Source organism: Colias croceus, chromosome Z, assembly GCF_905220415.1.
Source record: "Colias croceus chromosome Z, ilColCroc2.1".
Lineage (NCBI taxonomy): Eukaryota > Metazoa > Arthropoda > Insecta > Lepidoptera > Pieridae > Colias > Colias croceus.
The window spans coordinates 10,078,969-10,141,652 of record NC_059568.1 but is presented as its reverse complement, the minus strand read 5'-3'; the positions used below and the strand labels follow the sequence as shown (position 1 = coordinate 10,141,652).

The following is a 62,684-nucleotide window of genomic DNA, read 5'->3' as shown; positions in this document are numbered from 1 at the left end:
CATTAAAAAAAAAATAGATTATTACCTACTTATCACACAATATGTATATTTTGAGTTTTGACGGTACCTACCTATATTACTTGCTCTGTAGTACCTACTCATTCCAGTGATGTATGAATTATGATTGCCATGTGATGTATGATGATTGATCTGTGTGATTGATGTATCGTTCAGAAAATTTTAACGCAGATAATTATTGTTCAATATTCGACCAAGACATTTATCTATACATATAATAAATCTGTAGAAGGGTCAATTCTGTACATTGAATATATTGAAAAAATAAATAGCAGGGGGTGTTACTGGATCGATACCAAACCCAAATATGTGATTAAAAAAATTTTTGTCTGTCTGTCTGTCTGTATGTGAAGGCATCACGTGAAAACTAGCGGTTCGATTTCGATGAAACTTGGTATAATTATACCTTATTATCCTGGACGTAAAATAGGATACTTTTTATCCTGGAAAAATACGTAGAAAAAAATTAATCTTAATTTTTCAGTTTTATCCATAGATGTTGTTCCGTAGAACCGCGAACACACGTTGCGTATTATTATAGGCCTAGCCGTAATTGGGAATTGGGTCCAATAGATATTTATAAGATGTTATTGACAGAGATACTCAAAATGGAGAAATAACCATCCACGCGAAGACCGACATCCTCGCGGACGGAGTCGCGGGCGGAAGCTAGTTCAAAATATAAATAATATTAATGTATTTTATAATCTTCATAGAAGTTTAATTTCATACCTACTGTCAATCAAAGGATAGCGATAGTTTACAAATAGGTAACAAAATAGAACAATGCGATTCACGACACCAAGACGACATCATTCTGAATTCACGAATCACGATCATGAAAAATAATGACATCTTATCTATTGACGAGTTGACGCTCAGAGAGTTGACGACTTTAATCATTCATCATTGATCGTTGCTTTTGTGGTTACTTTAATCTCAATTCAATTTTATTTTATGAATGGCAGTGCTGCGTTGAATGTTGATCTCAATTTTAATTTTTAATCTTTCAGTTTACAGTTGACACTTGAAAGTTGACTGACACTTGACAGTTGACACAGAGTGAGAAACGCGCTCAAATCAGACCTCAGAGCAATAAACCTATAGAGTACTTATATTGAGACAGAACAAAATACATATTTTCTAATCTACTTACTCTTATTCAATAACAGTATAAGCCAGATTGAGATAGCGATAGAGTATCTGCACTGTGTTCAAACGTAGCGCGCCGGCAGTCAGTTTGTTTGCCAACCAGCTGGTGGGCTCAGTGCGTCAAGTGTTTTTAACGAAATATTTAGAAAATATAAAGTGTACAGTGTTTCTTTTTATTTGTCAGTGTGCTAAAATAACTATTGTATGTTTAGCTACCGGCTATCACTAGTCGAATGGGAGTTTTGGATAAAAACAATGTAAAAATATCTTTCCATCGGTAAGTGATTTTCAGCAAATTGATAAATATTTATGTTTTAAACCTATTTGAAGGTTTTATCAAGCACTTTTTTGTAATTTTATGTTGTAACTGTAACATTTACCCACTTTATGGGGTTGTGGAATACAAAATAATGAAATAATTTTTAAAAAATGTCATAATAATATCACGTTTGGCATTTTGTTTACCACCGTAGTGTTGTAACACATCTAGCGTATATTATCGATTTATGACAAAAAATCTATTTCATATTAACGTTGATTTATTTATTTTGTTTCTTATATCAGATTTATATGTAGTTGTTGTTGCAAATAATAGATGTAAATTTTTTACCGCAGGAAAATAAAAAATACCACGTGATTGTTTTATTTGACTTATGTGTTTTAGTTTTAGTTTGTTGTTTATTAATTTCTATTTTAGATTATTAATAAATTCATTTTGTTTTAGATTTCCAGAGCTAAATAAAAAATGGGTATAAAACATGAGACATGAGTAGATTAGACGCCGCCACAATTTGCTATATTGTGTTCACTGCATTTCGAGCCTGCGTTTTATCAAGATGGATACTCTAGACTAGAGTCTAGAAGAATTGTGCAATCTTACGCTTATGTTTTTTTTTGTTCCTGTAGATAATAAATACATTTGATTAAAGAAAGTGAATTTTTATTTTGAAATTTTTTACACCCCAATTTTTTACAGTTACTTTAAATGTGTAACTATGTGAAAATTAAACGGTTGATTAAATGACAGTTCTAATAGATGAGAAACTATCTGTGGAAACTACTATTGAAATACATACTTAATATACATGCGTTTTCAAAGAAAAACCCGCATAGTTCCCATTCCTGTTGGATTTACGGGATCAAAAGTAATTTTTCCAAATTTCATTGTAATCGGTTTAGTAGTATTCACGTGAAAGAGCTACTAACACCCATCCTCACAAACTTTCGCTTTATTAGTAGGATATTAGGAAAATGTTTTCATTAAGACTTTCCTTTTATTAACTTGTTACAATTAAAATTCTGCATGATTCCTTCATGCTGACTGTGCCTTTCTCCTCACTCCTTTAACTTTATCATCATTTCCATCTTTATTTTAAATTAGTTACATTTCAAGTTTTAAAATTTCTTTTATAATATACTAGCTTTCCACCCGCGTTTTTAAAGAAAATCCTGCACAGTTCCCGTTCACGTGGGATTTCCGGGATAAAACCTATCCTATGTGTGTATGTACAAAATTTCATTGTAATCGGTTCCGCAGTGAAAGAGTAACATCCATTCTCACATAATTTCGCATTTATTATATACGTAGGATGAAACAAAGAATGTATTCAACTGAAATTAATTATTAGTTTTTTTATTTTTATTTATTATTTCACGAAACCGTAAATGCAAAATACATTCACGATTTTATCGATTGAAGCACATCCCATCACTATCACCTTCTATCTATCTAAATACGTACCTATAGTAAAAATGGTGCCATGACTATGTTGAAACGTAGCTTGTTGTCTATAGCTGTCTCATTCTTTCATACGACGTTTTCTTTAGATAGAGAGAAACTTTAAAAAAAAAAAATTGAAAAATTGTATACGCTCGATATATATATATACTCTATAGTTTTATTGCTCTGAGATTAATCAGTCAGATAAAGAAGAGTATGAACTATTTGGAGATGAGGATTACAACATAAACCAAAACCAAGAAAGCTCTTCCATTTCTGAAGAATCTGAAAATAATATTTTTTATTAAAAAGTAAAAACCATTTAAAAACCAACTCTTATTTGCGAAATTATTTCAAATTTCTATAGAAATATATCAATTTACCTACTATCATTCTGATTTTAAAAGGTAGGGTTGCTATTATATAGTATTTTTGGGTCCAATTTAGAAACTTGCTAATTTTTGCTTCTGTCATCTGTTGGAAGTGGATTTCTTCATAGAAGTGCTATAATGTCATAATTAGTATGAAAACCAGTGTCGCCAAACCCACACATTTAAACCGATAGTTATACAGTACACTACAAGTAAACTATGCCTTTGATTGGACAGCTTAATTTGAGTAAAAACTGACTTAGGTTATAAATTCAGCATTTCAATATGTACCCTAACGAACCAAGTTACGGTTTATTTTAGTATAACATCCCTAGGTATATTAGCTGTTTTGTTTCTCTTTGCTCAGAAATTCCAAATTCGAAAACATTCAGCTATTCCACAACAGAGGGCGTTGGTTTTCAATACATATAACTTTGAACCTCAACACATAAAGATAAGGTTGAAATTTGTGTCACTCTAAATTAATGACATTAACTTGACATTAACCTGATGCTATGCTCTAAGGGATGTCAGCCTTGTTATCGATAATTCACAAATAAATATATTTTTGTGCATTTTTTTTTCTTTCTATTATATGAGTATAGGATAATGTGTCACATTTTGGAGTATGTTTATTACTACTAAGTACGTCTTTTCATATTATTATATTTAAATAAAAAACGGAATAGAATAGTATAAATCTATATTTACAAAACAAACAGAAAATATGCATTATTTTAAATCTTGGAACTGCCGTAGGTTTGATGTATCGGTGGCCTTTGTTAGACTGCTTATTGCTGTTCGGCATCCAGTTAACTCGTCACGTTGCATTTATTATCCATTTCTCTTTTAAATTAGGCTCTTTCGAAAATCTATAAATAAATAGGACAAATGAAAGCTAAGGAAAAATAGAATAAAATTTAATATTTATAATGTTTGTCTTTTCTAAAGTATCGATACTGTCGATATGCGCCACATGCATCACTAATCCGACATTCGTTTGTTTATTGCAATAATATTCCAGAAAGTCTTGTTTGCTGTTCAATCTATATTAGTACTTATTTCTTATGGCTTAAGGTTCATTTTGACTTAATATTTTTATAAATTTTTGACAAATTACGACAAGCGAAGTTGTAACATAAAATATATTTAAAATAAATTAAAATAAGACTTACCGATGGTATGAAAAGCCTCGATTGCTGATATTATTTCGTCTGCTATCATTTTTCCACTCTAATACCGAACAACATGCTCTAAATAATGAATAAATATGGAAATAAGGTTTGACAGCTGACAACCGACTCGAATATTTTTCTGCGCACAACTGAGAGCGAGTTAGGTGATCTTACCTTACTATTGACACGTGGGCCACGCCCACATCGCACTTCTATTATGTTCTTACTGTTCTGTGATTTCTTCTGATAGAGATCCTAAAAACACGTGATAAACTAGCCTTTAAAAATACCTAATAAGTACAGAAAATAATGATCATATTGTTCAAAAATTGATATTTTTTTCTCAGATTGTTAGTGTGAGATATCTTTTTGGTCATTAAAATTTTGGAAGACATGTAATAATCCAAATATTTATGTTCATTGTTTTTTGTAATATAAAATAAACCCTATATTGTCTACCGCTAATCAATAATTTCAAAAATACGAATTTTGCGAAATCGGGTTTTGTAATACATTAAAGCCTATATGCCTAAATAAAGAATAACGAATTTGGGGTTATTTAGTGTCTCAAAACCTTCCACTGACATACATTTACATGCAGAAAAAATCCCACGCGCATACGGAAATAATAAGGCACTTTTTTTAGATTTCATCACCTCCGGGATTAGATCATTAAGTACTTAATGATCTAAGCCTCCGGGTCCGCACCATGTGAACCTTTTAAAAGGTACTTGGGCTGCAAGCCAATGTTTGGTAAAAATAGCCTGGGCGTTACGAGGATAAAGAGTAAAGCTTTTATTTAGAATCTAATGTAATTGATTCGATTTCTTAATTAATTCCCTAAGAATCAATTTACAACAGCACAGAACATTAAAAACAAGAACATTTAAACATTTTTTAATAATAGCAACACAGTTACAACTTCAATACCTACATTTCCGAGTTCTGACTTTGGTCCGCCGTCCGCAGTGTTGCCAACTCTACCAACTTTTAGGTAGATCTACCTATTTTCACTTCAGTCTACCTATCTACCACCCTAGACCTAAAATCTACCAACTTTTTAAATTGTTTGACATATCACCACTTTGCGATATGTTGCAACATGCGACGATGCGTCAAGCTAGAGTCCAGGCCAAAAACCCCAAAAACCATAAAAAATCAGCAACAGTTCGTTCGTTCATGGTTCGTTCGCGCCAATTTCTGTCTTTTGGCAATGGCCCATTACCGATTGGCGCCGATTGGTTGGTTTGTTGCGGAATCAATGGTGAATTGAATATTTGTTCCTGTGTTGTGTCGTTTTGTTGCTAAAACTAAATAACTACGTATTAACGGTGCTGATTGCTGTTTGTTCTGTGTTGCATGTATTTATTTATATAATGGATTCTGACAGCACGTTTCGTCCATTAAAAAAGGAGACCAGTCTCCAATGTTTCCCCTGCTATGCGAATTCGTGAGAAAATTACTCACACTTCCACATAGTAGCGCAAACGTTGAGAGATTGTTTTCTGCAATTAATAATATGAAAACCTTCCAGAGAAATAAAATTTGCACGGATACTCTTAAGGGATTTTTGCGTACTAAAAGATTTATAACAAACAATGGGCAGCCTAGTGCCAGAACATTTAAAACTTTTTAATAAAAATATGTATAATTTTAAAAAATTAACATTTTAAGAACAGTTCATGCATTTTTAACCTCAAAAAATCTTCTTAACCCTTATTTCGAATTTGTCCGTACCACCGGACAAGTACTTTAATAAAATCCACCGCCCCGTCTATTTCTATTTTTGCAACAAAAAAACTACTAAACTATTGGGAGGTCGATCAAATTTTAGTAGAAAAATAAATTTTGCGTGTGACAACCCAGAGTTTGACAGTTGGCGAAAAAATGTTCGCGAAACTGCGCACTAAGAAAGTCTTTCAGGTAATTTATTAAAAAATATTATTTTTTGCTTATGTTGCGTAGATTTTTTATTTGTGTTTTGTGAATTTAGTCTACTAACGTTCAAGTAATACGATTTCATAGCTTTTGCTTACGTTATTCTTAATAATTATCGAGTTTTTTACTTGTCCGCCACACCGTACTTCGTCGAAACACCTGTATTTATTGTGTCTTACAGCTTGTCCGTCACGGCGGACCTTGTCGAAATATGGTATGAAAATTTTTTACGTCACCTGAACTTGTTTACCTGTTGCGTGAAAATTATGGTATTTTTTCTGTAAGTAACATTAGAAGCAACCACCTTAGAGGAGCCGAAGAAAAATTGAGTAGCGAAAAGGCACTGAAAAAGAAATCAAGGGAATCTTTCAGTTAAACCGTCTGTAACAAAAACAAGTTGTCAGTTGTGAGGTGGCATGACAACAAAGCTGCTACTCTAATCAGTTCCTATACCGACGCTGAACCAGTTAGTAGGATTAAAAGATATTGCAAGAATGCCAAGAGGAAAATCGATGTGTAGACTTGGCCGACATGTTGATCGCCTTGTATAGAACTCCATTCAGGAGTAAGCGCTGGTACATGGCGATGTTCGCACAAATTATTGATATTTGCGTCGACGATGCGTGGATCCTGTATCGCAAACATGCAAACCCTGCCACTAAATGCATGCGGCTGAAAGATTTTTCGCTACGAAGTGTACCACAGTTTGGTCAGCACAAACAAAAGTGTTACCTATAAGAAAACGGATGAAAGCACGATCACGACCTTTGTAAAACAAGACCGGCAGACAGTTCACGCTACGATGGAGTTTCTCACTTTCCGTCAGTGAAGGAGGAAGGTCGTTGTATGTACTGCAATAAAAAAACTACGGTTTACTGCCTGAAATGTGATACACGCCTTTGTTTTGTGACGGGCAAAAATCCTCGCAACTGTTTTTTGAGCTCTCATGTTAAATAATACAGGCCCTTACAGTTTCTTTGTACTTTTATAAAAAATAAAGACTCTTTTACTATTATATTCTTTTACTTTATACTATGCAACTTCTTTCACGTATTCGATTAAGTACGCTAGGACGGACAAGTCATTTTAACACTTTTTTTACTAAGATTCGATAATGTCCGGTGTGGCGGACATCGCTTTTCTCCATAAGGGTGGGGGGTAGATTTTTTTTTCTTTTTTTGGAGGTTTAGAAAAACCATGAAAACTAGGTTATACAATAAAACTTTAATAAGTTTACTATCACCTTCTCTGTCGAAATAAGGGTTAATTGAGGAGGTAGATCTACCAATTTTGCATTTTACATTCTACCAACTTCTACCAACTTTTGGCACATAATCTACTAATTTTCTAAAATTGGGGTTGGCAACACTGGCCGTCCGCCATATTTCTCTGTCGTCGTGCGCGGTGTGTGCTTCAACAAGCTATTCGAGATCTCACAATTTAGGTAATTATAAAAATTCTGTTTCAAACATATTTTGTTTTCAATGTTATTATCAGTGTTGTTGTTGTTATGAAAATAAAGATTGTGTTACGATTCGTAAGTATCGATGTGTAGTTAGCTGCTATTTGCCACCTTGACTCTCGGAAGTCTTGGATTATGTGTTCAAATCTGGTGTTGCAGCAAGCACGAGGCGCTTGCGTTGATTAAAGTTAATTAGAATAAGTAATATTCGAGAGTTTAATATATTATAAGCTTGCAAGTTACATCGGGATCTATGTTCGAATTGGAGTAGGTATATACTGGTGATAATCTAATAGAGGCTTTCTTTGTATACACATCGTCGTAATTTCCATGAAATAAGACATTTGATGCGGAGTCTACTCAAGAAATTCATTCAATTTGGAAATGGAACTAACGTGGTGGCGAATTGTTATTCGATCACGTTTTTTTATATCTACCTTCGTATTCCTAATAAATGAACTTACAAGTGAAATTAACGGCCATTAATAGTGTATTCGTCATAAATTTTGAGGGAATGACGTTTAATTAGATACATACACACACAACATTTGTTGACAATCATTACTTGTAATGATATTACTGTAACAAGTGTCTTTATCTACAGTGATATTTTTTTTTTAATTAAACAAAATAAAACGAAATCAAATTTATTTTATTTATGGAGTCATATAAATTATTCTAAAAATATAAATAATGCTAATGATCACGTTTTTTTATATCTACCTTCGTATTCCTAATAAATGAACTTACAAGTGAAATTAACGGCCATTAATAGTGTATTCGTCATAAATTTTGAGGGAATGACGTTTAATTAGATACATACACACACAACATTTGTTGACAATCATTACTTGTAATGATATTACTGTAACAAGTGTCTTTATCTACAGTGATATTTTTTTTTTAATTAAACAAAATAAAACGAAATCAAATTTATTTTATTTATGGAGTCATATAAATTATTCTAAAAATATAAATAATGCCCTTTCTTTGCTATTGCTATGAAGCCAAGTGTAATAATATTATTATAATCCCTAACTATAATGTTTTCATGAAACTCTTTTACATTATCTTTGATGGGAAGTTATTTCAAGGCTTTTTTTGCTTTGTTTATGTTTCTTTTTAAACAATATACCTAGTTGTACATCCTTTTTTGAGGTTAATAATTTTTTAGCAAAAGTGACCTATTTTATTCCTTTGGATTGATTTTGTTTATTTTAATATTTATGGGGACATTTGATTTATGAATCCAAATAAAATAAAATGTAGGCCATTTCAAACAACTCTCTGAATTATTGAAATAAATGGTGGTTAGTATTCAATTTAAATAGAATTAGTTATATTAGTTATGGACAGCAACTCCTGTTGACTAAAATAATAATTTCAGCTATAAATATAATCTCAGTGGTATGTTGTGGTGACACATACATACAAACATAAAAAGTTACTGGATATTATTTCATATCAAAGTCAATTAACATATAATATTTTTTCTCTGTGATATTTTATTGATATTTTATTTATTTGGAGAACACACAGGTACAATTACAAACATAATAATATAGCATTATTGTAACCTTCGGTTTTTTAATCTAAATTGTATCCCTCAACGTATCACTGTGTACATATTAAATACATAAATAAAATAGATATGAGTATAGTATCAGAATTTAGTTGCTCCAGATGAACATCAGATGCTAGCGAAAAGTCTCTTTAATTTTTTAATATTTTGGACATTTAGCAAACAATGCATAGATTTTTAGTGAAAGGACTTTGGGTTACAATTGATATTTTTAAATTAACTAAACAAAGCAACAATGTAATAAATGTTTAAGAAGTTTGTGTTTGACAATAACATAGCTCTCTAATTTACTATACATACAGTGGTGGATGTATAATTAGAAACACAATTAATTAGTTATCAAATATATTTAACATATTTTGTGTATCAACTATCAACATAATAGAGATTAAGCATTATTTCATATGTAATAGAAGAACACCCGTTTACCTAGTTTTACAAGAAATTGCTTAATTTTAATCAAACATTAGCTAAAATTTATAAAATTAAACAACATTGGATTTTATATAGATACATATTTGCCAAAAGAATCACTTGCATATCGGAGCAGTGGTTTTCATGGTCAAGCTTTTCTAGGCACTTGATCAGATGTACCATGCTTTCTAAAATAGACTATATTATTTATATAGCTTTAAATACCTTTTTATCAAAGATTTTGCAATTTTCCTGTAACTCCACACAACTCTTATTTCTACTGCAATGTTAATTAATTTTCAAAAACTGTTTATAGAATGTTAAAAAAAAAACTGTAACTATTTGTAGAAGAAAAAAAAAATGTGCGGCATTTTAACTGGTTTTGAGTTTGGAAGACTCGAACCATGCTGTTTCTAATAATTAATTTGTTGTCTAGACTGCCAACACCAGGAAATCAGACTTCACTTGTTGTTCAATTTTTTTAATTTAAGCTAATGTTTGATTAATATTAAGCAATCCATACTAATATTATAAATGCGAAAGTAACTCTGTCTGTCTGTCTGTCTGTTACTCAATCACGCCTAAACTATTGAACCAATTTTCATGAAATTTTGTATGGAGATATTTTGATACCCGAGAAAGGATATATAAGGATATATAGGCTACTTTTTATCCCAGGAAAATGACACAATCCCGGAAATCCCACGGGAACGGGAACTATGCGGGTTTTTCTTTGACTGCGCGGGCGAAGCCGCGGGCGGAAACCTAGTTTCTTATAAAACTAGATAAACGGGTGTTCTATTACCTACATAAATGAAATAATGCTTAAACTATACATAATATTATAAAACTGAAGAGTTTGTTTGTTTGTTTGATTGCACTAATCTCGGGAAATACTGGTCCGATTTTAAAACTCTTTTGATGTTAGATAGCCTATTTATCAAGGAAGGCTATAGGCTATTTATCATCTCGCTGTATAAGGTATTTCTAATTATCCATCCACCACTGTATATTATACCTCCTCGTATATTGCATGTGGCAGTACTAAAATTAAAACTTTAAAGTTTTTAGGTATAGAAGAGTTCCAGTTTATAATTTTAAACCAATGAAACATTTTAAATATTGTTAAAATATTGTTTGTTTCAGTTCCTGCCTTGCACTTGTTCGTTTATTCTACTGTCTTCTATTCATAAATTCTGCTATGGCTGATCGTAATCCCATTATGTTTGGTCCTGAATGGCTACGAAAGTTGGCGCGAGAGCGTAATTTAACAAGACCAAATAATCCAAATAACACAGGGCCGAGACCAATACTGGCCAGTGGTATGTCTGGAAATCAAACAGCTGGATTTGGTCTTGGTGCTTCGTCCTCCGGGACTACCAACACAACAGGACAGCCAGTAACAACACACAGTCAGTTGAGAGAAAATGCGTCAAGTTCAGGCGGGGCTGCGGCCATTCCCGCACCGGCAATACCGGTCAATCAAAACAGACACAATACATCAAACTCATGTGCATCTGGAGTCACACCCCTGCCTGGCACATCAGGAACCCAAAACAAACAAAATGCATCAAGCTCTGGTGCTACTGCAAATTTGGCTGTACCTAGTACATCTGGCACTCAAAACAGAAACACAACTAACAACCAACAACCCAATAAAGTATTACTAGCAAAATTGAGGTATGTAGATGTGAACTTTGTTTAAATATTATGTGTTTAAGCAAATTTTTTCTTTTCTGTGGTCCTATTATTTAAAATTTTATTTTGTCGAGATTTTATTTAGTTGCCAAATGCAACAATAAATATATTAAAGCATCAACATACAATTTTTTTAAAGCCCTTTCTAATAGGGTGTGGTATATTAATCAATTTATTAATAATGTAAGTTTATTGGCAACTAAGTAGTTTCTTTCTTTTGCCAAGCTATAAGAAAATAATAGCTTATCCATATACAGATATTTGTCTCTTTTATGTGTATATTTATGAAAATAGGTATGGCAGGGAGGAGATGTTGGCTCTGTATGACAGTAACGTTGATGCACCAGAACAATTAAAATATTTTGATTTACTTTACCAACCCAGGGGAAAAGTACCATTTGCATTAAATACATTTGAAGAGGAACATAATTTGGTAATTTAATTTTATATGTATTTGAATACTTTAAAATGAATTATCTATGAATTACCTAGTTGAGTATAAATCTATACAGTAAAAAAATACATTTTTTTAATCAAATTACAGCGAGAAGGAATTAGAGGTGGTCCACCTATTAGTGGACCTTTACAAGGAGAACGATTTAGTGCAGGTCGTGGTGCAGGTCGAGGTTTATTGAATAACACCAGTAGGCGCATTCCTTTTGTCCGGCAGTTATCCAATGGCAGGTAAGATCATATACTTCATATATTTTAAATTTGTGCTAACAATATTAGTCATTTAATGAAAATACTAATCACTCTTTCATTAATTGATTTTAATTTTTAATTGTTTGTATTTTATTTTCAGAGGATGGAATAGTCAGAAACCTAGACTCCCAGGATTCAGTGCAGGTTCACCAGATGACGAAACTCCAGCATTACGATCATGGAACTCTAGCAATGGAGCTGGACCGAGCAGAGCTACACCAACTGAACAAGCTGAATGGGCGCAGAACAAATTATTCCGGAATAGGTATGTCCAATACAATGTATATTGCATGTTGTATAGAATATACAAATATATAGTGTGGAAATTTTCGATGGATCCTGGAGGGAAAGTACTTGAAATAATAAAGGTAGCAAATTTTGCTGAAAGGAAACATTCCTTTATTTATAAAAAGAAATAGAATGTTTTCAAAGATTTCCTAAAATTCACTTGCATCAATCGGGAATCTAACTAACTAAAAATTAAAAAATATATTTTTTTTTATTTATTCTTCAAATCGATATAAAAAGGTCTTAAACAAGTATTTTCTATACCATTTTATCTGAAAAATGTTAAATCTTTATTATTGAGTACATAATATGGGCCTTGATCAAAGTCTACGAAAAATTGTCTGTCTGTAAAGTGAACAACCAGTTATAATTTTCTTATGACTCAAAGTAACACGCGAAGATGTTTTATTAAAGCCATGAATTTAAGGAAAGAAACTAGTTTCATTGTTAATAAATAAATAATTACTAAATGCACATACTTTATTTCCTAGACGTTTCTTTTTTATTGAAGTTTTAAAGTAATTAGGATGTTTTTAACATGTTTGCGGTACAAGACCGCAGTATTACAATTCGATTATTATTTTGTACTAGCTTCCGCCCGCGTCTCCGTCCGCGCGGATGTCGGTCTTCGCGTGGATGGTTTATTTCTCCATTTTGAGTAACTCTTACAATGACATCTTATCATATCATAAATATCTATTGGACCCAAATACGGCTAGGCCTATAATAATACGCAACGTGTGTTCGCGGTTCGCAATTTTTTACTACGTATTTTTCCAGGATAAAAAGTATCATATTTTACGCCCAGGATAATAAGGTATAATTATACAAAGTTTCATCGAAATCTAACCGTTAGTTTTCACGTGATGTCTTCACATACAGACAGACAGACAGACAGACAGACAAAATTTTTTTTAATCACATATTTGGGTTTGGTATCGATCCAGTAACACCCCCTGCTATTTATTTTTTCAATATTTTAAATGTACAGAATTGACCCTTCTACAGATTTATTATATGTAATATTTTTCATTTGTTTTACTTCTAATTATTATCAGTAATTTCAGATGAAAATTAATTAATGTATACAAATTGAACAATTTATTAGTTAAAGAGTTTTAACTGCTCAGAAGTCGCACCACATTACATTTACATTAAGGAGAGGTATCTGCACTCCAGTCAAGTTTAGTGATGATGTGCTGACGGATAGTGAATATGTCAAATACTTAGGATTCAATCTGGACCTGGGCCTTCCACATCAAAAAGAAACGAGATGAAATTAACTATAAGTTCTGTAACCTGTATTGGCTCATGGCAAGAAACTCTATTCTACCTGTGGATAATAAGCTCTTGATCTACAACACCATTTTGAAACCTATAGACCTATGGCGTTCCACTGTGGGGAACCGCCAGTAACAGCAACATAATGTGCATTCAGCGTATTTAGAATCACATACTGCATACCATCACAAGCGGCCCCTGGTTTACCAAAAATGTGGAGATTCATGAATATTTGAATGCTCCGACCGTACAAGCAGAAATCGAGAAACTTAAAAAGAGATATGCAGAGCGTCTGTCGTGTCACCCCAATCCCCTGGCCCATGACCTCGTAAACCGTTCCGCTACGGCCAAAAGGCTGAAAAGGAAGGATGTATTCTATAGAAGGCAGACGAGACGCCTACATAATTTTTAGTCACCTCATCTGATAAGTCTTGCGACTGATTGCAGATCACAATAGGGAAAAATAAAAATAACTGCGTTAAAAACAACCGACTTCAAAAACGGAAAAGTAAGAAATAAAAAAGATTTGATATTATTAATTACTACATATTATTTTTATGTGCTATTTACTAAAAAGGTTTGATGTCGGTGCATGGGCTTAATACTAAGTGCTTAGTGTTTGGCACCGACTTCAAACCTATTTAATAAATAGCACATAAAAATAATATGTAGTAATTAATAATATCAAATCTTTTTTATTTCTTACTTTTCCGTTTTTGAAGTCGGTTGTTTTTAACGCAGTTATTTTTATTTAATACTTTTTAGTGTATTTTTCAACACGAATCAAACGAGCCCAAACTCGATAAAGTTGAGTCAATATATTACCGAGTTCCTATGGCCACCTTCCGATTCCATCATCAGATCAGCTCCATGTCATGATAATGTTTCATCGCTATCCAATTTACATTCGTATACAAAATTTCAGCTCAATCGGTTACCGGGAAGTGAATCAAAGTTACTTGCTACATTGAAATTAAGTCATCGAGTACAGACAAAAATGCTCATAAAATAAAAACTACTAGGCCTAGCCGAATAAAATTTTTATGGGACCAATTCGACACCATTCCGCGTCGAACAAAAAAAGAATCACGTAAATCGGTTCAGAAACCTCGGAGTAATCGGTGTACATACATAAAAAAAAAAAAAAAAAAAAAAAAAATATACCGGCCGAATTGATAACCTCCTCCTTTTTTTTGAAGTCGGTTAAAAAATAGTAACATTCTTTATGTTGACATGTTGTTGATGATACAATAAAAAATGTTCAATTCCATGATATTTCTATTTCTAAGAGCAAATATTTTAACAAGAAATTACAAATTAATTATCTTTAACATTGTTTCAGTCGATTTTAAGAATAAAATAACAAAATTCAATTTTTTTTTCATCAGTTCGATTCCCGGATGAAGCAAGTGTATTTTCGAAAATCTTTGAATGCAGTTCTATTTCTTTTTAAAAATAAAGGATTGTTTCCTTTCAGCAAAATTCCCCATCTTCAGTATTTCAAGCAAGGGAAAGTTCCCTCCAGGGCCCATCGAAAGTTGCCACACTGTATATATATATATATATTTTTTTTTTAAACATGTAAATTTTGCTTCAGACGACAAGTTCACAATACTAATTGGCGACAATCGGCCAGAGAAGAAGGCGATGAATGGCGATTGAATGAGGCTGCAGGAAATAGACCAGCAAACCAAGGTTAGATCATAACTCAACAATTGAATGCATATTCATATTTGTTGCTATATATTTGTGTTGCTGTTGTAGCTTGTCTTATTACAATACTGGACAAATGCTTTATATTTAGTTCAAGATTATTTTGATTTATGAAAATATAAATTAAATTAAATTATCAAATTATTTATTTTTCAATTTAATTTTTTAATTAATAAATTTAGAGCGCGACTGGCCAGACAGACCGCCTCAAGAGAGATCACAGTCGTGGAGTACCAATCGGCGTCCATGGTCTGAGAACCAACATAGTGATGATCTACCAGAATGGTGAGGAATAGTCTGTCATAATATTAAGAATTAGCTATAAATTTTACTTGAAGAATGTCACTGTCCAAATCTATGAGAATACATTACTACATTCGTTACTGCTTATATACAGGTGAATGATAATATTTTCTTTGAAACAGGGCTATTGATAATCCTGAAGCAGGGGCTGGATCATTCGATTCATCTGGAGCGTTCCATGGATACAGCAATGATGACTCCAACTTACCAAAAACCATTGAAACACCATATCGTAAGATACATAAATGAACATATTATATTAATAATTCAATAAAAGTATGTGTTGGTCTGTACTTATTTGTTATATGGATATGAAATTTGTTCCTTTATAGAGCTGGCTCGGTCCCATACACATGCTTCATTAGCTCGATCTAAAACTGTAGAGGAAGGTTCAGAGGAATGGTGGGCTTCGGAAAAAGCTAAAAAGCTCTCGCCTAAACGTTTCCCTGCTGGAGATTTTAAATTTGAGAAGGTAGACATATTTTGTCTTGCTATGTCATATTAGTGTTACAGTTCTAACATGTTTATAGAAGGTTGAAAATTTACAGACGTCAAATCATTCTGATCCGAACGAGGCCAGTACCAGTACAAGTGCACGCAACAGGCAAATAGATTTGGAAGATCTTCAACAAATACCTGAAAAATTGGAAAAAGACTCATCACCAGAAGCGAAAAACAAAGCTGCAGAGGATTCTAAGAACCAGTATGCTGAAAGTAAAACATTTGATGCCCTGATGCGTTCCGATATAGATATTGCTGATGCTAATGACGACCGCAGCAATTTCCAATCAGTCATGATAACTCCTAATAATAGTCTCCGTCAGAAACATCAAAATATTGTAACATCTACAGTTGACTCATCCAATCAGCCGAACATCAATCCTGGTCTCCTACAGATGTTCCATGGAATTCCACATGGAAATGAGAAGTATGTTATGGCTATATATAATATGAAACAACTTAAGTGTACTGATCCTAACTAACTTTGTTATTCCTTACAGTGACACTAACCAATCGGCCGAAGATAGAATTGTGGATGATTTATTTGAAATGTCGCTCTTAGATGAACCGAACTTGTCCTTAAGGAATATTGGACCTAATATGACACACCAGCCCTCTGGCAATTTGTGTATGATTCCGCAAATGCAATCCCTCAATTCCAATATACATATGGGGCTCGCCAACCCAGCCTTGCAAAATCATGCTATGATGAATTCTGCCCCTAATATGTCCAATCCATCTGGTCAAGGCAATATTCAGAACATTGGTATGCCCAATTCAGTATTGAACTCTTCATTGGGTCTACCGATTGGTGGAGCCAACAATGGCATGGTGCTACCTATGCAAGGAGTTTTACCACAGGCAATGCCTAACAATCCCATAAATCCTGCTATGAATATACCGATGCCGCAACATCCAAATGTAATGGGCAACTACCAACAGAATCCAGCCATTCCGGTAATGCCAACACAGAATGTTGCAAACTCTTCACTGTTTTTGGGACAGCAAAATAATAATTCGGTATGTAAGCTAACACATGTTTTGACACATTGTGTTTATCTAATAATGTTTATAATTAATATTTTCATGACTTTTACAGCAAATTCCAACACCTAATGATATGAATCTACAAAATCCAGGAGGTCAAAGCAATATGTTCCCAATGCACGGATTACAACATGGTGGCGCTCAGGCTCCTTTCAACTCCATCTATAATAACATAATGCCTCCAACAGCCAATCAAAATAATGGTACCCCACAAAGTATGATTGATCAGTGGTATTATGAGGATCCTGAGGTATAACTTTATTAATATTATTCTATTTACTTATTATTTTATCAGCAAATGCTTATAAGTAGAGATTGAGATCCTTTTTTAGATTTGTACATGTCAATTAAGAAATAATTTGTAAATAACAAGAAAACTATTGAAAATATTTTCAGAATAAGTGATGTTCTTTCATATATTCCAATTTTTAACTTATGAGTGATAAAAATAATATTGATAGAATTCATTTATAGATTTTGATTGCTATTAAATTAAAAATTGCATTTAATGCGAATATACACCTTGGGCGTTACAATCGAATTATGGTTGTTATGTTATGTAATGCGAATTTTATTTATTTATTGTTTTGTTTTTAAAGTTCAAATGCGTCTGAACAGAAAGAAAATTACATATATAGAAGTACATGTATAGGGGAGGAATAGCAGAAGATAACTCAATAAATAACTTATTTATTTATTGTATGATGAAGAAAAGAATGCATCAAAAAAAAAAAAAAAAAACTAAGTCAATATATTTCTCTACCACATCTATTCCAGACATAGATTTATATGGATAAATATATAAGCAAAAGACTAACAATGCAAAGCACTGCTATTTTATAGGAAATTTACATTGTGCCTAGAATATTTATATTTTGTAGATATGAATCTACAATAATTGCGAATTCATTTCTATATTATGAAAGTTTAAGTCAATGCGAATGTATCTGCTGTTTTCTCACTTGAATCACTAATTTTGAATATTTTGGATACATTGATGGATGAGCTTTGTCACAAAAAAGATTCTAAAGAAGGGACTTTGAAAAGAGTTGAGATTAGAAATTTGTATGTGGATCAAGTATCATGCTAATGTACAGTTCAAACAGGCAATGACATGGATGGATAACTAAATAATGTAGTGCAAACTCATGAGCCAAGTTCACTTTCTATTTAATATACATAGATCTTACCTAAGCTAAATCTGATTTGTCTAAAGAAAATATAAGCTAAGCAGAAATTTGTGGAAGAAAATTTTTGTTTATTGTGTTGTGGCATATTTAAAAAAAGTTATATTTCATATTATGGTGAAACTCCTGTATTTGGAGGAAGTGTAAATCATTTGTTCGTTCACGGTTTTGAATGAATGGTTATTTTCTACACAAGCTGCTATTTTGCGATTGGTTCCCATATTGAATGCGAATTCTCTATACAATAAATAACAAATGCTGCGCAATATCCTTTTGAAAATTTGTAAATATTTTCTATATTTAGGTTTGAGATTGTGTAATTAATTCAGTTATTTCTCTTGTAGAAAATAATACAAGGGCCATTTTCATCAAAGGAGATGTTTAGTTGGTACAGGGCAGGATTTTTCAACAACAGTTTAATGGTGCGCAGAGCGTGCGATTCTCATATGCGCCCACTCGGTTCTTATGGACCCATCGTGCCTTTCGCTCAAAGGGTAATTATTGGTTTATTTATACGAACAATCTCGGGTGTGGCGAAAGACGCGGGCGGGTTCGCACCCTTTTATTCTTTAAAAAAATATATTTTTACATCGTTTGAATGATAAAAAAAAATGTCAAATTCATGTTTCACATTGTTTATAACTTTTCAGGATCTTATTTCCTCATATCCACATATACCCGGATTTGATTCGCGCCAGCAGCCTCCTCGTGAAATGATAAACCAGCACGGAGGACTAGGGATTGATGTAAGTATTTCATTCCATTATAAATATTTTTAATACTAACAGAGATTTAGTGGAATTTGATAAAAGGGTTTGTGCTTTGTGAGTTTGTTTGTGCTAAAATAAAAACACTAACTGATTTGTTTGCTAAATAAAGCTTATAAGCTTGGGTTTTAAGAGATTTGCCAAAATACACCTACACAATACACATAGTACTAAATAATGCAAAGTACATTTTACTATATTGTCTCAAGATGCAATAAAATTCAAGTTGCTTAAAAATGCTAATTTTGCTTGCCTTTGCAAAACTAATAATTTTTCAATCACACCATAATATACTAATATAATACCACCACTTGTTAATCATTTTTTTTATAATGAAATACAACTACCATACATAACTTTAGTTATATTGATGGGAATTTAAATACTTAAACACTTTAAAAGAAATCCAAGATAATGCAATGTAAACATAAAATGCAATGTAAACCTTCAGGATAAGGATTTTTAACTTTATTTAAAAAAATGTAGCACTCACATACGAAAACATTTTAGCATTATAGCACTAACATACATACATCTAAATATTTGTGTAAAAGGTAAACAATACTTTTTAGGTTTGTTGAACGAATCTAGATTATTTTGTTTAAATTGTAATACCTACCTATATATTTTTTAAGTTTTACCATAAAATAAATTTTCAAACATAACAGTGTAACTATTTTTGATTTTATACTATTGAACAATCACTACACCAACCTTTATCAATTTTAAATTGCTATAGTGGGGTTTCAGTACAAAATTTTAGTGACGAATATTTATTTAATTGAATTACCGATACTTTTAAAATTTCCAAAATCCAACAAGAATTGTGAACAGAAAACAGGACATTTCATTTTATTTACCTATATTATTCTATGCCTTTCGTAACCGATGATTTGTAAAGTTAGCCACATGAAAAAAACTTGACGTACATTTTGGCTCCAAACTGTTATTGACTTGTTGATATTGATCCGAAACTCAAAACTTGAATTAGCCATCGTTTGTCTGTTCTGCAGCAGCATTATTATACAGCAGCGAAGTTTGTGGTACTGTTGGCTTGCTAACAACATTCCACGATTGAAAATGGCAATCAACACTACTCCCTATTGAGAAATTCAGTTGTAATAATATATCCATTATTATACTGATAATAAATTTGAAAGTTGCCTTCTAGGTTGCATTGACTAACATTAGGCCCACGCTACGACTGGGCTCTGATCGATTAATTACAGTTCAAGTTCATCCGCCATTACCGCACGCCATCATGGTAATCAAAGAGATGTTAATTTTGTGTGATTTTATGCATGACTTATGTTTTAAATGCAATTTACGAGACTGGATTGCATTTAAAATTTTAATTGTGCGCGCTTGTACACACTATGAAATATTGCTTCACTCTTACCCATGTTCTTATTCAAAAGGCATGAATTAACTAGTCTTAGCACAAATTTGCAAAATAAAATATCATTATAATATTCGAATATGATTATTATAAAATTAACGGTCAGTAGACAATGCAGTAAAATTCCATTGTAGTAAAAAAGCAAAGTGCTATATTATGTATCTGAACATGACATTAACATTAAAAAATAAATAAAAATGAAACATTGTTATAATGATATCCTATTTATATCATGTAAGCCAAGATCTAAACACACGATTGGAATTATTGCTTTTTAAATATCTAAAAAGTGCTATTTATTATGCTTCATTTTATATTAAATATTACATTATATCAAAAATTTAACAAAGCCATGTAAAATGTAAAAAAAGTTGAATCTTGGCTTAAAGGTTTAATTTTCTTAATGTGAACAAGCGCAAAAATGATACAACTGCTATTGTTGTGCTCGTTTTCACTAACAATGAAAGAATCCATGCAAAAAAACAGCAACGTCTGATATTAGATCATTTATTAATTGTATGTATTTGTCACTTGTCTTATCGTATGAATCCGTTAGATTACAATCTCGCGAGATAGATTTTGCGTCGAAAATAATTTTCGATCCGTAAGCAGTAGGTATATAGCTTAATCCGTAAGCAGTAATTTTCGATGTAAAACAAATACATTGTGGAATGGGAATTCGTTATGTTGGGTTAGGTTAGGTATAGGTACACAGATTTAAGAGTCTCTCGAATCGGCGCTTCGTCGATTCGCAACCTGGAACTTACCGGCGCGGCGTTTAGAAAGAGTAAATTCTCACAAAAAAGAACTGCGTTGCATTCATATTGTAGTATTTACAAAGAAGAATAATGCGTTAAATTGCAAGTAAATGTTACCGATCACAATCTTTCGATAGTCTGTAATCTCGCGAGTTAGATTATAATCTAACGGTTTTTTAAGAGTGACATAATATATACATTTTAAAATAATTGTTTTTATATTGTATGTGTGTACATACATACAGTTTTACAAGAATATAATTAAGGAGTAAAAATAATCAAAATTTAATAATTTTCCTGACAACATAATTTATAATTGCGCATGTATTCTCTAGTCGTTATCATTTATTTTTTGCGACACTTTCAAATTCTCATACAGCTAAGTAAGATTAGTGCCTAATATACATCTCGCTCTATCCATACCAATATTATAAATGCGAAAGTAACTCTGTCTGTCTGTCTGTCTGTTACTTAATCACGCCTAAACTACTGAACCATTTTCATGAAATTTGGTATGGAGATATTTTGATACCCGAGAAAGGACATAGGTTAGGTTTTATCCCGGAAATCCTACGGGAACGGGTTTTTCTTTGAAAATGCGGGCGAAGCCGCGGGCGGAAAGCTAGTTATTATATATATGTTTTATCCGCCGAAGTGCATAATATAGTGCGGAAGGGCTGATTAAAACAAACATAGAAACTAGTATGCTGCTTTTTTTAGTAGATATTAATTTGAATAACGATAAAACATATTTTATATTAATTATTATTTATCAACATTTTGAAATATTTTCTCAGATTAATAGTAATACATTTATTTGTATAGAGTGAGGTGTATTGCTTTTGCAGTGAATTTTGGGATTTTTTTTTTGCAAACATAAATAAATATTTACATCCAACCACAAAAGGACCAAACCCACGTAGGTTTGTTAGTGAAAATGGGCATTTATCGCATTCCATGTCTCCAATTGATTAATATGTTATATGCCTTTCTAGATGTTTCAAATGTTTAAAAAAAGGCGTGATAGTCATTCATTGTTTTGTATTTTAGGAGACACCAATAAATACTTTTCATTATGCTCGAATCGAAGCAATTCCATTTGGAATACCGCCTCCGCCAATTGTAGAACCTCGTCCAATGGTATTTTTTGTAAAGAATTCGTAAATTGCTAAACGTTGATTATTTTTCTTTCGTGTTTTATGCCTTCCTATATTTTTTTTGTATTCGTACAATGATTTTATTTTACTATGGAACTGTGGAATGCGCATCCTGTCTGATTTCATTTTTTATTTATATCTATTTACTCGAAAAGAGTTGGGATGATATTTTTCTTAAATCAATTCAATATTTAGATTAGTTTTTTATTTCGTATTAAGTATATAATATTATATTATATAGGTCAATATAAAAGTATTTTTTATTATGAGTTTTGTTCATGTAGATTAGATTATTTTGGAATTAGTACATATGTATCTATGCTACCAACGAGCTGTCCCCGTAAAAATTAATTAATATATTACCCCAAAATGTAATATTTTATGTTAGTGTTATGAAGTAATCTTTGGAACTTTTTTTAAAACATAAGTTTGCATATATATGCAAACTAATGATTTTAAAAAAGTTTTTAAATCAAACATAAGTTTGCATATATATGCAAACTAATGATTTAAAAAAAGTTTTTATATAGGTATATACCAATTAATGTATTTTGTTTGTTTGTATTAATTAGAAACATATAATTAATTTTTTTTTTATTATAATCGTCTAAGATTATTGTTTCATTCTTCATAAAATCTTTTGTTTAACTTTCTATTGTAACTGTTGATTTCCTATCTTGAACTGTTTTTGTTTATTTTTGATAAGTTGAAAGCTTTAAGTGTTGTTGATATTACAAAATATTTGATAGTCATTTTGAAGCAATATTTCTGTTGCAGGAGTCTTTGTGGAGTCAGCCATCACCAAATCAGGATCTAATATGGATGCAATCGGCTCACCGCCCCAATCCTAATCCAATGGTTAATAACAACTTGGCCATGTTCTTTTGGGAATCACAGGTGATTATCTTTTTAGTAGCCGTTTTATTGCCGTGATATTCATTCCTGTTTAAAATTCCATTACATCGTTGGCCTATTGTAAAGGTTGCATATAGTTTGTTTGTTAAACAAATCTACTGATGAAAATATGATGGAATGGGATTTTAAACAGTAAACCACCTTTTTAATATCCTTTTTGTGTTGTGCATAACGGAATGCCATAAATACTGTTAATGATGTCACAATCACGCAATTCTTACATTATAATAGAATACACTTTTGAAAGCCTTCAATAGCATAATGTGTTACCAATTTTGGGCGGAAGTTCGGTCAGGAAACTATATAATTTATCCTCTGAGTGAACATGCACAATTTATTAAATATTGATGATGCAATTCCGATGTTCGCAAAATAATTGCCGAACGCACTGAAAATATGAAAATGGTAATCGATAAATATCAACAACAGTTTGTCGTATTACTGAATATAAGTCATCAGGTTGCACATTGAATGGGCATGCATGCATGTTTATATTATTTGAGACCACAAAATACAGCTCAAGTTGGATGAATATATTGTGTGACAGATGTGACATTATTCAAAAAGGATATGCCGTTTGAATGGTCACACTTGCAATATCTTGATTGATTCAATTGTCGTGATTTGCAATGCACATTCCAAGCATTATGAACATTTTGTCGTACTATTATTGTATTTGTGTAAGCCACACTTAATATTGTGCACAAATAGTTTCTATTATCCAAAAAACTGAATGATGAAATAATTTCCGCCGAATATCCGCCTAAAATACGCTTTACATTTCACCTAAGAAAAGGAATCATGAACTACCTTAGATGTCATAACTAACACAATAAAAACTAATAACTTATTACAGCTTTTGTCTTCATGAAAGATTTGTTAATTTTATTAATTGTGTGAAAATTAAGTGGCGATATAAACTCAACAGTTAGAGTTGTTCAGCAATGTGCTACTGTGTTATATTATTTTTTTAGGATTCTTCATGTGCACTCAATGCTTCTTGAGCGAAACTAGTGAATTATAAATTTCATAAATATAAATAACTTAATGAAAAATACAGCACTAATAACTCGGGAACGTCTGAACGGATTTTAATGATTAATATTAGTTTGTCAGTTTATTCTTCACATAGTTTTACTTTGATAGTTATTTCTATATTGAAAATTGACATTCCTTTATGTTTAAAAGAAATAGAACTGCATCAAAAATATATTGAAAACTAGCGGTCCGCCTTGGCTTCGTCCGTGGTATATATTTCGCAATAAAGGTAGCCTATGTTCTTCTCAGGGTCTAAAGATTGTCTGTGCCAAATTTCATCAAAATCGGTTGAGAGGTTTAAGCGGGAAAGCGTAACAGACAGATAGACAGACAGACAGAGTTACTTTCGCATTTATAATATTAGTAGGGATTCGAACTAGATAAGAATAAAAAATGTGAACACTTCCATTTCATTCTTCTAATCCAAACAAGGTTAAAATAGGTCCACTTGTCTTATGTACAACATGTTATCATAAACATATTATTTTGATTCGACAAGGCTTTGTATGAGTGAAAGTCTCGTGTTTTTTAGCGGGGTATGTGGCAGAAGCATTATTCATACATATGTTTAACTGATCTATTTTCTTTAGGGACAAGTAGGTTTAGCCTTCTGTAAAATATCACTATCTAATTCATGATTCCTTGATTGCTTTTGGAGCTTATTTTGAGTTCTCATGTACCTAATGTATAAAGTACTTGGGATTGTGGTGCTTCAATTTAACTGCTTCAAATGAAAAATGTTTGCTTTAATTAATAAAATATACGCTGTAGTCACACCGCTCGGATAATAGATAGATATATTTTATAAATGCATATAAATTAGTTTTTAAATTAATTTGGTGGAGTCAGGACAATAATATTAAGCTTTTTGACAGAAAATATATAAACTAAGATTGCAACTGGATTAAAATTAGGAATCAGATTACAACGATCACTCCGAATTGTCCGCGTTGGCTATGTTTTAATATTCAATTTAATTGTTTAATTATTCTTCTACACTTAAAGTCTTATTATACCATCTATTTATTATTTTAGTAGCTTTTGCCCGCGGCTACACTTGTGTGGTTAAAGGAAATTTACAGTAATAGCGCCATTTATTGGAATTTGACATGCATCAAAATTTACCTTCTCCTATGGATTTGATAGGAATTATATGTTTTACTCTTGGAAGTACCCTCGCAACTATCTACAAACCGTGATCATACCATGAGCTCCGTTGCGAAGTGAAAGTAAGACAAACAAACAAAAACTAAACACACTATCACATTTATAATATTACTAGCTGTGCTTCGCCGTCAAAATCAATTATGTAATTCTATAACTTATGTGTTATTCTGATGTACAACCTATAATATTGATAAGTTCCATCCAAATCAGACCAGTAGTTTTTTCGTGAAACACACATACATCCACATACACATATTATAAGTTAAGATGGTAAGAACTTTTTGTAGTACGCCTTAAAATACTGACTGAGCTTCGAAATTTAATGATTACCACGTGAAACCTGATAATCTCTCTTATTGAGTGCAATTTTTTATCATCAAGTAAACTCCAAAACAACATATCCTTTTTCTACACATGACTATAAATCCATTTAGTTGGTGAACTAATCAAATGTAATAAATAAATTTCATGAGAGTTTAAAGATATCATGCATTATTTTCGGCAAATTAATAGCAGTAGTTGCGTAGTTTGTATGTTGTATGTATGTTGTAATAATCATTTGCATGCCGTATTACATATTGTCACTATGATAAACATAGCCTATAGCTGGAATATATTTTTCAAGCAATAAAATATATAATTAATCTTGAACTACATAAGTTTGAAATAATTCAAATTGTAGAACTATAGCAATAATTGTCAATATTTCTATATGCTACGGCCACACTACCTTACCGTCTACCGGGCTGTTACCGCAATAATTATGGCATTATATTACCGTCTAAATTACTGCATGAACTGATGTGGTTACACTAGAGTTTACCTAGATATGTCGGTAATTATTGGCATTTACAGCAGAAAAAAAATATTAGTTAATAATTAATATATAATATGGTTTCTGTAATAATTCATCAAGGATTTTCAAAGGATTCTTCTTCAAAAGGATTATTTCTTTTTCAAATCATCATTTGTACTTGGAACGCCACGCATCATTGTGTACACTGCGATTTTTATAGTTCTTCTGTCGGGTATCTCAAATTGACAGTTCGGATTGGAATAATTCCAAAAATTCTAGCGGCATCGAGCGCTTTTTCATATGACCACTCCATGTCGGTCGATACGTGCGTCGCCGGTGAGCTCATATTGCACACTGAACAAACGGTAGTGTGGCCGCAAACGCAATAATTACCGCGGTAATCTTCTTTGATGTGCGAATGAATACCGCCACCGGAGCTATTGCCTACCGCCATTTGTCATATTGATTGGCATTGTACAATTATGGCCATAAGTCGTGGTTACACCTAGGTGTTGTTAAAGTTGTGGTAATAATTATTGGCATATCACGGTAGTGTGGCCGTAGCAATAGAGAGTGTTATATTAAAAATAAAAGTTAAATAAAAATCAAATCTTATATTGATTAATTGATCTATTTTTTTAATATATTATATATTATGTTGATTATAAAGCAACCATAAATGTTAATATTTTCACAAGATGTGTTCACCGGCCTTATACTTAGGTAAAAAAAGCGAATTTATGTATGATTTTTTTATCATATTATTTTATTTATATAAGGTTTTTTTTTGTATATGCAGAATTATTTATTTATTTACGTTTTTTCAGTTTTATTGAATGAAACGCTGTTATTTAGTTTATTATTCATATGTACACACAAATAAACATTACAAGGTGTGAAATCCAATGAATGCAATATATTTTTATCAATTTTTATATTTTTATGGTCACTTCTCTTATGATAACCAAACTAATATAGTCTCTATATATCGGTTTTAACATAGAGAATATGCCTCGGTAGACTTGCCACAAGTTTACTATTCATAGCTATCTGGTGAGCGAAGTTCAATTGTAGTGTCAAGATTGCATCAGGTAGGCAAAAGCCTATCAAAGCATATCCTTAATGATAAAAACTATATGGTGACACTAAATTTGTTGAGTGTTATAAAAGAGAAATTGATGAAAAAATGTTTTTCTTTGTAATTAAAAGAAGCGAGAACTTCGTAAGTTATCATTGACGTGTCTAAACAAAAAACACTTTAAAAATGCGTGTGCCAAGGGTTGATAACGCATGTTGAAATTGTGTCTGCCCGAAAAGCGACCACATTCAAAGTTTTCAGCAACATTGCTGATCAACTGTTACTCAATGTTTACCTGGAATAAAAAATGTTGAATTTCATCATTTTAAGTATGAAATCAACTTAAATATATTCGAGTGAACTTTTTTCGAAATCTACGAATATCCTGATGCAGTACATATAGAAAGGAGAAGCGAAACCAGAATAACAAATCTTTCAATGGATCAAGATTCTCAAATCATCTGCTTTCAGATATTACGGGCAATTTTTTATAGTACTGAGTTCATGATTCCTTTTTGAACATCTGTACAAATAAATAGTCACCTTAAACAATTTTTCAGTTAGGTAACCAGTAAAAGAGTAGAAACAAAGCGCGTTGGAGATCGAAAATAGAAGAACTCGAATACCTATTTCATGGATAAAAAGAAGAATAAAATATCAAGTCCAAGTTGTTACTAAACATTAAAAGCTACTTTCAAATACGTATTAGTTCAAAAATTTTTTGACATAAAAATAAAATTGTTTGATTAATGAAAAGCAACCTTATAATTTATAGGTTTAGGTTTGACTTGATCTATAAATTGAACTGTTAACCATTCAAATGTATACCCAATACTTTTATTTTTGTTAATTAGTATAAGTCTATTTAAGACGTATTAGTTTAAAATTTTCTTGAAATACAAATAAACTTGTGTGATTTGGGAAAGGCACCCAACAATTTGTAGGCTTAGGTTTGTTTTGGTCTTTACTCTCTCCTTTTATTTATTTTTGTTAATTAGTATTAAATCCTATTTAAGACGTATTAGTTTAAAAATTTCTTGACATACAAAAGTTGTGTGATTTGGGAAAGGCACCCTAATAATTTGTAGGTTTAAGTTTGTTTTGGTCTTTACTTTCTACTTTTATTTACTTTTGTTAATTATTATTAAAACCTATTTAAGACGTATTAGTTTAAACATTTCTTGACACACAAAAGTTGTGGGATTTGGGAAAGTCACCCTAATAATTTGTAGGTTTAAGTTCGTTTTGGACTTTACTTTCTACTTTTATTTACTTTTGTTAATTATTATTAAATCCTATTTAAGACGTATTAGTTTAAAAATTTCTTGACACAAAAGTTGTGTGATTTGGGAAAGTCAACCTAATAATTTGTAGGTTTAAGTTTGTTTTGGTCTTTACTTTCTACTTTTATTTACTTTTGTTAATTATTATTAAATCCTATTTAAGACGTATTAGTTTAAAAATTTCTTGACACACAAAAGTTGTGTGATTTGGGAAAGTCACCCTAATAATTTGTAGGTTTAAGTTTGTTTTGGACTTTACTTTCTACTTTTATTTACTTTTGTTAATTATTATTAAATCCTATTTAAGACGTATTAGTTTAAAAATTTCTTGACACACAAAAGTTGTGTGATTTGGGAAAGTCAACCTAATAATTTGTAGGTTTAAGTTGGTTTTGGACTTTACTTTCTACTTTTATTTATTTTTGTTAATTAGTATTTAGTCTATTTAAGACCCAAAGTACAAAACGTTTTTTATTTCAATTATATATACGTTTTGGTACTTACGAACTGATTTATGATTTTTAATTAAACCAAAAATCCTAAATATAGTTTCCGATGAGTTCGGAATCCTTTTTTTGTTGTTGTTTTGAGTTTCGTACATAGTATGAAATTTCAAATAAGTTTGATTATAGTAATTATAGTTTGTTAGTAGGATTGGAAAGATCTGTTAGAACTAATTGGACGTGATTGATTAGTTAATTGTTGAAACTGTTACCGACTATCGTTATAGTCATAGAATAGATTTTACAGCAATATGCTCACGAGGTGATTGCCACTCTAACAGGACTAGTTATTAAATTAAAATATTCAATAAGTAACATAAATTTTACTCATTTCATACTTTGTGTGTTGCATTTGTCTCTGGTATATTATGTAAGATGGTAATCAACTCGATGACATACAGTAGTATTATATTTCCATATAGCATTTATTGTTAAGGATATTTACGAATTTACTTTACTATTACTTTTTTTTTCATTATTGTTTCTCTTTTGTTTTTCTTTTCATTAAGAAAATTGTATTTATAGTAAGTAATATAAACGCCTATTTTCTTTATGAATGTTCCATGGCCTAAAATTAATTAAATTAAACACTTTTGGCTGTTAATGATTATTCGAAGACTGATTTTTTTAAGGATATTCATTGTGAATTACTAGAGGTAACGTAATTAAAAAAATACATGATACAATATTCATCTATTACGTTACCAACGTTGAAACGTTGACTACTTTTTGGACTTTTGGTAGTCCACTTTCATTGTACGTAAATCTCGTTGATTTATGTACAATAAAAGTTAACTACTTTTTATTTTTAATTTAAACTCTTACAGTTTGTTGTTTATTAATTTGTATTTTTTCTTTAAATAAAGTATAATTTAGCATTAGTTATTTTATTGTCCATATTCAATACTTCTATACTAAATTTCAGTAAGAGACCTTGAATTGCTAAAAATAAGAAAATATTTAAGAATTAGTTAGGGGAAAAAACGATAACGATACTCCAGATTAAAATCTGGAAAATTGTTATTCATTCACTACTTTTATCCAATTTGTGATCTAAAAAGTGAGGTAATGAAATACTGTACAAAAACAAAATAAAATAAAAGAATACCAACGAAACACGCAAATGTAAATATTACTTTAAAATAATAACTTACATACTAAAATAATAAGTAAAACATTCATTAAAATACATGATACTATATGGGATATTTAAGTTCTGGTTTAGAATTTGATTCATGTTCCCGAGCCTTGTGATATCAATAATTATTTCTTCAATGTTTTTCGAGATTTTAACAATTATTACTTACAGAACACGCTTGAAATACAATAATTACCAGATGTACATCTTACGAATTAAAAAGACAAAGCCTGTGACTATTATTATAATTAAGAACAGCAAACAGATAGAATATTTACTTCATTGAAACTTTATAAAAAAACTAATCGAACGAAATCGAACTCTCAAAATCTCTTAAAACACTCGTTTGATAAATCGAAATTTTTTATTGAATAAAAACAAAGATTAATGTCCTTGGAATGTTTATAAACAATCCTGATTCTGTTGAGTGAAATACAAGTCTTTAGGTGATAGGAACGTCTAGACTCTAGAGTGTGTCTACGTAGGAAGTCGTATATATTTTCAACTTTTTGGTAGGTATACTTTGTATACAGGGTTACTTGTAAAACACCAGCAACCTCGCAGGACAAGATAGCTAACATCATAAGTAACAACATTTGTTCTACGACTTTTGGTAATTTGTTAGATTTTATTTTCATACAAAAATAAATATTCATTTAATTTTCCGTTTGAATATTATAAACTCTATGCGCATTCCAAAATTTACGTAAACAAGAAGCGAACGGGAGGGGAAAGGGGGCGTCGCGTCGTCCTTTCGATAATGAATAGAACATAGACTTACAAATGTTAGGAGAGTACAATAAAAGCTTAAACAATCATTTAAAAATAATTTATTGCGTTATGCCAAAAGTCGTAGAACAAATGTTGTTACTTATGATGTTAGCTATCTTGTCCTGCGGGGTTGCCGGTGTTTTACAAATAACCCTGTATATTAGTCATGTAAGCGCAGCAAGTGATCATAATAATACAAAGTTTATCATTTGATTGTGTTATAGCATAACTAAATATATATTATAGTTAAAAATACATATTTCGTTTCCAAATTTTACAAAATATGGGGTAAACCCTCCTAGTAAATTTAAGAGAAAACCTGTGTGTGTCATAGTTAAGTGTGGAGTGTACGAGTGTGTGTGTGTGATATGAACGATAGACATAATGTTGAATAGGTACAAAGTCAATTAATTATTATTTTCATACAAACCTATTATTTCCAAAATACCATCACCTCATGATTTCCTTCCACGATAAGACACAATTGCCCAAAAAATGTTCCATTTAGTAGATATATACCGTTTTGTAATTTTAGATGATTTTAGATCTCTTATTTATTCGTTATCACCACATGAGATTGTAATTATACGTAAAAAAGATAAAGGCATTAAAAATTGTGTGAAAGTAATTACTCAAATGCAATAAGTGAAATTCTGACCTTTCTACACAACCTACACTTTGAACATATTGGAGCATAAAACCAGGGAACTGATGATAAATGAAAAATAATGTATCACACACACACATCTTCAAAATAACAATTTAACCATACCTCACAAGTATCATCCCCAGTTTAATGTCACTAAACAATTAGTGACTATTTCATAAAAATATTATTCTGTTTTCCTTTTTTTCTATTGCCTGAAACATAATCCTTCTACGAAATCTTTGCAGTAAAAGAAATCGAAAGTCATTCTCATTTTACTGAGAGGTAAACAAAACCAACCCTAGGCTTTTTGGAAAAGGGATGTGATTTGTATGAAAAGAGAAAAATACTTGGGTAACCTTGCCCAGCTACTTAAGTTGGGAACCTTTCACGATACTGCTTTGATTTATAAAGTAAACGACGTCTTTACCAACATTTTGGCCTTTGCCTGGCTAGAGGCAATTTACGTCAAAAAACACGTTGACGTGGGAAATGTGGCCAAAAAGTGTAGATAACTTTGCCCGCCCTCAAAATCAGATAAACATGAATTATATGTTGGAAAATAATGAAATGTGCTACAACAATATATGTTAACATAAGCAAAACATATGCCAGAAAAAACTAACGAAAAATGTATTAAACTGATAATATTTCGAATAAATTGAAATTTACTGATTTAATTAAATATGTATTCATTGCTTGGTATAACAAGAACATCATGGATAAAATCGTAAATGGTGCGTAAAGCACGCATATGGATCTTTACAATTTGACAACGATCAGCATTAAAGATATTAATTAAAGTACTCAAAAATAAACAAATGACAGCGTCAATAGTGACTGTATTGTCGCCGTCTCGACCGCTAATCAGAACAGAACGCTATCGCGAGTGTCGCGGGCTGCGGTGTCGTCAACGGTCAGTCGAAGCGATCATACCTAAGCTACGCCGCGCCTGTGAGAGTATTTGTGTTACGATATCGCGTATTTACAAGAAGTACGTAAGTTAAAATATTAAATTTCGTCCGTGACTTGGCCCGTGTACCTACTACCTACTGAAAAGAAATTCCCATGGGAATGAGATTTTTCTCGGCGATATTAACGATTATAGGTATCAGAGCCTCCTATCTCCAGATACAAGAATCATATCGTAAAATCACTCCGTTACGACCCGATTGAAAGACAACAAACAAACGGACTTTAGCATTAATAATGTTGTTACTTGTCTAGTAAATATGTACATCCGCTCTTTTTACCGATATGTAATTGGCAGTTTGTGTACCGAGTGTCGACGGTTATACCCACTAGGTGAACGCGATTTAATTTTCAGTATTGATGTCTATTGATATTTATTCTAGTATAATTAAAGTTATTACGAACAATTGGAGATGTATCAGTGTTACACTGCAGTTGACGTTTTGTTGTTATATTGTTTGAATATTGTTAGTGAATGCATGTTAAGTACCTATTAATTTTTAGATAAAAATTGTTATGTAGGTATATGTAGGCTTTATGTGTGTTTAATGTTTATATACCACATAAATACGTGGTGGCAACCAGGCTTCAACCAACCAGGATTCTATAGTTTTTAAGTTGCTATGTGGTTAAAATTCTTTTCTTACTTCGTTAAACTTAGATTAATCGTAGATACATCAAATGATCAATTATTAAAGCAAAATAGGTACTTTCCCAATTAGGGAACCCGGCTTCTTTCATTATTATTAAAATAATAATATTGATAGAATATAACGAAGAAATATATAGATTACTATAGACATACAAGCTAATTATAATCGAGTGGTTGACAGGATACTTGACTTCTAAGATAAGTGCCGAAATGTCGATAATTTTAAAGAGTTGAGCAGTTGTAAGTTTTTAATTTTAACTACAAGATATTCTGCAATTATACATTAAACATACCTATAATTGAGTTTTAAATTAACCTGCCCGGTGTCTGTTATGGTTTTGTAAGGATGTACCTACATATGTGAAAATAATTTAACGAGTCATAGTTGCAGGCTTTGACTACTATCAACGTTCCTCTTGTGTTTTGTGATGTTGTACTTACTTATATGTTACGTTCAACGATCGATAACACTCATTGGACCCAAAAATAGATCAGAACGCTTTGTGGTCACAGGAAAAGATCTATATCGTGAAATTCGTGTCGTGGCATGCACCTCAAGGCATTGTGGCATGGCATTGTAGAAAAGCCATAACGCATATGTCATATTTGTTAAGTTACGGTTCTTATTAAGCATAATATTAATGTTTTAGTGATCATTAAAATGAAATCTATGAAACAAGTGATAACTGCGTTAAAAACAACCGACTTCAAACTTGCACTTGCAAAATTTACAAATACCTACAGACAAAAATGCTCATAAAATAAAAACTACTGGGCCTATCCGAATCAAATTTTTATGGGACCAATTCGACACCATTCCGCATCGAACAAAAAAAGAATCAAATCGGTTCAGAAACCTCGGAGTAATCGGTGTACATACATAAAAAAAAACATACCGGTCGAATTGATAACCTCCTCCTTTTTTTGAAGTCTGTTAATAACTAGAAGAAATGACAAGGAAATTTAAAGGTGTGACAATTTTTTTTCCTTATAATAAAATCTGTCCATCGTGTTATGGTGAATCAATTAATGTTCAAAACGCGTCATGGCCTTTCTTCGTTGCGAAAACGTATGCTGATAGAAAAGCACGACGGACACGACACATAACAAAGCGTTGTGACCGTTTTCATTAGAGCCATAACACGAATTTCGATATATGGATATTTTGTGGATCCCAAAATACGTCCAAGTTTGGTGTCTAAATCTGACATGATTGTACCAAACCTAAAAAATGTAAAATAAATGATTTTTTTTTTGCTGTAACTACAAGACATTATGAGCAATTTTTTCGCACAATGAGCTGTATGGGACTTTTAACCTAATGTATAGATGTGAGGAAAGATGAATATAACAACTGGTAACGGTTATTTTCCTAATATATTATAAAGTATTAAATTTCGTCAGTTAACTTATATGAGGTGTGTAAGTTAACGGACAATTTCGTGTTTGGAATCTATTCTTATTCCTAAGTTATTTGAAATAAATACATAATTAAAGTTAATAAGCTTTCAATCAACGTCAATCACAAATGATGTTTGCAAGTACATTCAATAAATTATAGCTCGTTAAATATGACTGTGAAACGTGTGTGTTTATAAATAAATTTGCAGAAGCTTGTATAGACTGTTAAATGCTACAATACGATGGAGATGCACAACCTTAGCGCGCCGTGTGCGGGCCAGTGCCAACCAAATCATGCGTTGTAGAGAGGACCAGCTGCTGGTTTTTGAACCATCGCTGCAAAATGTCTGCCACATTCCAGCTTATATACCTAGTAGTCACAAATATTGTATTAGTAATGCATGCATATATAGTTTTCAGAATTAATTGTACTAACAAAATAGTATTGCTTACTTGAATAATGATGACGCATTTAAACCAAGATTAAATTCCAAATATCATTTTGTAATTTTAATATCGCCAATTATGAATATTGTCTATTTAAATTGTTATTTTTTTTAATATTCTTAATTCTTTTTAGCCATCAGCGATCCCTACCAATTCTATCTTGCCCGAAGATGTTGCCAAGGAGATGAAAACTGAAGATGAGATTTTAGCGCAACTGCGAGCTTCTCAAAACATACCGGTGTCGCAGCCTTCGTTCATCAACGATCCAGTGCCAGCGTCTGCAAGCGCTGCTAACAGTGACGTGCCATTCCCCAAAGTTCCCGTAACACCGGATCTCTCGGAACTCCAAAAGTTGATGCAACCAGAACCTCCAAAGAGTACACAACCCCCTGCTGAAGTGAATGCTGAAAAGGACACTACCATGGTAAAATTAACGCTCTATTATACAACAGCATACATTTACTTAAATTATTTAAAAACTGCTAGTATTAAAAACCCCTATTCAAAATATAATATAGATACGCTTTTTCCAGGAAAAGACAACAACTAAATCTGACAAAGAGGAAAAAGCTGACTCACCTGTTGATGAGATAAATAATGCAAAGCTACAGCAAACTCCAGTTAAATCCGACCCAAAGGGGCAAAAACTCGCTAAGAATGACTCCGAGAAGAATGTAAAAGCTAAAGAAAATACTGTCACAAAAGCTAAAAATAAGAAATCCAAGGATGACAAGAAAGATGATACTATTGAATTAAAATCTAAGGACGATGACGCTAACAAACTTGCGGTAATCTTTGTTTCTTTATAGTAAAGAGTGTTGATAGTTAGTAACAAATAGTGCATTCGAAGTATAACATGAATTTCTTAATGTTTTAGAAGAGGTCTGTGGAATCTTCACCATCAAAGACAAAGAAGGAAGAAAAACAAAACAAGAAAGAAATTGAAAAGGAGAAAAGGGTAATAATTATTTTCTCTCCATTATTCCTTCCTGTTCTCAAATCTTAGAACTATATGAAACAGTTTTGATTAATGTTATGCAGGAATTGGTGAAAGACGGCTTCACCATGGTAAAGAGTACAGAGAAAAGTAACAACAAGGATTTAAAGAAAAAAGCAGACGAGACTAAGGCTGCCGAAGAAGCTGAACGTAAACGGTACAAAAATTTAAATATATTTATTAATTCAACATTTTAAGTTCTTTGAATTGTCAATATATAAATATAAATTATCTACTATATTATCTTAATATATATAAATCTCGTGTCACAATGTTTGTCCTCAATGGACTCCTAAACCAATTAACCGATTATAATAAAATTCGCACACCATGTGCAGTTCGTTCCAACTTGAGAGATAGGATAGGTTTTATCCCGGAAATCCCACGGGAAAGGGAACTATGCGGGGTTTTCTCTGAAAACGCGGGCGAAGCCGCGGGCGGAAAGCTAGTATTATATAATATATCATACAGAAAAAAAGAATTGGGTTGAAACACTTTCCCTTTTTTCAAATTACTTTTATATATTAACTAGCTGGTGCGTTGTGCGCGGGCTGCAAGCAGCCCGCGATCCCCTTTTGCCCCTGGGTTGAAGCAATAGGGCAGTCATTAGAAAATGTGTTAGAATTCCCAGTCCATTTGTAATTTTCTGCTAACAGCGATTCCAGAGTCAATCGGAAGTGCTTATAAATTTCCCATTCAAATATTTTCCATTCCGGGGGGCTGTCTGCCTTCGAGGGTGCGTGGTGCGCGAGCTGCAAGCAGCTCGCGGCTCATCCCAGGGCAGAAATCTTCAGTCATTTGAAAATGCATTCGAATTTCCTTTCCATTTGTAACATCTGCTTACAGCGATTCTACAGACAGTCGAAACTGCTTATAAATTCCCCATTAAAATATTTTCTATTCCGGGGGGCTGTCCACCTTCGAGGGTGCGTGGTGCGCGAGCTGCAAGCAGCTCGCGGCTCATCCCAGGGCAGAAATCTTCAGTCATTTGAAAATGCATTCGAATTTCCTGTCCATTTGTTACATCTGCTAACAGCGATTCTACAGTTAGTCGAAACTGCTTATAAATTCCCCATTCAAATATTTTCTATTCCGGGGGGCTGTCCACCATCGAGGGTGCGTGGTGCGCGGGCTGCAAGCAGCCCGCGGTACATCCCAGGGACAAAAATCTTCAGTCATTAGAAAATGCGTTAAAATTCCCCGTCAATTTGCTTTTATCTGCTAACAGCGATTCCACAGTAAATCGGAAGTACTTATAAATTCCCCATTAAAATATTTTCTATTCCGGGGGGCTGTCCACCTTCGAGGGTGCGTGGTGCGCGAGCTGCAAGCAGCTCGCGGCTCATCCCAGGGCAGAAATCTTCAGTCATTTGAAAATGCATTCGAATTTCCTGTCCATTTGTTACATCTGCTAACAGCGATTCTACAGTCAGTCGAAACTGCTTATCAATTCCCCATTCAAATATTTTCTATTCCGGGGGGCTGTCCACCATCGAGGGTGCGTGGTGCGCGGGCTGCAAGCAGCCCGCGGTACATCCCAGGGACAAAAATCTTCAGTCATTAGAAAATGCGTTAAAATTCCCCGTCAATTTGCTTTTATCTGCTAACAGCGATTCCACAGTAAATCGGAAGTACTTATAAATTCCCCATTAAAATATTTTCTATTCCGGGAGGCTGTCCACCTTCGAGGGTGCGTGGTGCGCGAGCTGCAAGCAGCTCGCGGCTCATCCCAGGGCAGAAATCTTCAGTTATTTCAAAATGCATTCGAATTTCCTGTCCATTTGTTACATCTGCTAACAGCGATTCTACAGTCAGTTGAAACTGCTTATAAATTACTTATTCAAATATTGGTTAAATTTTTCGCTCGCTCGGCTAGTGCGGTAGTTCAAGAGTTAACCTAACATGCTCGTCGCTTCGCTCCTCGCTACCCATTTGAATATTAAAAATAAAATTTTAATAGTTTTGAACGCGGCGCCGTCTTTTGCCGTTGCTCTTCAATCACCCTTCCTACTATGGAAATTTCCATACAAAATTTTCTAAAAAAAAAAATTTCGCATTTTACCAAAAATTTTTATGTGCCTGGAAGCGGACCAGGTTTTGAAGCATTTTTTACTTCGGCGACCCCGACCTACCTGTCACCGGTTCAGAGAGCCGTTGAATTTCGTGATGTATGGAAAATGGAAACCAGGGGTCGGAGAGAGATTCTGAGTATGCAGTTTTGTAAATATGGCTGATAAGAGCATAAAAGTCAATTTTTAGACCCATCGTAAAGTAACCGGCGCCACCATCTTGCTTTGAAAAATTGGCCATTTTTTGAAAAAAAATTACGTCCAATTTGAAATTTCTCGATTGCCCTGGTAGCACCCCATCTTCCTGATCATTTTTTAGTTCTACACCCCCCACCTATCTTGCGCCGTTTCAGAGAGCCGTCGAATTTCGCGTTGTATGAAACTCGGAAACCAGCTATGGAAACTCGATTATGAGTATGCCAACTTAATATGCGGCTCGATTAAAGCCCCTGTGCCAAGTTTCAGCGCAATCGGACCAGCGATGGCCGTTTTAGAATTTGTATGGCGGCGGCCATTTTTTCCGCCATTTTGAATTTTTTTCACTATCTGTGGTAATTGCTCGAGGTCTACTCCAACTTTAGTTTGAGCACCCCAGATGTAGCTGCTACCGTTTGCGCGGGCCGTTGACCGTCTTCGAGAGATGAGGGAAAGTTTAAGATTTCGGATTTTTCTGGATATCCTGGGAGCTGGGCGAGTACGAATGCATCATTGGTGTATTTCTCCATTGCACCACCTCGTCTAAATTTACGTTTTCATGTTTGCGCCAAAAATGGAAAAATTCCAAAATCGAGCGTCCCACTGTGGCTCCCTGGTAGCGTCCCAGGGTGGTGATCATTTTTAGTTCCGACACCCCCCACCCAACTCGCACCGTTTCCGCGGGCCGTTGGAGTTTACGTTGTATGGAAGTTGGAAACGGGGGCCCGGAGCCACTCGAACGGGGCACCGATCGATTCGCCGGCTCGAACAGAGCACGTGTGCCAAATTTGGGACGTAAGGATTCATAAACGGCGATTTTGGCAAAGTACGGCGGCCATCTTGTTTTCGCGAAAATCCCCATTTTTCCACCACCCCTGGTAATCGCCACCAGTTCCGAGCATTTTTTGTTCAGACACCCCCCCTCCAGGTATCACCGTTTTTGCGCACCTCCAGGGGTCCACTTGGTTTTCGAAGATGATCGAGATCGCTATATTTTTCCTCTGGTCACTCGGCGCACCTCTATACGATCACATCAAAATCCCCCCAACTTTCCACGTAGTTTCCGAGAAAAGCGATGTCAGTGAGTCAGTGAGTGAGTGGTAGTGTAGCTTTATATATTATAATAGAACATTTCAATTTTTCAGTTAAAGACTTATTTATTGTCTTTGAACAGTTATTTACCTATCTACTTTCTCCTTAATTTACATAATATATCTACTAATTTTAGCAAAGAAGAAGAAAAATTAGCGCTTGAGGAGGAAAAGAAAAAATTAGCAGCTGCCACCAAAAAACAGCAGGTCAGTACATTTATAATTGATATTGAAAAAATATGTTCATATTAAACCTAATCATATTTTTTACAATAATGAATCGTATGCAATAGATAAATATAACAAAATAAGTTTCCCAATTCTTTTTAGTGAAATTGGTTTATTAAATGATAGAATGTAACAAGGAATATAACTTTAAATGCATAAATATAATTAAACTTTTTAAATCCTTGTGATGAACTCAAAATCAATTTGACAACGACCTACGACTATTATACAACACATATACATATTTTATGTTATAACATAACACATCCATACTAATATTATAAATGCGAAAGTAACTCTGTCTGTCTGTCTGTTACTCAATCACGCCTTAACTACTGAATCAATTTGAATGAAATTTGGTATAGAGATATTTTGATGCCCGAGAAAGGACATAGGCTACTTTTTACCCCGGGAAATAGGTTAGGTTTTATCCCGGTAATCCCACGGGAACGGGAACTATGCGGGTTTTTCTTAAACTGCGCGGGCGAAGCTATTATACAATATATTTACTATTTTACTTTTCACAACGTTTATATACTAGTTAGAAGCTAGTCATGAAATATTTTTATTTGCCTAGGAAATTCAACAACAGAAGCAAGCGGCCGAGTCGGTGGCGAAGAAAGCTCCTTGGTCAGTCGTGGCCAATCAAGCAATGGACACTAACAAGGATGGACTAACCTTAGCCGAAATACAGAAAATGGAACGTGAGAAAAAATTGGAGCAAATGAAGGAACAACAGCAGATGATGCAGATTATCGCGCAGCAACAGGCTGCTACATTGGCAAGGGAACAGGTATTGTCACACTTTCAAGTACAAATGACACCCAAACTAGCTGTGCCCTATGATATCACATAATACATAATATTATGATGTTACATATTGCCTTTTGTATAAATGGACTATTCAATACAAAAATAATTTCAATTCGAATCAGTAGTTCCAGATTACCGCTTTGACTGAGCTTTGTATTATTATTATTTATATTGCTATATTGACTCGCAGTGTATAGTGATGAAACATTACATAGATAATTTTAAATAGAAAGTTGTAAATATAATTCTCTGACACAAGCATTTTATTAAGTGTTCCAATCACAAAGTAGTTTAAAGCCTATTTAAAAAAAGGAAATGAATTATTTTGAATTAGAATAAAATGTAATTATTCAGATAGGAAATATTGTTGCATAGAACAAACACTGAAATTAACCAAGATGTTATTAGATGGTTTATCCAGAGTCGTAATTTGGAAATTTTTGTAGTATTATTTTTTGTCATGTTGGCTTAATTATACATTATGACTGGAATGCTAATTCATTGTATAATGTAAATTTTTTAATATTTTATGGTTACATGCAATGGATGGATGGAAACATGTTAATATTTGGTTCAGATAATCGTAAGTTTCACCATACATACTGTTTACAGTGTTTGGTTAGTGTAAGCTTTAAGCTGTTAACCATTATATTGTCCAATTGTTACAGGAGATGCAAGTTGGTCTCGGTTGGGCTAAAAAGAAGAGTGCAAATCCTAACGCACCAGGACAAAGTTTGGCTGAGATTCAGGTAAAGTAGATATTGTTTCTTTTTTTATTTTTTTTTAAAAGGTCTATTATCAATTTATCACACCATTAAGGCTAAAGTGTTCAAATGGAGTTGTCCATGATTTCAAATATTTGACACATACAGGTCATTGACATCTGGTGTCGTATGGTGTTTTCCGCTTTGCTCCGCTCCTATCAGATATCCCATTAATCGAGAAATGTTCTAGCGTATATAACATGACGCTAAGGGCCGATTTTTCAATGCTTGGATAAAACTTATTCGTCGAATAATATATAAAACTACTATTTTAAAAACGTATTCTAATTGCCCGTATTTGACAGTTTACATGACATTTTAATATTATTGTGTAATACTTTATTGGACGGATAAGTTTTATCCAAGCATTGAAAAATCGGCCCTTAGCGTCATGTTATATACGCTAGAACATTTCTCGATTAATGGGATATCTGATACTGAAATCATTCTCCAAATCGGACCTGTAGTTCCTGAGATTAGCCTGTGTCTGCATCTTCAGCTTTATAGTGTAGATTTATTAATTTATTGTTATTTATACACATATACAATACAACAGGTGGAGTCTCACTGATAAATCAGTACTAATTATGAAAAGCACATAATCTAGGTAGCATAAATATAACAAATATCCGGGGATTTGTTTATAGAGATATCTATAATGAGTCTTCATGTATTTACATTTTAAGCTATTGCAAAGCTTCTATCGCGGGCCTTGAGCGCGGGGACAGAACCGAGAAATTCCGTAATGAAAAAACCTCACGCTCCCCACTCCGACGGGCGGAGGTGTGGCTTGAAGGCATAGCATGCAATAGCTTTACCGCGGCAGTCCCTGAGTGCCACACGTCGTTTTTTTATTTATGTATATTTATAACAAACAGGCGGAGGCTCGCCGCAAGTGCACGGTCGCCGCGTTAGCTGCGTTCGCGAAGCAGTCGCTGGAAGAAGCGCAGGCCTTGCCCACACCGATACCCAACCCGATGCCGTGGGGCAGTGCGTCTAATGGTTAGTGACTTTGTGATACAGGATTGTTTGTTGATAAACATAATATTATGTACTAATTAGAAACCTAACCTAACATAATCCAAGTGTAATGCTTAGTGCCTTTGTGGTACAGGATTATTTGTTGATATTAGAAATTAGCTTTAGAGAGGAAATACATTGCCATGGTTAGTGGCTTTTGGATAGAAAGGACAGAATATGCGATAGCGGGGTTATAAAAACTCAAAGTTGAAAATATTGGTATTTGCTTACATACATGTTCTAGAATCTACATTTTTTTCTGTTGCTTTATAGCTTCTATTACAAAATTTAACCAATAAAAATCTCTTATAACAATTACAAAGTGTATCTCGATACTAAGTAATATTTTTGGATCAATAATGAGATGGGTCTTCGTACTCGCACACTATTATGTTTGTGTTATTGGAAATAAACAGATGCCTGATGATAGGCGGGATATTGTATTTGGATCATTTATGAGAAAGGAAAGGAGGAGGAGGCCCGTATCCCTTCATTCGATCATCGATTTCGATTCGATTCATCATGCATAATACAAATCGTGAAAGTCTTTTAAATGTCTTTTCACTATAATAATATTTAGAAAATGCACAAATAAGAGCAAATGTCTTTGTCCTCTCATCTTTGATCATAAATGACAACTAGATACACAATCCCACACAAAAATTGACTTGTGTTCTGAAATGTGATTGTCAATGTCAAAATTCTAGTGGAAATAAATAAATCCAGCTTATTACGATTACTTAAAGATGTATTCACAGAACTATGAGCTTAAATCAACAAATTCCTCAACCGCATTCGTATAGATTTAGAAAGGACAAAGAAAAAAAAAATTTAGCAAGTGCCAGCCGCTGACACAGCACGTCACTATAACATGGAGTGAATGGACTCGAACTATATATATTATTTTATACAGTTATTATAAAGTATCATTTTTTTTGTATCATGCATGTAATTAGAATGAATGTGCTAATCATTTCTTTATTTCAGAACAGACATCCCATTAGTAGTAGTTCGTATCCATACTCTATATTTGCTGCTCATCATAATTCTATCATAAGCTATATAATTTTTAACATTTTATTATTTTATTATAATTTTTAACTCTTGACATACTATACAATTCCTTTTCTCTTATGACATAAAAGGATTTCACTCTTAATTTTTTGTACATATCAGAATCACTACAGAATTTTTTCTACCCATCATATACTGGAAGATATTACTATGTTCTACTGTAATGCCATCATGTGATTTTTTTGAATAATTGATCCAACAGTGGCAAGTATAGTGGGACTGAATACTCTTGAGCATATATCTTTCACATAATACGTCATATTACAATCATCTATAGCAGGCCTTTCATTGAGGAGCTGAGCAGGATTAAATCATCAGATTAGCTCAAATAATTGGCATATCAGCCGACTAATGGATAAACATTATTAACTGAATCTAAATATACTATTAAAAAGCAGAGCCAGGTGTGCTTGCAAAGTATTCTTTCTATATAAATCAACTTCTAGTTTTTGTTTTATTGAACTGGTAGACATGAATGCAAAAGTTATGTCTTAAGTTCATAGCTGAGAAACATTGACGATTATAAGTCAATGTTTCTCAGTAAAATGTACTAGGAAAACGTTGTGGGATAGTATGGACAACTCTTAACTATCAAACAGTCATGATATTTTGTTGATGATAATATCAAAATTACTATTATTATATGACCTACCTTTAAAACTTAATTGAGCTGATTACCTTCTGCCCTGGTTGCCTGGAAGAGATCACTACTAAGTGATAAGGCCGCCAAATTCACTAATTTGCTTCTTGCATTTTTCTGTTTTGTTGTATAAAAGAGTAAAATAAATATTTTTTTTTTATGCCATAGTCGGCTCAGGAGCTGGTGGTTCGCCTGATGGTAAGTGCTTCCACCGCCCATACATACTAACAGAGACGTAAGGGTTTTTATTCTAATATTATTTTTAATTTTCATATTATGTACTTAGCAATTTAAAGACTCGGATTATATTATAGAAACACACGTCGTTTAAAGACTGTTATTTTATTTTACTTCTAATTTCTTTAGTACAATTCTGTCCTTGGGTTGTCTAAAATAATTCTTCGGGTCTTTAACATGCTAATACAGCCATCTATTCTCCGAACTGCACGAATCATCATGTGTTTTTGCAATTTTTCAACGAGCACTATGACATATTGACGTCGCGATCTTTCAAACACAACTGAACTCAAAGTCCACCCAAATATCAGATTGGGTAGACTTTTTTCTACGTTTTTTGACGCTGCTTGTGTATCTAGTTGTTATAGAATCCGCCATGAAATTAATTGACATTGGTTGTATATTGTTTGTCCAGTATTATAGTGCTCAAGGAATATTGTCCACCAGGTGGTTTCTGGGATACGCAACCGATTCAGCCTCCCAAACCGGAGCCCGTTAAGCAGGACCCGCCCAAGCCAGCGGACATGAACAAGAACAAGCTGAAGGTGACGATCGCGGTAAACACCGGCGCCGTGCCCAAGAAGGAGACAACGCCTGCCATGGAGTTTGAGACCTGGTGCTCGCAGGCTCTTGGCGCTTGGAGCTCGAAGATCGATGGTGAATATAGTGTTTGAGAAAATCTTGCTTATTTTAGTATCTTTACAGGGCCAATGTTGGGTGTTGTTATTGGGTTTTATAAGATAATTTTTTTATGGATACTAACTGTCCCGGCAAACGTTATTCTGCCTTACTTTATCATTTAGTGGGTTGAAAAATAGATATGCAATTCTCCAAAGTTTCATGTGAATCGGTCAAGCCGTGTCGGATGAGTACTGCAAACGCGACATGATAAAAATTGCCAAGGCAATTTATTAAATTTTTAATGTGTTTTGTAGTTTTAAAGATGTATGAGAGAGCTATAGAGCAGTGGTGGCTCAGTGGTGAGACCTCGGACTTCGAATCGATAAGTCCGGGGTTCGAGACCAGGCGAGCGCGCAGGAAATAAATTGATTTTTCAATTTATCTGCGCATGTTGTAACATCACCACTGCTCGAACGGTGAAGGAAAACATCGTGAGGAAACCGACATGTCTAAGAATTAAAAAGTTCGACGACATGTGTCATCCGCCAACACGCACTTGGCCAGCGTGGTGGATTATGGCCTGTACCCGCATAGGAGGCCCGTGTCCCAGCAGTGGGAACGTATATGGGCTGATGATGATGATGAGAGAGCTATTAGCATTTTGTTTATATTTTTCAGTGCCGACCTTTGTTGGTTTTCTGAAGGACATAGAGTCGCCGTATGAAGTGAAGGACTATGTCAAGTGTTATCTCGGTGAATCTAAAGATTCCAGTGATTTTGCCCGTCAATTCCTCGAGAGAAGGTACTATTTGTTTTATGTTATTGTTAAGCAGATTAATGTTGATGAAGAATATCACTATTCATTTATAAATTTAGGTTTGTGTGAAGACATTAAACGTAGTAATATAAACTAGGAAAATTAATCATAAATTATTTCTAATTAATTCTCAAGAGATTTATCTTGACAAATTATCTCTTCTTTTATTGAGTAATCAGACAATTAATTAATATTAGATTACCATAAGCATAGGTTATTTAAATATGTCATTTGCAGGTCCAAACTCCTTCGCGTCGGAATGGTAACGCCGTCCGACGATCTTTGCTCTCCTGCGCTGGCTATAAATCCCCGCAACACGTCTACTTCGGACTATCAAGAAGTAAAGGTAATAAGCCATATTATTGATTAGTATGTAATATTTATAGATTACTATATTCCGGGCTAATCTGTATTACTGCAACCTGCAGTTGTATGAAATAGATAATGTTAGTTACCCACGATGCATTATTATATTACTCCATTCTATAAAGTCGTAATCTTACAGCATTTGAAATTATATTATGTAATTTTGTATGGGTAATAAATGAGATATTGTTATAATTTCCAGGGCAAAGGCAAGAAAACAAAGAAGAACAAAATGATGAAAGTGGACGCTCGTATCCTCGGCTTCTCTGTGACAGCCGCCGAGGACCGGATCAACGTTGGGGACATCGACACCGCCTGAACCCGCAAGCCCCAACCCAACTCGCCTTGTGATAACCCCCCGGGGGCTAAATAACTTTATTTCGTATTTAACAGCGCAACATGGTATCCATCGTTCCCTGTCCCACTACCGACGGCTTGAGCAATCTATGTATAACGCGTAATTATTGTGTTTAATTATTAATGTACACGTACACGTTGCTGCGACCCATACGCAGAATTGCGTGCGTGATCGAGATTGTCTTTCCTATCTCAGCGTTCGTAGATCTGATTCTATGGGTCGCAGAAACGTACGTGTACGTTTCTAGAACTTTCTTTGTAATCCGCGGGAAAAGCATTTTTTTATTAATCATTCTGTTGTTTTTGTTCAACCATCACTTGTAATGGACGATAACGTACGTGTGCGATACATTCTTCTTGACGTATTTTTATATTTGTTACTGGCGTTCAGTTGATAGCCATCGAAACTGAACGTCAGTACATTCAATAACATCATATTAACTAAAAATACGTGATATACATCAATACTATTTGAAACGCTTTTAAAAGTTGATTTGTAATCAACTTTTCATAAGCTGCTGAACTCATTTTTCTGTCTTAATATCAAACGATGATAAAGGTATGTAAACACTTATCTTTAAGCATTTATTTATTCACCGACAAAATCAGTATCACTTTTTCATTATCGATTTATTGTACTAACTTGTATTAACAGACAAAAGCATTTTTATTTTAAATTGAACCATTGTATCGTGTGTCTTGAATAAATTTAATTGAATAAATTTAATTTAAGTTTCACTAATTTTACTCGTTTGACTGAAACATACTAACGTAAAACTTAGCTTCAGGATGTATATACGCACTATATCAACATTGCTCAACTCGTCGGTTACGTTTCCTCGATGTTTGCACGTCAATTTTTGATGACTTAATTTTTTTGTTGATGATGAACGTAGGCTACACGTTTCGCCATTTTATTTAAGTGAATCTATTATGTGCATGTTATTGACTTTATTTCGATAGAACTGAGCGCTGGAACAATTGGAGTATTCACTTCGTGGCATAATAAATATAATTTACGTATAGTTAGACGTGTCGCTCAGCTCCATCGAGATGTCAGTCAATAATTTCGTGTTTACGCCATCACTCTGGCCAAGCTACGGAAACATGCACTCTAGTATTTTACTGTATACAATATATTACCAATACTTGCAGGCTCAACTCTTAATAATTTTACGCGTGATATCTTCTAAGTGCATAATACGCGTCGGTGACACATATGCGTCAATTTTAATTTTACACTATTACATATTATTATATTTAAATGATAGGGTATTCAATAATTTTGGTCAATTTTGATGATGCGGTCGCTATACATTAAAAGAGTTTGTAATTCCATAAGAAGTAGTGGCTAACTAAATTCAGTGATCTATCAAACCGTATGTGCTCTATTATAATATTTTAATTTACAATGTGGTGATATTCTATCTATATCACAGAACAGTAAGAACATAATAGAAGTGCTATAATGTCATCATTAGTATGAAAACCAGTGTCGCCAAACCCACACATTTAAACCGATAGTTATACAGTACACTACAAGTAAACTATGCCTTTGATTGGACAGCTTAATTTGAGTAAAAACTGACTTAGGTTATAAATTCAGCATTTCAATATGTACCCTAACGAACCAAGTTACGGTTTATTTTAGTATAACATCCCTAGGTATATTAGCTGTTTTGTTTCTCTTTGCTCAGAAATTCCAAATTCGAAAACATTCAGCTATTCCACAACAGATGGCGTTGGTTTTCAATACATATAACTTTGAACCTCTACACATAAAGATAAGGTTGAAATTTGTTTCACTCTAAATTAATGACATTAAATTGACATTAACCTGATGCTATGCTCTAAGGGATGTCAACTTGTTATCGATAATTCACAAATAAATATATTTTTGTGCATTTTTTTTTCTTTCTATTATATGAGTATAGGATAATGTGTCACATTTTGGAGTATGTTTATTACTACTAAGTACGTCTTTTCATATTATTATATTTAAATAAAAAACGGAATAGAATAGTATAAATCTATATTTACAAAACAAACAGAAAATATGCATTATTTTAAACCTTGGAACTGCCGTAGGTTTGATGTATCGGTGGCCTTTGTTAGACTGCTTATTGCTGTTCGGCATCCAGTTAACTCGTCACGTTGCATTTATTATCCATTTCTCTTTTAAATTAGGCTCTTTCGAAAATCTATAAATAAATAGGACAAATGAAAGCTAAGGAAAAATAGAATAAAATTTAATATTTAAAATGTTTGTCTTTTCTAAAGTATCGATACTGTCGATATGCGCCACATGCATCACTAATCCGACATTCGTTTGTTTATTTCAATAATATTCCAGAAAGTCTTGTTTGCTGTTCAATCTATATTAGTACTTATTTCTTATGGATTAAGGTTCATTTTGACTTAATATTTTTATAAATTTTTGACAAATTACGACAAGCGAAGTTGTAACATAAAATATATTTAAAATAAATTAAAATAAGACTTACCGATGGTATGAAATGCCTCGATTGCTGATATTATTTCGTCTGCTATCATTTTTCCACTCTAATACCAAACAACACGCTCTAAATAATGAATAAATATGGAAATAAGGTTTGACAGTTGACAACCGACTCGAATATTTTTCTGCGCACAACTGAGAGCGAGTTAGGTGATCTTACCTTACTAGTGACACGTGGGCCACGCCCACATCGCACTTCTATTATGTTCTTACTGTTCTGTGATCTATATATAATTTTATGACTAATAAATTCATCAAATCAGTATCATTGATTTATAAACATAGTCTTCCATTTTTAAAAAGATAAATTCAAAAAGAAATGACCATGCAATAGACAAAATGAAATGTTTTTTAATTCTATACACACCATGGATTTTAATTTTGATTGATTTTAAAACAATGACGTTAGCTTGTAAAGGTGAACCTCACATTCTACCATGCCAGTTTATTTGCAAAAATTTATTCGGTTTTATTGTTTTACATTTTTTTGTTTTTGTAAATCAATGGATTTCGTACTATTCCCTATTAAATTTTGTCTTTTATGTCCATAGTTTATTTTTAATATATAAGATAATAATATTCAGAAACATCACGTCACAGTGATCAGAAACTTTGCATAAAATACAAATTTAGAATTTGATTATTTAATGTATTGTATGGTTTTATATTGTGCATGTATTTATAAAAAAAGCGTAAAAAAGATGTATTCAGTATATTTTTAAAGTATTTTTCAGTAACTTGTATGAATTATTGAACCTTTAATCTTGAAACTAACTGAACGTCATGTTTAAGCATCTATATGGTGTAAAAATATATAATAATCCTTCATCACAAAATAGTTCTATTATATTTTACATTTAGCAATAATTTATCTAACGTTGATTTGTTTAGCAATAATTTATCTAACAAAACCTGTAATTTTTGACCCTTGTAACAAAGATAAATACGTCGCAACAAATGTTAAGTCTGTGTTTATTGAATCCAATGCATTAAAATGATCGCGAAGTTTCTGAACTGTGTACACGATTTTACCTTGTTAAGATTAATTTAATTCAAAAAAATCAAAATTAGACGTGTAAATTTTATTTTGTTTCAATGAATTATTAAATTGCCATATAATTTGTAGATTTTGTGCCGTCTTTTCGTTTATTTATTGAATAAAACTTTCCCCACGTAGATTACACTTTATATGGCTCTGTGATGTTTTATATTTTATCTGCATTTTAGCCGCTTTATCTTACGTTTTGGTGTTAATTAATGTTATAGACTCGCTAACCACAACGTCATCTACATCAATATTGTTCAATCAATTTTTACTATACAATTTCATACCTGTTATCTATTGCCCCGTATAAGTATAGTTCAGATATAATACAATGTACTAGTATTTAAACATAATTTTAAATTATATGTCTCGATGTATTGATGTGTATAACTAAAATTAGTGTATGTGCAATCCCTCGATTTTGATCATAATATAATAACCATCCCTTTGAATGTAATTGATGTGTAGTATGAAGTAAATAACTTTATGGATGTGTCGGTGCGGTGTCGAACGCACGCGCTTTGAGTTCGCATCCGTAGACTTATTGAAACACTTTTATAAGACGCGTCAGAGCGGAACGCCATCTCTAGCGCGGAATTTTTAATTAAAACAATAGGTCAATTTGTATATCGATGTTAATATTATACACCTACTTATTTGTAAATTCTGTTGCGTAAATTATTAATACTTCTACTATACCTACTTACGAATATAATTGAAGTGTGTTAAATTGAAGTAACGTCTCGTATATATTTTGTCGAACACTTCGTTAGGTGTAGTTTTGTAAACAATGTAATATTAATATATAAACATAAATGTAACGTAAGTGTTTTTATTTTATAAATGATTTGTTTTAGAATCGTTATTTATATGTCTCGTCTAATTTTACTGAAGCTCTCATTTAATGTCGATCGTCATGTGTTGAATTAAATTCACGATCAAATGACAGCGATGTATTGGAAATTTTGTTAACGTTTAATTAATAATAGATTTTATTCACAATTCGTTTTAAGGCTGTATTGCGTGTTGTGAGAAATGGCGATATAACTTAGTAAAATAGATTTTTTTAATGATTTTATTGATATCGTTGTACTAGATAATTCCTGTAGCCAGAATATTGTTCACCTGCTATTCCTCGGTTGCAAATTCTATTGAGCTAAATTATTATCTGCTAAGTTGCGTGTAAAATGTATCTGTATAAAATCACATTAAGAAGTTGTAAGTATTTAAAATGCAAAATCTTAATGCAATTTTACACTATTTTTGTAACCTTTACGTGTTTATATAATTATCTCTACTGAAAATCAAACGTAGTGTCGAAAGTTGCATTTAACCAGAGTTTTTGCAGACAACGGCAGGAATAGTCATGGCATAAATTTATTGAGACAAATAAATTTTTTTGGCTGTAATTCCGAAAATATATTGTTACAGGGCGTTTCCTTGCCAGGCTATTCGAGCCACATTCATATTTTTTGAACACGTTTCTTGTAGTTTTTATTCAATTGATCACTTATTACTAATTTGCCTATTTTCCGATACCATTAATGAAGCAGTAAGTGTATTTGATCCACATAAAACTCCTGTGCATGTTAAATGGCTCTGTTATTTTATTGAATGTGGATGTGTAAATATTTTAGAGTTAAAATAAAATATTAATTATCAATTTTGTGTTTTATTTATTCGTCCGTAACTTACCATATCCATGCAGTACGTTTTGAGATTAGTCCGGGCATACAAGCAGACCAAATTCTAAAAACGGTATTTTTGGCTTTGATATCTATTTTAGATCACGCCCTGACACTGCAATGCACTGACCTGTGGCACTGACTTTCTAACGATTTTATTATATTATGTGTAGCTTAAGTATAGACACGCATAGATGTGCAGTTCGGAAACAGGGCTGGAAATGTTTCAGAGCGTCGTCTTTTGCGTCAAGAAAATCTTATTATACGTCCCTAGACCCCAAGTAATATGCATAAAATTTAGTTTGTATACTATAACGAAATTTAGGTACTATTTTATACACCTTATCTATCTGTTACCTGCCCTAGTAACCGCAACCCAAACTTGATACATAGTCGCTGGTCGTTCTTATCTGTATAGGACTCATACACAAACTTTCAACTTTTATGGCTGGTTGGCTTGGTTGGTAGTGGCCCTGCCTTCCAAGCCTTAGGCCGTGTCTTCGATCCCCACCCGGGGCAAATATTTGTGTGATGAACATAGATGTTTGCTCTGTGTCTGGATGTTAATTATCTATATAAGTATTTATTTAAAATTATATATACCTATGTATGTTTATCAGCGATCTGGTTTCCATAACACAAGCGAAAGCTTAGTATGGGATCAGATCGTGCCGTGTGTGAAAATTGTCCCGAAATATTTATTATTTTAAATATTTATTATAAAATAACGAAGGTCTGGCCGTCCGCGTCGTGGGCTCTTGATCTGCTACAATTTAATAGCCTATTCACTAGTCAATCATATTAATTATTCACCTGAAGCAGAAATATCGATTAGGTAGGTACAACCTTAGGTACAACCAAGGTACAACTATCACGGACTACAAAAAAGATAGTGCCGTAGGCACTATCTCTTTTAGATATGTAAGGTAAACTATTTTTCATAATTTTGATTTTATTTTATCAATTGTACAAGAAACATAACATTAAATTTAACTATCTGTCTGTCTGTATCTGTTTTGGAACTATCGACAGCCGCAGCGTCGACGCCTACGTCGCGGTCGCCGGCAGCAGCGCTTGCGCCTGCGGCGTCGACATCTGCATGATCTTCTCCGCCGACCGCACGTTAATTTCCGGGCCACGCTCTCTAAATACCGGTCTCCTCGCTTGCTAAGAAATCCTAAGGCTGCGCTTCTCTTTAAAGTTTCCTCAGCTCTCTTTGTCAAGTTATATGAACTCCATATATCACCAAATTTATCCTGCAGATACTTCGTGATCTCATGAGGGGACACGCCTCCGCCCTTGTCGTCTAAGCGGCGGAAAGCGTTGATGACCAATTTGGCCATATTCTCATCTTGCTGCTTCATCGACTCCTGTTGGGCCATGTTATTGGGATTCTTGAAACATTATTTAATTTGGAATATAAGTAATAACTATATAAAATTTTGTTCTTCTCTTTGCAAACTAAAATATTGGACGACACAAAATTAATCAATGTCAATTTAATTTTAATTTTTCTTCATATCACCAGGATCTTCTTGACAAAAAAAGACATTTGAGTTTTTTGTTCATAAAATTCATACAGGATGAAGAATTTCACAAAACCTCTTTTTAAGAAAGCTAAAAATTATGAGAGAAAATAGTTATTCAAAAACAGAATTCATTGAAAAAAAAAATACTTTTGTAAATTTTGTCAGTTGTCAAATTAATTTTATCATGATTTTTTGATTTTCTCGGGAAGTATTTGTGAAATGTGGTGTGATTCATTGCGTCAAAATTTTCAATGAATACAGACGAAAATAACGAGGAAAGGCCGGCGCAGGCCGCCGGGAGACTCGTTATAGAATATCTACAGGAGTCCAGGGGTGGCGCCACGTTGACGGACATAGTGCAGCACCTTCGCGAGGAGCATGGCAAGGAGCCTACGGACGATTTGAATAAAACTGTTCAGTCAATTTTGGAGCATGGGACGGCTTTAGGTTTTTTGGAGAGGAAAGGTTCACATTTTATAAATTGGTTGGCGCGCGGGGTGCGATCCCGTAGGCGACGGCGGAGTCGATCCCGTCGTCGACGCCGGCGCCGCATCCGACGCAGGCGCAGCCGGGGCCGCCGCCGCAGGAGACGTCGCCGTCGATGACTGCCCACTCTACCAGACCCTAAGCCGCGACAAGGCTTAAAGAAAACCTTTTAAGATATAATGTGAAAGTGAAAATTGTGAAGCGTAATATTTGAACAATACACGGTCAATAATTTTGTTAATGATTTGTATTTATTTTGCTATGTATTGTTGTTTTAACTCAGTCGACTTTTATTTTGTGATGTGATTTTTTATATAACCTAAATTAAAGGATATTCAATTGTATAATATATTTTTTGTAATGTAGAGATTCACTAGATATTAAATATAGGTACTTACCTACCTACTATCGAAATAATTTCTATTTTCGACAAAACTCAGGAGAAGTAAATAAAGCTTTCCGATAGTTATAGGTACCTAGAAATTTTCATTATTCCTTGAGTGATTATGGTGCTGTTCAAAGAGAATACAAAATAATAATTGGTGCTGTTAGATTGCCATATTTTTATATTAATAACTGCGTTAAAAACAACCGACTTCAAACTTGCACTTGCAAAATTTACAAATACTACAGACAAAAATGCTCATAAAATAAAAAGTACTGGGCCTATCCGAATAAAATTTTTATGGGACCAATTCGACACCATCCCGCATCGAACAAAAAAAGAATCACGTAAATCGGTTCAGAAACCTCGGAGTAATCGGTGTACATACATAAAAAAAAAAAAAAATATACCGGCCGAATTGATAACCTCCTCCTTTTTTTTGAAGTCGGTTAAAAATGCTTAGGTATGACTATGAGTCATGACATAGATTGTGCATAGATTAGATTTATGCTTAGTCTGTACCAAGAAGCTTATATCTAATACACAGGATATAAGCTTCTTGGTTTGTACATTCTTGCTTAAATTCGTTTAGAAATGGCTTTACTAAAAAAGTTTATAGGAATTTTAGGCACTATCAATAATTAACGCTTTTAAATGTCGTGAGATTTAATGTAACAATCATTTATTACATAGTTAGTTAATAGTTTTATGATCACTTGATACGATTTCCATGTACCATTTGAACAATTTTAAATTTTAATAAGTACTAATAGTAAATTTTACAATTCTCCAGTATTCTATCGAAAAAACTTTAGCGTACGACGATGGCACTACCTTAGTAGGTAGGTACTGTACGTTTATTTTTCGACGGTTTAATAACAGTTTAAATCCATACTAGTATTATAAATGCGAAAGTAACTCTGTCTGTCTGTCTGTTACTCAATCACGCCTAAACTACTGAACCAATTTGCATGAAATTTTGTATGGATATAATATTTTGGTACCTGAGAAAGGACATAGGCTACCTTTTATTGCGAAATATGTACCACGGGCGAAGCCGGGGCGAACCACTAGTAAATGATAAAAGAAAAATTATTTAGGATTAAATAATTGTAACTTACTATGTCGATAGCTATATTTTATCGATTAAAAAAGTAGAATTATCTCAATATTTGACTTTATTTTTCTTGTGTGTTCGTTAACAAATATTTACTATAAAAAGAAATAGGCATTTAAAATAAGAAAGAAATAGGTAGGCTCATAATATTATGTTATCTATTTTTTTTAGTTAAGTTTATGGTTTCATTTGGGTTTCACTCACAGTTTTACATATTTGCCGAACTTTCGCACTGAATCTTGCACTGAATAATTAAAGGTTGACTTTGACAGGAAAGGAGTTAAATAAAACAAGAATTTTAACTTTTATTTATTTTTTTCGACAGATACATAACATTCATTTTGCGCTACAATTCATTTGATTATTATTAATTTATGTGATAAATATAGAATTACGTATTACAGTGATAGGTATACAAGAAAACCTGTAGAGCTGCCAACTATCCTTTATTTTAAATGAAGTTTTGTATTCTTAGTTTGTATCATAATCATCCATACTTCCATACTTATTATATATTATGTATCTATATAATATTATAAATGCGAAAGTAACTCTGTCTGTCTGTTACTCAATCACGCCTAAACTGCTAAACCAATTTTCATGAAATTTGGTATGCAGATATTTTGATACCCGAGAAAGGACATAGACTACTTTTATCCCGGGAAAATGACGCAATCCTGGAAATCCCACGGGAACGGGAACTATGCGGGTTTTTCTTTGACTGATAATAAATAGATTGCGTTTCATTAAAATTAACGTACTTAGGTGTTTTTTGTCTATTGTAATGATATTTTTTTTACATAATTTTTTGTGAACCAATATATTCAGAAAAATATAGTATTCATATCAATTTATGAAATAAATTAATAACTAGGTACCTACTTTACTCTGACGAGTACAATGTATATAATATGTATCTTTAGGATATGACGTTGACAGGTAGAGTTTGTAATTAAGAGTTGGCAGCCCTACTGAAAAGTAGATTTACTATAATATAATGACTACTCAGAGAATAATATTACAATTCAATTCATAACACAATTTTGTAATCCGAACCAGTAGTACTAAAACAAAAACTTTTTATAATTGTTAAAATGTAAGTGGTGGGTAGTTACAATTGACTCGATTGTAACTAAAAAAAAATGGGATGATTCAATGGATTTATTTCTATTAGTTAATTACTTTGATCCCAAAAATATAATGATTTGAAAATTTCTGTGGGTTTAAGTAAATTAAACAAATGAAATAATTAATTAAATAAATAAATTAATTAAATTGAACAATGTTGAGTAGTCATGAAGAATTACGTAATACTGGGGCTTTAGACAAATTAACAATTACAAAACGATAACGAAGTTAGAAATCGCAAAAATGTATGGGATTGACATACGCCGCGTTAGATCACGTGGTCTATCTAATGTCAATAGCTGGGTCCACACCGGACGATCCACCGCGATCCGATCCGCGGCAGGCGCGCGATCCAAAGATGCGGGCGGTGTGGACGTGCCGCGCGCGATCCATGCACGCGTTTTGCCGCGCGCGATCCCTACCTCGTGCGATCCGTTAGCGGGCGGTTTTTGTACCCGCTTCAAAGGTGCCTCAAATGCGTGATGCGCGCGGTGTGGACGGTTGTGTTTTGGTTCGCGCGATCCACCTCACCTCAGAAAGTCATGGATATCTCGGAAAGTCGCCGTCTGATATCGTTGTACAAAAAATTTCCATGTTTATGGGATCCCAAGGATTCGAATTACACAAATAGAGGTGTGGCGTCATATTTCTTGCGAAATGGGGAAGTCGGTCGAAAATCTGAAGAAAATATAATTTGTATCATTCTTTCTTAGCTTGTTATCCAATAATGAACACAATATCTCAAATTGATTAGCATTCATTCTTGCAAAATTGTGTTCCACTTCATCTGAAACTAACTCTGCGTACAGCTGAGTCCCAGATTCCAATCGATTTTTGTAAATTTGTTTCACCCAAAACCGTCGATTTCTTTTTTTTTTGATTTTTTTCGCAAACATTTCAGTATAATAAAAGTTACTGCTGCAACGGCAAGACGCCGCCGTTGTACGTGTGACTCCATATCGTACAAGAGTTAGACTAGCTGAATCACGGATCGCCTTAGGATCACTTGGAGCGCATATTTTGGATCGCAAGTTTTTAAAGTGGATCGGCCTAACATGATCCACGATCCATGTTCCGCGATCCTGGATCGCGGATCGCGGGATCACTGGATCGTCCGGTGTGGACCCAGCTATTCACATTTTTGCGATTTCTAACTTCGTTATCGTTTTGTAATTGTTACTTTGTCTAAGGCCCCTGTATACACAAAATATAGATTTGGATAAAATTATAGTATAATTACACAATTACACATCCAAAGATAATCTTGGAAACCTTATAGAAGTAGAGTTTAAACTTTAAAAGGACAATAATTATAATAATACTTATTTGGTAAAATGACTAAGACTTTAGGCGGTTATAGCTATGTAACACTTATACATTTAAATTGAAATACATATAATATTATGTTCTACGTGACAGATGTTAACAATATTTTAAGAAGCAGGTATTCTATCATCAGTTGAAAGATCACGAAGTCACGAAGATTGAAACTGCAGTGAATCGAAATTATAGTTTGTTAGTAAGAAGGCTACGTAAGCTATATTCAGTGGATATTATTATACCTATTGAAAGTAGGTATGTTACTAGAGTGAAATTGAAGTTATAGATATACTTGTGCAACATTCCTTAAATGCTAAGAATATATCAATACAAGAATAATCATTATTTTGAAAATCATTTGAGTTATTAATGTTATGAATAGTTTGTTAATAGTTTATTAAATTAGAAAAATGTGAGATTTTATTGATAAAGCAGCCTACGAATATGTCAATCGGATATTATTTTACTTACGAAATAATAGATAAGCGACTTTTTTTTTTGTTTTCTGTTTTAAATATTATGCTAAGAAGCAGACACTCAGTTAAATAATTATCTAACATTTAATATTTTAAAACATTTAAATCGTTAATTTTTAAAGAGAGATAAGTGATTAATATTCTGAAAACTAATTGATACCTACGTTATTTGCATTCTAACAATTTGCTACAGAAAGATAAACCAAATATGGATATGGACATTGGACAGTTTTTTGATAGAGTCAATACAGAAAAAAATATGTAATAAAAAGACACAGTTACCACATAAACAGTTAACAAGATATAAGTTTACGTACTAACACCGAGATAAATTTTAAAAATTACATTCATAGGGATTACATGCATTATAATACTAAATAATCGCGGAATTAAAGTTTATTCCTGCATATCAATCGTCATAAATCCTGTGGTTGAAGATTATATTCTTCTTTTAGTCATTCTGGATAATGTCACTATCGGTAAATGTTGCCACAACTTTTGGCGCATGTATAATTGTATATAGGTTTGCTCCATGTCCGGTTGTAAAATGGTCGTAAAAACTTCCTGAACGTATCCTATAGCATCGAAAAGTGCGTATTGTCAGGAGATATGGAATATCAGATATGTCATAATATTGTGTAATTTGAATTATGTATGATCCGTTTACATTTTGTGCTCTTGTTATTTTTATCACGTGACTAACTACATTTAATAATTAAATTCAGTCCAGTAAATTTGTTAAAAAGCTTAGCTAATGCAAATCAATAAGATATTGCTTAAACAAAATTATTTTTAGCAACATAAATCTAAATATGTAGTTTAAACAAAATTATAATGATTAAAACATATTAAACAGCAAAAACATACTGAGCACTTAGGTACTTGCTGTTTCACAATCATAACTGTTTACATTGTATCCGGTAAATTATACCTACCTATTTATATTCATCAAAAACCGTTTCTATAACTTTCATAAAGTATCACCAATTCGGTCAAATCTTAAAGTTCATATATCTTACACCAAGTTGTATAAAGCCTAGCTCTATATACCAATACAATTTCCTTGTTCTAGATAAATTTCATCAAATTCTAACTATAAGAAGTTAAATATATATTAAGGCTTCACAGTTTTAGCAGGCCACAAAAAAGATAGAGATAATAGATATTAGTCGTAATTATTTTATACAATTTATACATACATATATATATAATATATAAAGTAAAGATTATATGAGATGCTCGTATTATCTATTTAAAAATAAAGAATCGTCCAATTTCGACCTTACAATGAACTTTAGACATACAATCATAAAAATATGATGTATTAGCGAAAAGATGGAATAATTTTGTAATAATAATTTCACAAATAGTCAAGATGATGATTTGAGATGAAGATAATAAATATTATATTATAGTTATAATGTATAGGTTTGCTCCATGACCGGTTGAAATATGGTCGTAAAAACTTACTGCACGTATCCTATAGCATCGAAAAGTGCGTATTATCAGGAGATATGTAATATCAAATATTATGTCATAATATTGTGTACTTTAAATCAGGAAAATGGCTCCCGGATTAAAATCGACAAATAACACTAAAACCAGCCCTAGACTGGTTTACTTCAGATGCACCGTGCAGGCTACGGTGCTTTCCAAGCCGACAGTCGTCCGTACGGAACTCTCCGCGTAAACGCTCCCTAATCTTAATACAGACCGATCTGCGCGGGGCAGTCCATACTGACGGTCGTCGTGAAACTTAAACCAGACTAAGGCTGGTTATAGTGGTATTTGTTGACTTTAATCCGGGAGCCATTTCGCTGATCTTCTTGTGATGGAGGCGAATCTTTTTTTTTAAATTGGTTTGTCAGAATGTGGCGCTATGGCGCCAGCTAACTATAGTTAAACTGAGACTTTTAATCTTTACTTTAAATAGATAACATTGTAATAATTTTCGTAAGTCCTCCAAATTGATATGTTTAACAATACAATCATCCGTTTAAGCACCGAGGAATTTCTTGACTGTGTATCCGGGAACAGCGTAGATGAGTAAAAAGATCATCAGAGCCACGCCGGCTACAAACATCGTTTTGACGATGGTCCACTTGTAGTTGTGCCACAGTATGTAGCGCAGAGACTTCAGCGGATTCAAAAACCACATGAAGGACGCGTCTGGCCGACTATAAAAGAAAATATTATTTACCAATTAATTTACTAGTGAGAGGTATTATGCATAGTAATATCTGCATTTTATATATCAACCTACTTGTGGTTTAAATTGTCAAATATACTCAGGTAAAAAGATCAATATAGCTGTGTGCTATGTAGCTACTACGAATTAGAATTTAAAGGGTACTTACTTTGGTTTTTCCAAGGGATCTGGTTCATTGCGTCCCAATCCAGCTGGTACTTTCTCGGCTTCTTCACGAGTAAGAAGATGGATTTCAGCCTCTACTTTTCCAGTAAGTTCCATTTCTTCATTGTCACGTTTAGTATAGAAAGGCCACCAGCCTTTAATACGCTTTTGTTTGAAAATGTTTACCATTGGCACAGTACCATCATTTCGTAGCATGTCCAATGTGCAAAGCTTGGAAGACTTTGCACCCCGCGGGAAACGGTTCAGATCTAGAGTCAAAGCCCCTGTAACATAATATGAAGACCATAAAGGAAGGAAAAGGAAAGGATTAATACACTTTCTAAAGTGTATCGCATTCTTATTACAATAGGTACGTACAATTTGTATTAGGGAACTTTTTATTAATTGATTAATTTTGTTATTTTTTGAAATAGGTTAACTGAAACTAACTAAAGTAATTAACAGTTACTAAACCAAAGAAAATGTTAACAGTTACATACCCAAAAAGTCATCAGCTGAGAAATGATCAGCATCCCAAACTTGCAATTCTAGCCGTGCTGGAATTTTGCATTCAGTTTCATCCCATGAGAATACCGATTCTTTGCGCGTTATCACTATACGCTCTTCAGCCTCCAAGTAGTCGAAGGGGTAAATGAAACGCCAGTTGAAATTTCCTTCGCCAGTTAGTGAGCGGTAGTGAATGTCAGTGCTTTGACAATCATCAGGACCTTTCAGCCACCTACAAGATAAACGAATGAACAATCATTACATAAACGAGTTTATTTTACTTAATTAGAACAGTACAATATTTGAAATGTCATTGTTAAATTATTCTTTGATAAAATTGTAAGCTTAAAATATTACATTACATTCAAACATTACTATTTACTGTATATATATTTCCAAAAAAATAAATTTTACCCTTTCACGTAGATATCAGACATCTTTTCACCAGTAAAGAATGCATCGTCTTCAAGAACAACATCATCAGTGTTCCAAATAATGACTCTCATTTCGTAAGATTTTGGTTTTCTGGGAGAGATGTTTACAGGCTGTCCAGGGAGTGGCATATCCATTGGGAACATATCAACCCACATCTCTAGGCGTCCTTGTTCGATACCTGTGCAAATGAATGAATAAAATATCAACTGCTTTGGTTAGTGTTTGTTCAAATTCAAAGATCGGCCGACAGTGCTACTTTTTCTGTAGTTGTTATACAATACGGTCCTACTTGGCTAAATTTTAAGTTTTTATTAATATGTAGTATCATCTATTCCCAATCTAACAAGTTTTGTTAATGACTAAAACAAAGACAAAAAAGCAAAACATTAAATCTGAAAATATAGTCTATATTATTTTCAAAAACGATGGTACGTAATAACGATCCCGCCAATTGTATGTGAATTTGTATACACTTGAAATTATTATTGTTATTTAATCTTACCCGGCTTATTGGGATTATAAAGGGGTCGTGTTTCTACATGTTCAACGACAAGATGTGTCCCAAGGCGGGGGACCTCGTGCCAACGTCGGAGCACATTCAATGCCATCTGTTCTTGAATTGTGTCGGGATTAGTGAATAATTCGGGATCATCCATGGACATGTTGAAAATTGTACGTCCAATCCTAACCCGACCATATTCATATATCGGCGCGTCTATTTTGATATCTTTGCATAGTTTAGCCAAAATTTGTGTTGGCTTCATTGCATCGCGCCAACGGTTAAATCCCTCTCTAAAATAGTTAGTTAGTGTTAGTAAGAGAGTTAGTAAGCATAAAGAGGCATTAGTTGTTTTTAGTAAGCGCGGATAACAAAGGCGGATATTTTTACAGGAATGTATATAAGTACTTACTCTTCATATTTCATCGGTAATCCACAAGTTGCACGGTGACGGCTATAAAATCTGTTC

General features: G+C 33.1%; 3 protein-coding genes across 10 annotated transcripts in view; 1 reads left to right on the top strand and 2 right to left on the bottom strand.

The window, feature by feature from the left end:
• Positions 1–7,751: 7,751 nt before the first annotated feature.
• Positions 7,752–48,158, top strand: LOC123705573 (GRB10-interacting GYF protein 2). Of its 8 annotated transcripts, none has more exons than XM_045654423.1 (29): positions 7,752–7,818; positions 10,979–11,512; positions 11,915–11,963; positions 12,075–12,214; positions 12,336–12,500; positions 15,402–15,499; positions 15,700–15,802; positions 15,943–16,052; positions 16,153–16,292; positions 16,351–16,748; positions 16,822–17,341; positions 17,421–17,618; positions 18,900–19,049; positions 19,206–19,301; positions 20,494–20,586; positions 23,414–23,533; positions 35,577–35,867; positions 35,977–36,231; positions 36,321–36,401; positions 36,485–36,597; positions 39,933–40,002; positions 40,601–40,816; positions 41,505–41,585; positions 42,479–42,602; positions 44,503–44,532; positions 45,019–45,228; positions 45,871–45,994; positions 46,247–46,355; positions 46,578–48,158. In XM_045654423.1, exons 2-29 carry the CDS (start codon positions 11,034–11,036, stop codon positions 46,692–46,694), a joined length of 4,680 nt encoding a protein of 1,559 aa, XP_045510379.1. In that variant the 5' UTR covers positions 7,752–7,818; positions 10,979–11,033; the 3' UTR covers positions 46,695–48,158. The 8 variants fall into 8 exon arrangements, with proteins under 8 accessions (XP_045510379.1, XP_045510376.1, XP_045510377.1 ...); XM_045654420.1 differs by having other exon boundaries at positions 11,834–11,963; XM_045654421.1 differs by having other exon boundaries at positions 11,825–11,963; positions 16,369–16,748.
• Positions 48,159–52,964: 4,806 nt separating this feature from the next.
• Positions 52,965–53,489, bottom strand: LOC123705347. The gene has a single exon (XM_045654089.1). It carries the CDS (start codon positions 53,360–53,362, stop codon positions 53,003–53,005), a length of 360 nt encoding a protein of 119 aa, XP_045510045.1. The 5' UTR covers positions 53,363–53,489; the 3' UTR covers positions 52,965–53,002.
• Positions 53,490–59,726: 6,237 nt separating this feature from the next.
• The window catches only part of LOC123705334 (otoferlin-like), a 75,855-nt gene continuing 72,897 nt past the window's right edge, over positions 59,727–62,684 (bottom strand). The window contains exons 21-26 of the mRNA XM_045654073.1: positions 62,628–62,684; positions 62,219–62,508; positions 61,696–61,894; positions 61,275–61,513; positions 60,779–61,058; positions 59,727–60,598 (exon numbers count right to left, since the gene is read on the bottom strand). The exon at positions 62,628–62,684 is cut by the window's right edge and continues 386 nt beyond it. Coding sequence (XP_045510029.1) covers positions 60,418–60,598; positions 60,779–61,058; positions 61,275–61,513; positions 61,696–61,894; positions 62,219–62,508; positions 62,628–62,684 — 1,246 coding nt within the window. The 3' untranslated portion in view covers positions 59,727–60,417. The remainder of the gene's footprint in view (positions 60,599–60,778; positions 61,059–61,274; positions 61,514–61,695; positions 61,895–62,218; positions 62,509–62,627) is intronic.

Excerpts from the sequence above, each read along its gene's own strand:
- LOC123705347 (XM_045654089.1), bottom strand. The coding sequence starts at position 53,362 with ATGGCCCAACAGGAGTCGATGAAGCAGCAAGATGAGAATATGGCCAAA.
- LOC123705573 (XM_045654417.1), top strand. The coding sequence starts at position 11,034 with ATGGCTGATCGTAATCCCATTATGTTTGGTCCTGAATGGCTACGAAAG. Across the intron at positions 15,803-15,942 it reads AGTGATGATCTACCAGAATG|GGCTATTGATAATCCTGAAG; the intron begins GTGAGGAATAGT and ends TCTTTGAAACAG. Across the intron at positions 36,598-39,932 it reads GAAGAAGCTGAACGTAAACG|CAAAGAAGAAGAAAAATTAG; the intron begins GTACAAAAATTT and ends TACTAATTTTAG.